We start from the raw sequence: 72,089 nt of genomic DNA, 5'->3' as shown, positions 1-72,089 counted from the left end.
AAATTCATTTAAATTGAAATCTTTTAGTTGCTTGCAAGCTAAATAAATATTATAACAATTGTCAAATTCTCATGTTTCTTTTGAATTTTGATGATGTCAGTTTGTCTTTGCTTGGAACACTTGGTTTCTCTGGAAAACTTAATTTTGACAAACCGTTTTTTGTTGCGGAGGTTATAAGGAAGTCTTTAAGAAGAGTTGTTCTTTTGTATGTATTATAACGTTGAATAAACTTGACCTTTATAACTTTCTTTCATAAGTCGATTTTAGTTAATGGTTTAAATAAACCACCTACAGTTTTCTATTTTTGCTCATATCTTTTGCGGTTAATATTTTTGTCTTTTTTTTAACTAAATATTTAAGTCCATTCTATATTTCATTGACACACTAAATCTAATTTATTAAAATTTTATTTTACGCATAGTTTGATGAGAAAATTTTAGTTTATGAACCGGTGTGTTTATCAGTAGTCTTAATTCTCAGCCGATAGGAGTTTTTGAAAATTCATTTTTACGAATAGCTAAAGTCTATAAGTTTTTTTATGTTAGTCGAAAGAAAAGATAATATTGAAGAACAAGAAAACTATGCCTGAAATGTGAAAGAGGTTGAAGTACAAACTGTTCAATGACGAAACCAGAAATAAAGAGCAATAATCTACACGGACGGAAGAGCATGTGTTTATATGAATCTGATACTTTCTAACTCTAATTTATCTAGATAATATTTCTGATATTTTTTATCTGATATTTCTCTTGTGTTTTTTTGTCAAATGAAAACATTGAAATTATGTAATTCATTTCTTTCTTTTTTTCAAATTTGTTTAACCTATTTCTCATAAAAGTTTTATTCGTTATCATCATTTACCGTGATTACCTTTGAAATAAAAAAACATTGACTCGACCTTGCTCTTCTCTCGCCAGAAACGTTTTCAATATCTGAATATTTCCTAAATCCTTTATGTAAATATAGTTGAATACATGTACTAACTTTGTTTCAGAATCTTTTTTATAATATTGTTTATTCGAGCAGAGTGCACTCATTGTTAAAACATCGCAAAAGGACAACAATGAATTTATCATTGATGAGAATTTCAACGACGAAGTATTTGTTATAGAAACAAACACAAGCTTGTTGTTTTTAACAACTACTCTAACAAGGGTATGGCCACCATTAATACGATTCCGGGCAATCATAACTGCTGAGGGTATACATTATTATTATTATTATTATTATATATACCATTACATATTTCAATTCGATTTTGATTGAAATTCAACATAACATCCTTGCGCTTTGTTTATCTTATAACACGTCTTGAATGGTTTATTCTTCATGTTTTATTATTCAAAAATATATATGTACAAATGCGCAAGTAATTTGGAAAAAAAATATTCAAAACTTCCAAATTTTAAACAGGAGGCGATAAAAAATGTACTATAATGTTGTTGTTTTTTCTGACACATTATACAATAGGTAAGGCAAGCCTAATCATTTAAGTTTAATTGAGCAACTCAAACTCCGAATTTAAAGATAAAAGTATTTTTCAAGTGTGTTTTTTCCAGTATGGAATAAAGTTTTCCAACGAAATCCGTAACAGTTATCATAAGAACTCCAGAAAAGTTATCATTTGAACTCCATTATTCATGTAACAGTTCCTACCCCGTGTTTTAATGCATGCCATCGAGAAGGCATGCATCATGAATACGTTTCGCGTTATATCCATGGGCACACACCTTGATTGATATTGTTTTTAATTACACGTATAATATCTAATATAACAACTGACATCGTTTGAAAAATGTGTAAATGTCAGTTTAAAGTATGTATGGTAAATGACTTTAAAAACAAAGGTTTAAAGTGACGAAACAACAAATCAATGGGTAACTTGAACATATTTTGAAAGTTATAGAGCAGTGAAACGGATAGTGTTGAGGGAATATTACTAAAACACATGTACCCAGTTTCATATTTATTATCATTTTAGTAGTTTTTTCTGCAAATATTTACAAAACACCTTTGTATGAAGTTTACAATGAAATTCAAATCTAATGAGAATTAAGGTTTTCAAATTTGTTTTACACAATGTACGAAAAGGTAAGAAAACCTTGCAAATATCACCTGCTTACAATGTTTCTTTTGTTTTGATCTTTATATGTATTTGTTAACTTTTTTCAAATATAAGTATAGATATCCTTCCGTACAGTAAACTTATTGCACTCAAGATACAATTCTTACAAATTCGAATTTTGTTCTAATTTTATACCTTTAATTATAAACAGTTCATTATGCGAGTGTAATAGTGTGTAATTTCTTTAATATATTGTCATAAAGACTAAATGGCATAAATATTTCCTTCTAGAAACCGCAGCTTGTCTTTCAATCGATTCACTTAGTCATTCAAAAAGAACGAAAAGACGAAATGAGATTTGCACTGAGCCAACCATGATCCTAACAACTCTTTCGGCTTTAAATCTTTGTCAAGATTGTGTAGAAGAGCTCACAATTCAAGCCAGGGAACATCAAAGCATTGATATTACCTTCATATATTGGGACACAAATTGTCAAAATGGTAAGTATATTCAAATCCTACCAACTTCAGATATATTTTTATTCTATAAATTATAAATTAGGGCTTATTTAATGCTATTTTTATGGAATACTTGTGTAATGTAATGTAATGTAATGTAATGTAATTATGACCACCTATCAATCATGCATGTCGGATATTTATTTAACATATTTCAATGAAATGAGCGGATACCTATTGTTATACAATTTTAATAAAAATATTAGTTTCTTAGTAACGAGCCTTCTAGTTTATAGTGTAGAAACAGTGTAGCGGAGAGACTGAAGTACAAAACTGGTAACAAATAAATCTCAACAATGTTAACAATCAACATTTTTTGTCCTACTCGACTGATCATGACTGTAATACAAATATTTAGGAAATTCTGTTGGTCTACGCTTTTAATACGAATGAGACCTTGTCAAATAATTCAAATAGAACAAATGATACGAATACATCATGTTTAAGGTATAAAATTTCTACATCTGGAAATCTCGACAGATGACCAAGTGCGGGTTCGATCGATTTACATTTCAACAAATATGTGTGTGTATGTTGCTTCCTTTTTATACTTAAATCTTATTCATTTCCTTCCTTCAAGTCGGTTCACATGAGGTCAATCAATGAGTTGATAAAATTCTTTTGCTATGTTCTAGTCTAATCTATCCTTCTTTCTCTTTTGTTCAAAATTGCGCTACTTAAAGGAAATATTTTAACTTAGCCAAAGGTAAACATTCTTCCCCTGATCTATGCCTGAGACTTGAAATTAAGGCGTAGTGGCAAAATCGTTTGTCATATATTCAGGCACTACGACGCTTTATAGTTCGATTGGATGATTTTTGACGGAGCACTAAGTGACAATTCGACAAATCTCTCAAGTTTTGAGATCATGAAGTTTATAATATGAATGTTATCTTAACTGGGCCAAACAGAATTAAGACACCGAACAAGTTAAAATCTATCGATAGCTGAACATTATAGTTACGGTTTAACTGATTTTGTAATGATGCATTTTTGTTTGAAGGCAACTTAAATATTGTCCTTGCTTTAACACCACTAGCGTAAGTTGCATTCAAGAATTTCACAATCAAAGTGTTTTCTCGAAAACCCGTATAACAACGAACTTTATCTGAAGCTGTATCTTTGTGAAACGTGTATGGGTTTAGCACGGATTAAGATAATAATAAATACAGCAGGACATTGAAATTTTACCAAATGTATCATCGACTTCCATGCTGGCTAGACATTTAGCAGGGCAAAAAAAGGACATTGAAACTTTGTCAAAACGCCTGCTGACACGACATTTGGCAGGACATTAAATAGAACATTTAAGAAATTACCGAATGTTGAGCCGGCAGGGGATTTGAAAAAAAATCAATTTCCTCCTGTGTGTCCAGCCAAAGGTCCTGCCTGCAGAATATTGCTAAAATTTCGATGTCCTCCTGATAGTCCTGCCAAAGTTCGTTCTAGCAGAATTGTCGGTCAAATTCCTGTCCTGCTGAATTTCCTGCTAAATGTCATGCCAGCATGGAATTCGGTAGGATTTAAGATTCCAAATAAAAAAATGTTTCCGTCTTCATACCCCATTCAATTGCGTTTTTCGTCTCCAGATCACCTTGAATTATGTCTATGTCTCCTAGTCATTTTCAATTGGGTCTTCGTCTCTATACCAATTTCAATTGTGTTTCCGTCAACAGACCGCCTGGAAGTGAGTTTCTGTTTCCAATCTACCTTTGATTGTGTTCAGTCTACTGACCACCTTTAATTGTATTGTTTCTCCGTCTCCAGGCAAACTTCGATTGTGTTTCCGTCTCCAGACTACATACAATTGGCTCTCTGTCCCCTGACCACCTTCAATTGTATTTCCGTTTCAATACCTACTTTTATTATGTCTTCGTGTCCATACCACCACCGTTGTGTTTCCGTATCCAGACCTTCTTCATTTCTTTCCATCTCCAAACACCATGAATTGTCTTCCCGTCTCCTGACCACCTCCAATACTGTCTCCGTTTCCATACCACCTTCAATCGTGTTTCCGTCTCCGGACCACCTTGAATTGTGTTCCCGTCTTCAGATCACCTTAAATTTTGTCTTCGTCGCCTGCCCACGTCCAGTAGCGATTCCGTTTCCATGCCACTTTAAATTGTGTTTCCATTACCAGACCAATTCAACTGTGACTTGGTTGCAATACCACCTCTAGCTGTAGCTCCGTCTACTGACAACCTTCAATTGTGCTTTAGTTTCCAGACCAACTTCGATTGTTTTATGTCTTAAGACCTCTGGCCACCTTCTATTGTGTCCCCGCTTCAAAACCACCTTGAATTGTGTCCCCCAGTCCTGACCACCTTTAGATGTGATTCAGACTCCAGACCATCTTGAACTGTGTCACTATCTCTAGACCACCTTCAATTTTTTTCCGTCTATAGACCACCTTCAACTGCGTTTCCGTCCCAAGACCATCTTGAATTGTCTTTCCGTCCCCTGACCACCTTCATTTGTGTTTCTATTTCCCGACTTACTTGAATTGTGCATCCTTTTCTAAACAACCTTCAATTGGGTTTATGTTTCTAGACCATCAATTATGTTTTCGTCTCCAAACCACCGTGACTTGTTTCTTCGTTTCTAGACCGCCTTAAATTGTGTCTCCGTCTCTAGACGACCTTTAATAGTGTCTTCGTCTCCAAACCACCTTCAATTGTGTGTCCGTCTCCTAACAACTTTCATTTGTGCTTCCGTTTCCAGACTAACTTGCATTGTGTCTTCGTCTTCAGACCTACATCAATTGTGTTTCCGTTTCTAGACCACCTTCAGTTGTGTTGTCGTCTCCTGACCATCTCAATTAGTGTTTTTGTTTCCAAAACACCTTCAATTGCGTTTCCGTCTCAAGACAACTTTAATCTGTGTCTCCGTCTCACGGCAACCCTTGAATTTTTTCACCGTTCTAGGACCACCTTCAGTTGTGATTACATTTTCATACCGCCTTGAACAGTTTCTCCGACACCAGACCACCTTGAATTGTGTTTCCGTCTCCAGTCCACCTTGAATTGTGTTTCCGTCTTCAGACACCTGAAATTGTGTACCCGTTTCCAGACCACCTTCAAATGTGTTTCCGCCCGAAGACCACCTGTAATTATGTTTCCGTTCCGAGACCACCTTCAATTGTATCTCCGTCTCCGGACTACCTTCAATCTTTTATCCGTTGGCAGACCAACTTCAATTGTGTTTACGTCTCCAAACTACCCTGAAGTGTTTCTCCGTCTCTTGACAACCTTCAAGTGTGGTTCCGTCAATAAACCACATTCAATTTTATTTCTATTTCAAGACCACCTGAAAAAATTGTGTTTCCCACCTGTGGCCACCTTGGATTGTGTCTCCAGACAACTGAAAAATATAAATAAAGAAGTAATGTTGAGAAGGGCTGAGTAACAAGAAATGGAATCGCCTTCAAAGTCGACACATTCTTTGTTAGGGGCTCGGGTTCGCTAGCTCACTTTCTTTGTTGTCTTTTTCAAGCCACTTTCCTTGTCTTTAGTGAGACCACCGGCAGTCAACTTCATGCAGACTTAATCGGACCCCCTTATATCTGAAATCGAACTGTAGAAAGTATGCGAACATAAAATCTTACACGTTGCAGTGGATCTTCAGTCATCTACCGTTGATTTTCCAAGGTGTAAAATCAAAGCTGATTGGTCAGAATGACACGGTTCATTCCTTGTATTGGATAAATCCTTAAAGTTTTAAACCATCGACAAATAGCGTTTACTCTTATTCATATCTAAGTATGCTCCTTCTCAAGGATTTTGATAGAAAATCATACTTATTACACTTTAGCGACTGTGTCCATTGATATTGAAATCTAATACAAATGAGGTAAACAGTTTAAATACACGGAAAACAAACTGAACACTAATATTTGTCACAATAAATAAACTGTATGCTGAAAAAAGAAGATTTTTCTATAAAGCCAGCGCAAACCTTATTTTTCATTTGAATAGTTACATAATAGGTTTTGCCTTTTACAGCACTAGTCATTCCTTTAAAATATTGTAAAACGTTTTGAGTATTTTGTCCCGTGTTACAAAGAATGGTTTATTATGTTCTGATTGTTGAAGATAAATCAGGACTCGTCATCAAGGATGTTGATGGTGTGATAGAAACAAGTTGTAATCTACCAGAAAAATACAAATCAAAAGGGTCTAAGATACATATTCAGATTCTGACTAAAGGGCCAAAAACTAAAGGATTTAGGTTACATTATAAAATGTCGGATCATGCTCTTCAAAGATATACTACACATACTACCACGGATGGAAAGATGTTTTCATCAGGTATGTTAGACTGTTAGTTAAATCAAATATATACTTAAATAAAGCGGGTATTGTTGCATCTATACGAAAAATGTTTAAATATCACTTTTTAACCGGACATTTCTTACATTTTTGATGACAGATATATATGTAAAAGGCAAATATTTGATTTGAAGGAAGTTCATTATTTTCGCGGTTCAAAGCATAGTTAAAATTTAAAAAGTGATCAAAGTGATTTAAGTTTTCACTTAAAACCTCACTTTTCATTCTAATAGTGCATTTTTTCCATATTTCTTTACAAAATCGTTCAACACTGCCATTCGTATAACAGTGAAGAAAAAATACTGTATTTAGATATCGCATAATAGTTCGTTTTAAAAACAATAAATTATATTTAATGAAACATGTTTTTTTCCCCTAATAGAATCTTGTTCATGGTTTTTCCGAAAATGCTACACGGTATTATATAAAAGTGTATCCTGGGATATTGCACAAACTGAATGTCTTAATGAAAATAAACATCTTGTGACTATTGCGTCGAAAAAAGAAATGAATTACGTCCAATACTTACTTCGAAGTTTGTTGTATATGCAAAAAATAGGCGCTGATGAAAGAAAACTTCATGGAGCACACATTGGTAATTTCTTAACTTAACGTGTTGTTATGTGCATTATTATCTTTTTATTTTCCTTTTCAACTCTATGTGTGAACGCGCGCGTGTGTGTGTGTGTGTGTGTGTGTGTGTGTGTGTGTGTGTGTGTGTGTGTGTGTGTGTTGGTGCGTGTGCGTGTGTCCGTTCGTGTGTGTGATATCCTATTAAAATGTATTTTAAATATCTAACAGTTTTACAAAAATTGTGCAATGCTCTGCTGTCAGCCCTGGTGACTGTGACATACAAATTCCTGTTTAAGTTTTCATAACGCATTTACTATTGTTTACTTGCAAAGAAAATATGAATTGGTTGAACGTAAAAGTACATTTTTTTCTAAATGTTTAAGTGACATAATATCAGGATGTTTAATAAAATCGGCCAATTTCGTTATCCTCACTATCCATACTGTAACCTTATGTATGTGACTACAAAATAAAATAAACACAAGTTTTATAAATTACGTTGATTTGAAAATAATATCGTAGTGTTAGATAGTTTGAAATATTGTAAGCCCCTACACGTATTTATTGTCGATGAATTACGTAAAATATAAAAATGCTCACAGACTCGAAAAATCAATTATATCTTAACCCCGAACCTTACTAGTAAAGCCTCTCATCTTACTTCATCACGGTTAATTGTCGCAGTCAAGTCAACAATATACTTTCAATAGAGAACAAAAACTACGTTTAGGGGCTTTAAATAGAGATATCATATTTTTACATCTGTATAATACTGTTTTGCCTTTTATCAGGTTTAAGACGTGTAAAGGACAGACAAATGAGAATGAATTTCATATGGGTAAATAACAATAACGTGACCTTCAGCGATTGGTAATATTTTTTCATAGTTTAATGTATCCAATACTTAAAAAGATCAGCTGGTTATACTCAATAGAATTTAATTACAGACAGTTTTAGCGACTTCATGCATTAATTGTTATGTAATACTGGTTACCTATATACGAGAAAAATCAAAATATGAATTCCGTTATTTTGGTCCGATGTTAAATTGTTTAAGAAACCATCCCCTTACCATTTTTCTTTCTTTATGAATCGTCAGTATACCTCGGCCAATGTCCTAGATAAAGGACAATGTTATTTTTCAGTGTTAAACAGTAAAAAGGTATGTTTAATTTGCAATCGGTGAAATATCATAATAATAAAAATAATTATGTCTGTTATAGGTAAAGCAGGTGATGCAATTTTAGCTAGGCCTACTATTGTAGCGGATAAAAAAATTGTTATTTAACGCTTAATTATGTTTTCTATTCAATTGTGTGAAATATCACATTTTGTTATAACCTTTACTCCATATATAATGTAGATAAAGCCATAAAGATGATGAAAGGAATGCGTTCTTAAAAAGTTTCAATAATATATTTTGCCAGTAGTAGAAAGCTACCTTTATGAACTATTCGAAATCTTACTGTAAACTTTTTTGGTACGATAAAACATTTTACGAACGCAACTTTTGATTACCATGCCCATTTTTATTTCAGTATTATATCATATTTCCAATTATTGGATTTACACAATTATATATGTTTAACTTATATAAAGCATTATCATGACAGGAAAAGAAGGCAACCTTCAACTGGGGATTGTACTCGTACCTCATTCGAGTATTTTAACACCGAAGAGAATTGGGAAACAGAAGATTGTTATAATAATTTGGTCGAATTTTACATCTGTGAAAACACCTTTTTAGTGAACACAACTAAACGTATGTGTCATATTTTTCTTTTAACTTAATTTATCGTTCATAGGGATTCCAAAAATAATTTTATTATTTACAAATCGTAATAATATAATGTCTCTATCGTCTTAAATTCTTGCAAACAAGTTGTCCGTCTTGCGATACGGTTATAGCAACGTTATTGATTATTCTTGCATATCGAACTGCTGTTTCCGTTAGTTTTGCCCATGCTGGAATGGGGGCGCAAAATGAGTCGCGTGCAATAAAATGACGCGCTAAGGATGACACAATTTCGCCGTAATGAATGAAGTTGCAATTTCATACGCTGTTGTAAGGAAAAAGATATGGTAGGAATGACATAGATTTCCTTAAATTGTTTTAATAAGGTAAATAATTTAGAATATGATGGTATATGGTAGAATATGCAAGAAAACGATCTGACATATGTTTGCGGTTCGTATCTGAATAATTCGTCCTTATGGAAACCGCCCGCCTCGATACGAATAATTCGATCTCAACCGAAACATTTGTCCTGATATAAAACTTAACAATACTACATTTAAACTTTGCCAAAATTAGGATATAAATAAATTTAATACTTTTAAATAAAATATCTCTCCTGACCGCTTGACAAATAATAATAATTTTTTTAATATAATATCTATTAGAAAAAATGCTTTCCAGGTGATATCATGGAGCAAGATGTGTGTAAAATGTTTGTTAAGAAAGACCTTTTGACATCACCATACTCCGGTAAAACTTGTCAGAATTGGTTGTATCTATCTGACAATGCCAAAAGTGATTTTGACAACAACTTTTCCTCATTAAGAGACACTTTAGAAAATACAACTGTGTGTAAGGATCCGTCTGGACAAGGTGTTTTATGGTGCTTTGTTAGTAACTTTGACAAACCAGTGCGGGAACCGTGCTTTTTGCATCGTACGTAATATACATGTACATTTTATGTCTTCCAAAATTTTTTTCCGAACATGTTTGGGAGAGATATTGTTTTGCCTTCGCCGTATGTGTACGGGCAAACATCAAATGGTCTATGAGCTTCATTCCGCCCATAACTTTAGTTTAAAAAAGGAGGAAATCCCATAAACCGACTGGTTTATGTGCTTAATTCTACTTGTTTGTGTGGAAAAATGCCACATATAGATCAAAGAAAAAGCACATTAACCCTAAATGTCGGCACGTCCGTCCGTCACAACTAACGGGACAGTAATAATGTGGCTAGAGGGACAAAAGGTAACTGTTCGTTCTCTTTGATGTCATTTAATCCGTAATGCTTATAATATGGCTATTTTCTTTTGTGTGGCTAAAAAGAACAATAGAGGGAACAAAAGAGTAAACACATTATTTTTATCCCATGAAAACGTTCCTCTGTCCGTCCGTCTGTCCGTATTAGGTGTGTCCGGCTTTCACGGGTCAAACTACTGTTGGGATTACAACGAAACTTAACAGAAGTGATCAATACCATCTGTAGTTGTGCACACCACCAGCACGTTCCGCTTCGCTGCACGAAATGTCTGCCAGAGCTACAAATAGAAACACTTTTGTCCACCTTTCACCGGTCAAAGCTATTGTGGGATTTCAACCAAACTCTGCAGTACCATCCCTTGTTGTGCACACCAACTGCATGTTCCGCTTCGCTGCAAAAAAATGGCCGCCAGATTTAAAAATAAAATATGTTGTTCAGCTTTGAAAGGGTCAAACTACCGGTGGAATTTGTACCAAACTTTACAGGAGTGATCAGTATCATCTCTTGTTGTGAACATGACCGGCACGTTTCGCTTCGCTGCACAAAATGGCAACAAGAGCTTAGAATATTAAAATTTTGACGATCAAACGTCTGGTGGGATTTTAACCAAACTTAACAGGACTGATCAGTACCATACCTATTTGTGCACATCGCCGGCACTTTCCGCTTCGCTGCACAAAAATTGCCACCAGAGCTAAAAATGAAAAATCTTGTCCGGCCTTCACAGGCCAATCTTCTAGTGGGATTTCAACCAAACTTTACAAGAGTGATCAGTATCATACCAAGTTGTGCACATCGCCGGGACGTTTTGTTTCGCTGCACAAAATGGCCACCAGAGCTAAAAATGAAAAATCTTGTCTGGCTTTCACAGGCCAAACTTCTGGTAGGATTTCAACCAAAATTTACAGGAATGATCAGTACCATCTCTGGTTGTAAACGCAACCTGCACGTTTTACTTCGCTGCATACAATGGCTACCAGAGCTTAAAGTAAAAAATCTTGCGGCTTTCACAGATCAAGCTTCTGGTGGAATTTCAACCAAACTTTAAAGGAGTGATCAGTACCATCTCTTAGTGTGCACATTGCCAGCACTATCTGCTTCACTGCACAAAATGGCCACCAGACCTAAAATAGAAAAATATTGACCGGCGTTCACAGGTCAAACTACTAGTGGGATTTCAACGAAACTTTACAGGAGTGAAAAGTACCATCCTTAATTGTGCACGTCACCGGTGCCTTCCACTGCGCTGCACAAAATAGCCGCCGGCCCTAAAAATTGAAAAATCTTGTCCAGCCTTCACGGGTCAAGCTAGGTTGGGTTGGGTCTCAACCAAACTTTACAGGAGTGGTTAGTACCTACCCTAGTTGTGCACCTTTCCAGTACATCCCGCTTCGTTGCCCAAAATGGCCACCAGAACTATAAATAGAAAAATCTTGTCCGGCTCCCACAGATAGAACTGCTGGTTGGATTTCAATGAAACTTCACAGGAGTGAGTTTACCATCCCTAATTTGTGTTTCGCTTCGCTTTAAAAAGTCAAGCTGCTGATGCCATTTCAATGAAAACTGCACAGGAATGTTCAGTGCTATCCCTAGATGCTCATATCACGGCATTATCCGCTTTGGTGCACAAAATGGCCGCGATAGCTAAAAGTAGAAAACATATTGTCCGGCTGTAACAGGTTATGCTACTGGTGAAACTTCACATGAGTAATCATTTTTTACCATCCAACATGACTGCCACAACTGAAAAACGAAAAGTCATTTCCGACTATCATGGTCGAAGTTAAAAATAGAAAAATAATTTCCGGCTATCATAGGCCAAACTGCTGGTGGGATTTCCACCAAAATTCACGGGAGTTCAGTATCATCCCTAGTTGTGCTTATCACAGCATGTTCCGCTTTGCGGCACAAAATGGCTTTCAAAACTATGAATAGAAAAATTTTGTTCAGCTTTCACAGGTCAAGCTACTGACGGGATTTCAATGAAACTTTTCAGGAGTGATTATTACCATGCCTTGTTGTGCATGTCGCCGAAATATTTTGCTTCGCTGCACAAAATGGCTGCCAGAGCTAAAAAAGAAAAATCCAGCAGACATTTTCACAAACATTTTATCATAAGAGAAATCTTACGATAAATCTCCTTTTCACAAAAAAATCTTAAGCAAAACGTAAGTGCAAAATCTATCGTAACTTAACAATTGGTGTTTCCCGTTCGTAAGTGTGATATGTTTTCTCTTATTATAATAAGAGTAAAATATCAGGTATCTTTTATTTAAACAGAATAAAACACAAAAAATGGACAAATATATATTATTAAGCAAACAGTATGTTATAAATAACACAAATTAAGTTAAAATTATTTTTCAACATAACATTTCTTACGTCATGACTTGATGACGTCATGGTGGAGAGGGTTATGAATAGTTTATATGTGAACTCTGTACAATTATTCTTGATAAATAATGTTTTGTAAATATTTGGTGGGTTCAATTTTATTGCCAGCATGTATTAGTGGCACCTTAATATTTATTAATACCTTAGCAATAACGTAACAGACTTTGTTTCTGAATTACTTAGATCATTACAATTATTTTCAATCAGGATACAAAATATATCACTTTGAATAATTTGTTTCTTATTATTGTAACTTGATTTTGTTTAATACATACTCCAATCTATGTATTACTTGGTTTTAAACTGGAAACAAATATAGAGCATGCACATCAATATCAAATGACCAAGGAAAGTTTTTATTAAAAGATTTATCGTAAGTGAATTATTTATCTCAAGATAAAATTTAACCAGCGCGGGGCTTTGTGAAAATGACTAAAGATTTAACTTACGATTATCGTAAGTCATACCCTGAAGATAAATCGTAAGATTTTTGTGTGAAAATGTCTGCTGTCTGGCTATCTCAGGTCAAACTGCTAGCGGGATTTCCACCAAAATTCACAGGATACAGAGTTTTGAGAGACATATGTTTTTGTTGCAAAAACCCTTCTGTTTTTATTTAATATTAGTCTGACAAAAGAAATTATAATACAATTAGATTTACTATACATTGAAGATACTTTTTTCATATCGAAGTCGATATTGTTCTGTTTTGTACCCATGACGCAATACCATTTTACTTTTTTTTCTTATGTAGCGAATTGATTGATTTACCGTAATTTTCAGGTCATATTAATAAGCGTTACGAAATGCTAATTTAAAGGAAATTGAAACACGTGTCAAGAAAATAAATGTGTCAATTTAGACAATACAGAATACGAGTTTTGCATTGATGTATTATAAAAAATGTCGAAAAACATTAACAGCCATGTTTAGTTTCGTATTATTTTCCAAAAAGATTGGAATGCATAAAAAGTGTTTAGATATATTATATTTTTCATTTACCCTTAAGTCGAAGATAACCTATCTATGCCCGAAAAGAGGGTACCAGAGACAAAATGCGCCGATGGATCTTCAATACCTAAAATAAATTGGTGTGATAGGACCTTTGACTGCATAGACTTTACGGATGAATTGTCATGTCAGAACAGACTTAAAGGTTTGCATATCGTTTTTATTATCTAAAATATGATACTGTTGTTCTTAAGTAAAGTTTCTATGGTGTATATGAAAAGTGTGCTGCTTACTTTTGAACAGTTAGAAACTTCGTGCCGCGCCGCCACTTATAAGCGTGTTTTCGCTCCATGCCCCTTTTTTATTGTTTTTATTTCGCTCCGTGCATCCCCGCGCGGCGAATTTTATTTATTTAAATTTGCCCTTCGCCCCAACTTATAACCCCCTTTCCCTACCAGTTCAAATAGTAAATTCTCTAGAATATCTTGGCTGGATCGCGTGCGAATATTTATTTATTTAACTTCGCCCCTCGTTCACGCTCATAAGTGTGCCTTTGCATGCGCCCCGCCATTTTAACTTGTTAATTCCTGACTTTTCGCAAGGCGAAACAGACGAATGGCACAAATCAGCCACCATAATACCCACAACTTTTGTCACCAATTTTATTGTGTACCACTTTTTACAATGGAGCTAGACTACAAATATATTTATGAACATGTTATAACAAAATCAATAATACACAAAAACACGATAAATTCGTGCATGTGTTTTACAGTGCACCGAATTTTTTTGTTCAAAAATATGTTCGGAACTTTTTTATCTTCTTTTGTGATATACAACAAGTTATAAAATTGTATGAAAACTTTAAAAGCAAAAAAGTTTGTTTAAAAATATAAAAACAACATCGATTATTAGCACGTTTTGTAACCTGGGCAAAATTTGATCAGCACTAGCTCTTCTGTTTACAATGTATTGATAATAAACATTATGATAAACATAGTTTACCTTCCTTTTTAGGTTATTTATACAGTTTTTCTATTAATTGATTGTTCGCATAATATTATATAGATCCAATTCTTATTAGAAAAGCTTTTAAAATTATTTGATAAACAAGCAGAGAAAAATGCATATGATTCATTGTACCTCAAAAGCTCAATTGAGCACAAAGTGCTCAGGGCATGTGAATGAAGTGTGTCCATTGTCCATGGTTAGTCATAATTTCTTTAAACATCATTTCCACCTTAACCAATTGGTTAACCATTCGTAGGCGACCCTGTTCAGCATTTGTTTAATTGATTTCAAGCCTGATTCATAAGTAAAACAGAGAAACAAGAGCTTAATGTTCATTCTTTAATAGTCCTCTTCTCTAAAACGCAATCCAAGTACTTTCCTTACTTACCAATAACCCTCGAAAGTTCTAATGGCATTCCAACTTCAGTACCAACAATAATTTTTACAACAAGGATTCATTCATTAAGAGCCATTTAAGTCAGGTGAACGATATTTGGGCCATCATGAGTCGTTAAATGCTTCAAATTATGTTTTATTTAAGATCATGATCTCGCAATTATTGGCAAGGCAATGATGCAATCTAATTTACCCAAACGACTCAAACCCGAGGCATATTTCACCTGTGAACATAGCAAAGAGTGGATATCTACATTAGCAAAATGTGATAACGTCATAGATTGTCTTGATGCTTCAGACGAAGTCAATTGTTTTAACGGTAATATTGGTATTTTTACTTTTAATTTGCATGTTTCAATTAATTTTTCTATTTACATTTAGAATTTAAGAAAGGATTTAAAACGGCCAACATAGGAGACTTCCGGTATATATTATTTATTCTGCATGATGTTAACTACTTATACATATATCTATGTCAGTTTCATATGTACAGGAATGTTTTTGTTATTAGTTAGTTCATACACACGCACAAAATCACACGCACATAAACACATGCGCGCATTTACTTTAAGCTAAATCAAGTGTCTCAGCAGTGACTTGGCGTTTGTTTTTTTATTTACACTATCTCTGTTTTGTTTCGAATACGAACTAACTATGAAGTTTATCATGCAACTGCTTTGGTAACTGCGGATAAAACTTTATAAGTTAGTAACCTGACATATCAAAACTAACCTCGCCTATTTCAACGGACTTGTTTCAATAGCTTTTATTAGCTCACCAGAACCGAAGGTTCAGGGCTAGCTATTAGTATCAAAGGGGGATGCTCTGGCGTCCGTCGTCCGTTAGTCCGTCGTCATGCGTCAACAATGGTTTTCTTTTCTGAAACTGCTGGGCAGATTTACTTCAAATTAGGTTTTATTGCTATGTTGGCTGATTTACGCCATGTCGTGTTTTCTCTTCTTTTTCTCCAAAACGCGAAAATGCAAAAACCCCAATTGGTCGTCTCTTCGTGTTTTCGCTTTTTCGAATTTTCAAGGCAAAACGAGAAAAATACGGTCAGAAGAAAAGCTAATATACGAGACGTAAAACCTGTCGTATATTTGATGTTTGATATTGATGTATTTTGAGTTTTTTGCATTGTTGTTTTTTTTTGTTTTTGCTTGTATTTATACATTTTCGTAAATCCGCCTGTAGCAATCATGTTCATATGTGATTAACATATCATCTACAAGTACATTCGAATGATTCAATCACATTTTATGAAAAGAAACAATGTCAAGTATGCATCAATGCAAAAATGTAACAATGTGAAGAAGCGAAAACACGACAGATGGAATGCGAATATACGACAGATTTTGTGTGTCGTATTTTCGCCCTTCTTCTGTCGTATTTTCGCTTTTTTTTGCCTCGAAAATTCGAAAAAAGCGAAAACACAAGAGTCCAACTTTGCCGTCTCTTTGTGTTTTTGTGTGAAACAGTCAACATAGATTGCCGTTTTAACTTTGATTGGAACTAAAATAATTTTAAACTATGAATTTGACGTGTCAAGGAGAATATTGCAGAAAAGTTTATGTGATTTATAGACCATGGATATTTTTTGGATCGATTTTCATAGGTAAGAAAAACTTGAGTCGAAAGTGAAATTTCCCGCCAGTTACAAAATCTTAGTTTCAGGGGCGGAGGAATTTGTATTCCTTTTTCTTTAACAAAAATATCCCTTTCTACAAAATGCTCTTTTTAAAAGTAAATTATTTTGTAGTGTTGATAAGTTTTATGTGTTGCATGATAAAAAGAAAAACAAAAAGTACAAAACTGTATAATTATTCTTAAATGCCCGCATATCAAGTGAAGGGCGCTGCTATCAAAGAAATGTCATACGCATTCTTAAATGCATTAATTCTGTTACTTTCTTAATAGCTAACCCTTTCGCTGCCAGAGGGTTATTGTTTTATTGTTCACCTATTTGCCAGAGGATTTTCTAAGAAATTACTATATCATTAATAAATATAATTATTATTATTTGTTATTAGTATTATAATAATTATATATGTTTCCAAATCAGTTAGTATAATAATAATTATTGTCGATGGTATAATTTTCTTTATATTTATTATTATTATTATATTATTATTATTATTAATAATAATTTATTATTATTACAATTAATATTGTAGAAACGGCTAAAACCGTCCATATGGCAAATACGCCGAAAATTACAGGGACTACAGCCGTCCCTATGGCAGTGAAAGGGCTAATAACATGCCAGCTCTCATTTGATATGCAGAGACTTGCCATACCCTTTCTGTCTTTATCAGCCAAGCCTGATAGAATTGATATCAAAAGACAGTATCATGTTTTTCTATTTACAATGTAATACATGAATACTGTCAAAATGACAAAATAATCTACTTTTAAATAACAAATTTTGTAGAAAGGGGCACTTTTGTTCAAAGAAATAATTCTTGGCAACTAATTCCTCGGCCACTGGAACTTATTAGTTTACTTACAAACTTACTAATTTGTAATTGGTAGCCATTTTTGTTTCCTTTCGGCTCGAGATTATGTCCTTTGATAAGAGATGCAGCATAATGCAACATAAATAAAGAAATATGATTCATACCTTTAAACGTCGATCCAAAAATATCCCTACTACTACTATTTACATTAACTTTACTTTCCGGAATTGCCAGTGATCCACAACTACCATACGAATTGTTTCACACTTTTTCCATTCAATATTAAATTCAAAATTTCACCATATTTTCCGTTTCAATCAAAGAAAATTCAAATCGACAATTAAACACAAGGTACACAAACACGCCTCTTATTTTCTGAACGAAACCCTTCGCCCACTTATTTAATTAATAATAATCTGATCAAACAAAGTAAACATAAATTTACAAGTTCTCCAAGAAAATCCATAGATAGCATGTTTGTAATGTTTAAAATATGACGCAGACATCGATATGGTCATTTGCGAAATAAATTATGACATCACTTTATTAAGTTAGTGTTTAACTATTTGCTATCTTATTTGTTCGTAATTGAAAACGAAATAAAAACAATAAAATGACATATTGATTCGAGACTTGTAAGGGTATGAGATAAAATTTTAGAGACTCAAAGGCTGATAAAAACGAAAATGTAAGCTATTGAAAAATGTCATTTGAAATAGGCTGGAAATATTTTTGATATCAGATGACTAACCTGACATCAAAATTAATTGACAGCAATTGTTATCGGACAAATATTATAGCAGTTACATGATAATATTTTGTAGGATGTGATGACAACGAATTTTCTTGTGATGGCGGACATTGTATAAAATTTAGTCACGTATGCGATTTTATATCCGACTGTGCGGACGGTACAGATGAAAAATGTGGTAAGTAGTAAAATAAGAAGTATGAAAATTAATAAATTATTAGATTGCTAGATTTTTTTTCTAGGTGTCAGGTCTTTAAGATTATATTTAACTTTTCTAATACAGTGTAGCTGGCCTATAACGAAGTTCTAGGGAAACGGCAAATGATTTTTTTATATAAGAAATTCGTATGGACATAATGCATATCGTTAAGGTAATTGTTATTATTGTTTAAATACATTTTTATATAAGCATAATGAAAACTGACATAATAAAAACTAAACAAAAGTGCCGATAAGGGTTATTTTAGTGATACATTGAAAACTTACATATCTTACAGCGATATGTCATCAATAATACTTACATGAATCAACAGTTAAATTACTAAATAACAGGCTATTTTATAATTACCAAACAAATTTGAATTATAATCAAAACATGTTCTATACGAGTATAACATTGGGAAAATATTATTTCATATAAAGATTAAAAAAAAACTTTTTTGTGTTACTAACTTGCATGTCAAATTCAAAGCCCAATTTGTTTCTTGCATGTTTAACTGTTACTACATATTGATTGTTTTGCCAACATTGCAGATTTCCAAAAGTGTGATGAAAATGAATTTCGTTGTAACAATGAACAGTGTATTCCATCAGAAAATCGATGCAATTCTAAACCTGACTGTTTGGATAAAAGCGATGAAGAAAACTGTGGTAAGTATACAATATTATATACTATACAATTCAACTTAAAGATAAGTAAATATGTCTTATTTAAAAAAAAGAACGTATGAACTATGTATGGGAATCTGCATTCGTTAATACAACTGAAAGTGGTATTTTCTAAAAAACTGCCAGATATTTTAATGTCACTTTATTTTGATAGTGTGTCCACTTATTGTGTGCATGACTTAAAACATAACATATATCTTTGTATAAAGTCAAAACAGGTTTATTTCATATACATAAACATACCATGTAGTAATTACCAATATTTTCAAATATCAAATTTGAGCATAGTATATCTTTAAGAAAATTCATTTAATAATGTATATCACTTACAAATCGGGCAGAGTGATTAAGAACGACTTACCTAACTTGACATTAATTAAAATGATTAAAAAATACCATCAGTCATAAAGTATTTTTTTAAATATTGCGTGAAGAAATATCGCATTAAACATCATTTTTAGGAAGTGGAAAATATTAACAAAAACATTTTTTTAATAAAACATTCCTACAAATGACAAGTATGTTAATCACTATATATGTACTGGTTTCTTATTTAAAATGTAAGAATTGTTTAAAATATATTATCCGTAAACATCAAAAAGGGACGAAAACGATTGGTTTTTCGTCGTTCCAGTACAGTATAGATCGTATGGCGACTTTCAAGCTTCAATTCTTGAGGAAGAGCTCAAGTGCCCTTCAGTGATTTATTTTAGACACGAACGGGCACCTGAGTAGAGCCAGCGAAATTCGGTATCGAAATTCGGTTATCTTGCTCACGGTAGGGAATCACGTGACTTTTACGGTTACGCGTACAGACAATATGGCGGCATAAAAACCTCGCTTCACGTGTGTTTTTCAGGTAATTCTTTATTATATCCTTTTAACTTACATACGAGACCTGTTGCAGCCTACGCGGAATAAAGAATTGTTGCCGCCTATACCTTATTTTTCACCCCTGTCCTCATAGCTTTTACCAACACTCAAAAATTCAACAGGAATTTTCAATGTTGACATCTATTTTGCGGGTAACATTCACGCAAAATTTGTTTTTTTTATGAATTTGATTTAACTACGTCGAGTTAGCTAAGAGAAAATGTTCATAGAATTTCTTTATTTGAAAATGTAAATATTAGGCATGTTAAATGTTGACTGGTCATTTTCTATTCCAAAACACGAGAGAAAAATGATTTGGGTAACGGCCACGCATACTTTTATTGTTGATAACTCCCACGCAATATTTTATATGCAAGCAATATCTATGCAGGTTATAGCCTAGATATTGATTGAACAAATTCATGATTGATGCATATAGCCTTAAACGTTCATAGAATTTTGAATAATATTAAAAATACCGCCAAAAGGTCCTGGATAAAATTAACCCAGCAGGCACATAAACGTTGAACAACATTGAATTATGGTCAGATTTTAACGTTGAAGTAACGTTGGATTTATGTTCGGATTTGAAAGTTTAAACAACGTTGAAATTCAACGTTGGCACAATGTTGAAGTTTCAATGTCATTTCCAAATACTTTATTTTTAATGTAAAGCAAAGTGTTTAACAAATAAATCAATACACTATTAAATACTTCGGATATTTTATTTCAAAAATACAGTTCAAGTGCAGCTTAGATTCTAACGATTTAAGAAGTCCTTTTAGCTACAATTAAGCTACAATCTGTTCCACTCTACTACTAGTACTTCTTCCAGATCTCTCCTGGTATGTCTAAAGTGGTTTATTATGGTGTTTGAATACTTCTTTGGCTGTCTCTTACTGCTTCTGCAAATAAAATAAGAAGTTACTTATTAAAAGTGACATGGTCAATCTCAAATTATATATATAATTACTCAACTTAGTGATATGTTTTATCTTAAAATGATTATCTCTAAAATTTACATAATAAAACAGCATAGAAATTAAGATACAGCTGAAGTTTCATATTGACAGAAAATTATGTACGTAAAACAACAATTTTGTTTTTTAAAGAATCTATTTAAAAGTCTCACATATGATTGGTAAGAAAAACTGCTCTGCAGCATTTTACCTAGAAATAATCATTCTAGGCTCTATCTACGACCATTGTATGCAGCATCCTGAAAACAACAAAAATGTAAATTTTATTGTAATAATGTTACAAAAGTATTCTGAAAATAATATACATGTATTATTAAGACGAGATAAATGTCCAGTAGTTGCAATAATAATACTTTGTAAAGAAATATATATATATATATATATTTAAATATAAGAATTTCAATTGAACAAACCTGACAGTCCTTTCCATGTTAAATGTATGGTATACAAGTTACAGCTGCAATACTCTCAATTTCAGCCAGGACCAGGATCTAGAATATAAAAGAGGAATTTATTATTCCCTATAAATTCACGGCAATTAAGCTTAAAATTTAACACTCAAGAACAGTTTAATCAATATTTGTTTCGATAATGCAATAGATATAATGTATTTTTCAAACTAATTCACACTTAATTTTACTATCACTAAGATATAAATACAGCTAGATTGACGGATCGTCTTGGGACGTACATGATATGGGCCGAACAACACTTCATTTGCTTATATGTAGATAAGGTTAAATTAAGCCAAGTTCTCTTTTTATAATAAATACGGTAGTTATTTCCTTCAAAGGCCAAACCAAATCTTTTGTGGTGTTATGTGTTCATGTTTGTCTTTGTTCCTTTTGTTATGGGTGATTGAACTGGTTTTGCAAGTTGAGTGATGGATGATTGATTTTGTATGAAAGTTATTTTTAGTTGATTTGGTTCTGGAATGTAATATTTTCTTGGTAACTGACCACTCCTTGTCTCGCTTTCGAAGTGAAAAGATCTAAAATATAGTTTACTTTCAGTTATTTCTTTATAGAAATAACTTGCTTCTTATTTATATTATAACATTAGATTTCTTCTTACAAAGCCTGGTTTTATACTTTATAGAATAAATCTATAAACCTCATTGAGTGTTGATTTAACATAAACTACATATAGGTTACAATAATATGATAAATAAATTTCAAAAAGGCATGACCTGTAAAATCACAAATTGCCAAGCACACCAATAACTTCGCGTAAGGCCTGCCAAACCCAAATCATTCTATTAGGTCGCGCTTTAATACAAAAGTCTCAAATATTAGGAGGTTTTGTATTTCTGTTTTAGTACAATTACAGCTGACATTTTTTTTTCATATTTTGCAGAAATGAAAGTTTCCAGCTCGGATATTGCTTGTAAAAAATGTGGGAAACATTTCATTCCCAGAATGACCACATCGGCACAGGACATTATAAATGTTGTGGTAAAACATTTTATAGCCCAGCAAATCGTAAACGTTACGGGTTTTACTGTTAATATTAAGATGACATTTAAAGAAAAGTCCTCAAGATTTTATTACCTTGTTTGCAAAATAAAAGACCCATTCTAATATTCTTTAGTTTGTTTTTTTTTTTGCTTTAGATATTAAAAAATACATAATTATGTTACATACAGACACTAATTTTAAAAATAACTGGTTACATAAGTGATAAAATGATGTGAATGTCTTGAAAATCTTAATATTTACAGCAAAATGCCATACCTGTGACAGTTCGATTTGCCACAACGTTAACAAGGTCCTGTTCCGAGTAGCCAGTTAATGTGGTCATTTAGACCTGTCCGTAAACGAAATGTTTTCCAACATTATCCACAAACAATATCCGAGCTGGAACCGTCCATATCTGCAAACTATAAAAAATGACAACTGTAATTGTGCTTAAACTGAAATCGACCTCCTTCTTATATTTGAGACTTTTTTTAAATTTCTGCAATTAATTCATCTATATCTCTATATCAATTCTTCATTTAATATATTTACGTGAGTATGTATTCTGCTACCCTTAGGCGCTTAATTCTATCCAGGACCTTTTGGCGGTATATTTAATATTATTCAAAATTCTATGAACGTTTAAGGCTATATGCATCGATCATGATTTTGTTCAATCAATATCTCGGCTATAGCCTGCATAGATATTGCTTGCATATAAAATATTGCGTGGGAGTAATCAACAATAAAAGTATGCGTGGCCGTTACCCAAATCATTTTTCTCTCGTGTATTGGAATAGAAAATGACCAGTCAACATTTAACATGCCTAATATTTACATTTTCAAATGAAAAAATTCTATGAACATTTTCTCTTTGCTAACTCGACGCAGTTTAATCAAATTCATAAAATTAAAATACAAATTTTGCGTGAATGTTACCCGCAAAATAATTGTCAACATTGAAAATTCCTGTTGAATTTTTGAGTGTTTGTAAAAGCTATGAGCACAGGGGTGAAAAATAAGGTATAGGCGGCAACAATTCTTTATTCCGCGTAGGCTGCAACAGGTCTCGTATGTAAGTTAAGGGGATATAATAAAGAATTACCTGAAAAACACATGTGAAGCGAGGTTTTATGCCGCCATATTGTCTGTACGCGTAAACCGTAAAAGTCACGTGATTCCCTACCGTGTTGCTGAAAAGCTCACACACATAAAAGAATCCAAAGTGCCTGTCGGAATGATTCGAACCAACAGCGTTGAGGTACAAAAATCGATTTTGCAAATCTAAATTTTGAAGAAGCAGTAATCATCATGTTACAATTACTTAAATTTTGTTTCAAATACAGTCAAATGTAGTCAAATACATTGAAACTCTTCATTTACATTTTATATATGAAATGAAAAAAATATAATGGACTACGATTTTTGCAAAAAAAAAATGAATATAATTGTTATCAAGGTTCATAAACATATCTTTTCTTTCAATTAAAAGAGTCTTGCACAAATTCATTTCTGTGTTCTGGTGATTACAAATGTATCCCTCTTCGTCTGACGTGTGATCTCTACCCTGACTGTACGGACAGCAGTGATGAATTAACTTGCCGTAGTAAAATTCCAACATCTGCTGATTTAAGGAATGAATATGTTTCTCTGGTAGATTCGAAAGGTGAGCAAAATTCATATATCAAGTTATTATGTACTCAAAATCATCTTATTTTCGTCTTTTGTTTTTGTTGTTTAGAAAGTGCTCAGAACATTGAAGACAAAAGCATGAATAAACTTCATAGTATCTTTTATAATGGAATTTGAGAACTAAACATCCTATTTTCATCCGTTTTCTACATAAATATTTTGATGCATTTACATCTATATCTTATAGATGAAAGTTATGATCAAACATAACTTTTTTTTAAAATGCAAATTTAAATGGAACTTTCCCTGTTAAGTATATATCGCAAATTAAACTTAAGATAAACACGATTACTGACCCACATTGTTATCATGACATTCATCTATCAGTAGTTTATAAAGAATTGAAAGACTTCCCACAGTCGAAAAGAAAAATGAAAAAAAAGAAAAATACCGACATCAGCAAAATAAAAAGTAGCATAAAACACTTTTGTTTTATTACCAATAATTTTTATGTTGACAAAACAAATCTAATCATCACTCACGCTAGGGTTTTTACACTATTTCTTTATGCTGAAATTCACTTTTTAAGTTTCTTTCGAAATGCTGGTACCTTACCGGCAAGGACATGGTTAATGACCATGTTTTGACTATACCTATTTTTTTCAAAACATATAAAAGGATAATTAAAGCCACATATCATTGCGTGTTTATTAGTCTTATCTTATTTGTAAGCATTGTATGGCTTATCAATTGTTATTGGCCATTTTTTCTGTACATTGCTCTTATGTCAAATATTTTTTAATCTGCAAAGCGTTATTAAGTTGCGAAGCAATCGTTACATAAATGATTTCGAATAAGACGCATGATTTTATTTTTTGTACTTTTTTATCCTGCTTACAAGTACAAGCACATAAAGACATTCATGTACATCGGCTTAACACTTCGTGACAAATCTTTAATTTCTTGCATTGATGCAAAATATTACTTTTTTATTTTTATTTTTTTTAAATGGAAAAACATTTTTTACTCTAAACAAATAATGGACTCTTCAACTGTCTGATTTAATGACAATGGGTTGCTTACTGGAACAAAATAATACTAATAATAATACCACATCTAGCCAAAACAAAAACAAAACAAAAAACGCACATGTGACCTCGCTTTACTTTATCAATAGATAAGTCCTGTATTTTAATGGATTTAGAAACAAGTTTTACATTATAAAAATTAAAAAATGATACAGCAAACTTATTTGCCTATTTCACTACATACAACTTTAGAAACGACTTTTATCGCCACAACACGTAGAAACTTTCAGAAGTGATCACTCGGAAGCTTCAATCGCAACAAAATTACATGAAAATTGCAAACTCGGTTTGATTGAGTCCGTACATGAGGGGAAATGAAAAAGTGCAACATCCCTCACGCCCCCTTGCACGAGCGGTTCTAAATTTTCAACACTAAGCCAACTATTCGTCAAAGAAGCATTATATTTGGTCTTTCTCAAGGAAAGATTACACAGATGCAGTGTAACACCATTCCTTCACAGCCATTTGGGGCATGCGTGAAACCTCTATTCGGTTAAAGGATGCGACTTGCTTCTTGCCATTTGTCTTTTTTTCTAAACAGATCAGCTCTTTATATTTTTATTTCAGTCAAACAAAATAATAGTATTATTGTCGTCAAAAATAAATATCTATACTTTCAAGATTTCATGTTCATCTTATATATTCTTATGTGCTGTCGTGTTCACATAGGAATAAATAAAGCAATTTAAGTGAATATCGTTCTGATCAAGGTTATTTCAACATACACAATAAAACTGTCGATAAATATTAAAATTTCAATGTTTGTGTTAAAAAATCTACTACAATGTCTTTAAATTGACTAGGATTAACATTTATTGTAAACTATCCTATCTTTGATCCTTTTTTAATTTATGTTCTTGCAGGTAAAACTCATCACACACAGATCCTCATGAATATTTTAACAATTTATCTTTGAGTGTCACTAAAATTGAGATAAGTCATTAGTTAAAAATAGAGATAATAATAAGTTCAATAGCATAAAACAGCCAGCTGAATGTTTCCTTTTTTAGCCATTTTGAAAAGACGAAATTTCCCCAAGAAGGAACAAGTAGAGAGATCTTGAGTTTTTATCTAGAACAAAGGTATCCAAGTATCGTCTTATAATGTAACAAAGCATGTGATTGATACGGCGGTTGGTAACCGGATACCATCATCAATGGACTTGTTTGAACATTTACAATAAAACATAAGTGTGAATTAGACCTTAAGTCCATTCACCAGAACTTGTTCTGAAGTACCACAAATTTAGATAAAAGTATAACTACTTTTGTGAAATCTAAATGCTGAAACCTGGCCAAGTTGGAAAATTGCAATTTTCTTCTTTATAAGGAGAAAGGTTTTGTTCCTGTGTATTACTTTCGACGACACCTAAAAAATATTGATGAAAAAATAAAATCGAATAAATTACAAATTTACCTGTGTCCTTTATAACCTATCAACGAATGACAGAACTGATGACCAGACACGACATGCAATGTAATTTCATAAAAAACTATTTAGACGAAAATTCTGTGTATTTTTGCATAATAAACTTATTGATTAATTAATTGAGTGAGTGAGTGAGTGAGTTGGTGAGTGAGTGAGTGAGTTGGTGAGTGAGTGAGTGAGTGAGTGAGTGAGTGAGTGAGTGAGTGAGTGAACTGTATGAAGTTTGAATGAGACATTACTGAAGGTTTGGAAGATATACTTCGGACAAGCATAATTTTACATTTTAAAGTATCAAAAACTTAGATGATTGAAAACTTAAGGATATAACATGTATGATTCTTTGAAACTGCACTTAATTTTACTGTAATGTATCACTGTGTAAACTTTTAGTAAAATTCCTTCAACACTTATCAAGATATTCTTGGAACAAGCATTATTAAATATAATAAAGGTAAATTATTTAAAAACTATGCAGTTTTGGTTCTTTGACGCTGCACTCCTAATTTTGAGTCTCTACAAATGTAATTCAGTCAAATCATTGATGTATGACGGTATATTTTAACATGTAAATATATATATTATTAAACGTGTGTATACAAATAAAACGTTTATCACATTTAATACTGAAAAGAATTCACAAATAGTACATTTGAAGACAAAATAACACTTTACATTAACAATTATGTACAGACTGAACCTTCACTATACATTTTCTTTGTGGTTTGTTTATTGTAACTGTATATACATCACGCCGAGAGTTTGAGAATTGAGTACCGCTCAAGCCGGTGCTAGGGGGCGTGAGGGATGTTGCACTTATTCATTATCCCTCATGTACAGACTCAATCAAACCGAGTCTGCAAATTCTCTTGTAATTTTGTTGTGATTAATGCTTCCGAGGGATCACTTTGTTTCCAGATTTTTATACTTCACAACAGCAGGTGTCAAGTGTTGTGTGGCACCTGTAAAATGTTGCCCCGTACTTCACTTCAGTGTTGTTATATTTTTCTGGTCCTTCGGGATCATTGATGTTAGCAATATTGAGTGTTAAGAATTGAGTACCGCTCAAGCCGGTGCTAGGGGCGTGAGATGTTGCACTTATTCATTATCCCTCATGTACCGACTCAATCAAACAGAGTCTGCAATTCTCTTGTAATTTTGTTGTGATTAATGCTTCCGAGGGTTCACTTTGTTTCCAGATTTTTGTATACAAATAAATTATGGTCTCTTGTGTTCAAATTATCACTTATAATACTTATTGATTGATTGTTTTATGATATGATATGCAAAAATAGGTTGCATTCATTAATAGTATATTTGTTTAAACAGCACTGATATGTGAGAGTGATCTCCACTATTTGCTATTAATATAAACATTGTATACACAGTCGTTGTATACATCCCACCTAAAGTTTGTTACACTTGTATTATTTTGTTAGCCCAGGTATAGATCAAGGTCTTTCAATGTCGAGATTCGTTTGATTTCGGTGGAAACTTCATCTCTAGCTGAGACTCCAGGGACAACGATTTTTATAAGAACATTACCATCTGTCGACCAGCCCGAAATAATTTTACAGTCCTTGGCTAATTTACGTGCCTCGTATAATTGTTTCGAATGGATAGAAGTAAGATGTTCGTTAATAAACGTACCGCGTGTGTGTGCGTGTGTTTGGTATACAGCTTTTGTCGAGCCAGATATGTGGCATTTAACAAGAATATCTCTTGGCCCATCAACTTTTGGTTTGCCCGTTCTATGGCATCTATCAATCTCGGACAGCGTTATGTCTGCTTTAAGGGTATCGCATAGGTCCATTACTACTGTATCTATAGATTCATGTGGCTTTTCAGAAACACCAGAGATGCGCAAAAAGTTGCATTTCGAATACTGATCATCTGCGTCGTGTTGTCTTTCTAGTTCGGTAATACGGTTCTCCAGATCAATATTGGCTTTCTTGAGCATTGTGTTTTCATCTCCAAGATGTATAATACGTGATTGTTACCCAGTGACTACCCCATCAACGATTTTTGTTATTGTTGCCTCCATAGTATTTTTAATGTTAGCTTGGATTGTGTCAGACAACGCGGCAGCAATAGCTTTTATTGCATCCTGATCTAGGTATATATTAGCAGGAGTACACTCCATGATAGGCGTTTCTAGTAAACAAACTTTTTGCAATTTCGAATCCGCTTCAATTTCTTGGGAGGATAGCTCTCTCTGTCTTGGATTAATTTTTCCAATATTGGTGTTCTGGTTATCAGTAACCTTATTTTTGTAGTGCAGTACCGAAATCTATGTGTGGGTGGTGGCGGCTTGTGAATTTCGTGCAAAATTCTCGGGCAAAATTTAGAACATCATGTATTAATAATTGTCAAGTCAAGTGATTTGAAACTTTTTCTATAGATACGCTAAGATATGTCACAGCAAAGTCATATTGTACCTTTTCTCACATCCAAAATCCAGCAAAATCCACGAAAATTGGTTTAAAACATATACATGTGTATTTCACTTGGTCGGTCATATAAACAAACTGACCGCCATATTAACCAGAAGTTACAGTTCAATGATCTTGAATGGTCAATACTACAAATAGGGAATTCAAATGAAAGTGCTAGCCGATTTCCCTCTCTTATCCAACAACTTGTATCATATTTGAACCTATTTAGTCTTGAAAGCTATTATCATTCCGTACATCTGAAAACTAGAGTATCCCACGGACTGTGATGCTAATCACTATTTGCCTGGCAGTGATGAATATGTGCATGATTACCTCAAAAGGAAATAAAATGCGCATTAGCAATAATACGAGGTTCAATAATTATTGCTGAAACTGCTTAATGTTATGATTTTCATTCACTTACATTTATAATGAAGAGCACTTGACTTGTTTGTCTGTCATCTAAAATGACGTTTATGAACAGTGCTTCAATATATTCAGTATAAAGTTTCTTTAATAAAAAGCATTATTAAATTACTTTCTGTGATTCCTTTTCAATATTTACAGTCTCATATGTTTATAGTTTCAGACCCCAGTCGGGTTAGCTTTGTTCTTATTCCCCATTTAATAGCTACTATTGTAAATAATGTTTTATTTAATAATCAATATGGTACCTTTATTTTCATAGTCTTAATCAAAACAGCTAGGTAAAGGAATGTTTTATTTGTAGGATCATCCCTGCAATTTTTAAATGATAAAAATAAACACATTGTTCATAAGGATGATAAACTGTACTGTACATTTTGCATACATATTTAGAAATTATTAAGGCACCAAAACTATATTTACAATTTTGCAGTTCCTTATTTTACCCTATAGGAGGGATTTGTACCACCTTAAAACACCTTACTGAAAAACACATCTACATATTACTTCTTTTCGTAAAATAGAAGAGTCGAAATTGGTTTCAAATTGAATAAATTACCATCGATTTGATCAGAAAGAAAAGATTGCCTTATTGCTTTTAAATGCTCACAGAAGGATATTTTCTACATGGTCAAGATTTAATTGCCAGGATACAATTTGGTATTTTTTTTTTGTTCAACGGGCCAGCGGACCAGAAGGATTTGAGTTTTTTTTGTTTTTTGTTTTATTTAAAGCTGTCATATCATTGCTGAACAGTTTCTCAAAATCCACCAAATGCTTGAGGTACTTAACATGCAAGGCGGGTTAACTTACCTTCCATGTCTGGTAAAGGCAAACATTTACAATATATACAATTTACAATTACATTTGAAATTTTATATTTGTATCCAAACTAAAATGTGTTCATAGCGTATAGCTTCCACCATATTCCACTCTTTTACGTACATTATGAAAAAAAGAACAGACAAAGGAAATTGTACATGACTCCCTCTACCCTTAATGGACGGGCCTTAAAATCGACATTCAAATTTTCCATTTTTTCGTCTTGATATTCTCTATATAAAGCTACAAAAAATTCTAAGAAGCCATCCTCGTCCTGTTTTCCTGATACTATACAGTTAAGTTACGCTAACTTCTTGCTGCAATTAAACAAAAGGCAGCTCACACTAAGCAGGACCTTTTACGCATTAAACAGGATGCGGCCGTGTGTTAACGGATGATTCTCTGTATAAGTTTTTTTTGCAAGTAATTCCATTCCATGCAAAATTCGTGTTGTTGCATACGGGAGTAAAAATCTTTATAACTGTTCTTGCGACACTATATAATGAAACAAATAAAACAAAGCCGTAGTGAAATGACTGTTCATCTGAATATAGTATTGAATAAGGATCATTTTGGTTTTACACTATCGTCCGAAGGGCGATTGTAACACGATATATTGACGCATAATCGCAATGCAACACAGAAACCCGTGCTTTTAGTATCGTGTTCACTACTTTGCTACAGATACTGTTATGCTACTACTGTGCTACTGCTGTTGCTATGCTATTACTACTGCTACTGCAACGCTATTGCTACTGCAACGCTACTGCTATGGTGCTGCTACTGTTGTGCTACTGCTACTGCCAATTGCACATTTTATAATTGTGCTACAGCTACTGGTGTACTATTGCTACTACCAACTTCATGCTTTATAATAGTATTGTGCTACTGTGACTGCTTACTGCTACTCCTTCCCTCCGGTCGTTCGGTCTCGAAATATTGAGTCTAGTCTGAAACGTCTTAGGAACGAAATGACTCGAGATCTATAAAAATTACTTCAAACTATAATTTTGTCTCAGGAACAATTTGACATCTATAAATAACACTTATTTCGTATCGTTATCAAATAAATAACACATAATTTAAAACTTGCTTTAACATCAAACACATGCTGTTAGTCATTTTAGGTAATAACAGGCCAAGTTCATAAAGTAAACCGAAAGGTGTCGGATTTCATCGCTTCCGCTATATAATTATAGCTTTTACTCAGCAAATACAAACTTCAAAATTCTATTCATTAAAAATATTATTTTTTAAAAAATGTGGCATTTTTTTTGAAATTCATTTTGAGTATAATATATAGTGGTGTTGAAACGTTGGAAATTTCGAGTTGTTAGTACTTCGTCCCAACATAGTTTTGGCATACAAGTTATAATTTCATTTTCGGACTGCCGCTGTCAGCATTTTACCTGACCATATCTCTAACCATCAATTGACTTAATTAATCAAATCTCTTGAAAATTACCCATGATCAGCAGGGCAACCACGTCCAATTTTGAAATAGAATAGAAAAAATGATTCATAAAACTTCATTATTCTTTGAAACGTAGTAATCATCAACAGCCTTATCCCTTTGTTTGTTTGGTAAATATTTTCCTAGCCTCTGGAGAAGATAAGTATATCAAGTTGTGGCGAATATGACTTAAAAGAAAAGAAAAACATCATGGGTTAAAGTAAGCAATATATTATCTAAATGAAATTTAACAACTGATTGCGTTAAACATTTTACGTTTATAAGGTCATTTATATTGAAATATGCACAGCATGCTTTATACATAGAAGGTGTGCTTACAAAACTGACAGCAACACACTACACATGGATCGGTTAAAGATTGGAATTTAGTAAAATATATCCGTCAAATTTACTTATTGCGAATAATGTACTCAAGTAGAATATTATATTCAAGATATAAATTTTCTGTCAGATTTCAGCTTGGATTTACAATCAATAGGAAATGAATCTGGAAGAATAACTGTTTTATTTTACGAGAATCGAAATACGATATACATGTTAATACCAGCATACTATCCGGGCTATTCATGTATTCAAGTAGTAAGTATTTATCTTTTATTTAAAGATTTTAAGAACATTTGCACATAATATTTGTACAGTTAGTACTTTTAACATATCCAATATGATATTATATAAGAATTACAATTTAGAAAAAAGGTATACATAGCTATAATAAACTATTATAACATAATTTTACTCACAAAGTATCCTATTACATCAACTTACTGCACTGATTTAATTTATTATTCTCTGAAAATATTTAAACTTTGTTGTAAAGCGTTTAATAAAATGTTAATTATATTTCTTATGGACCATGTATAGTTTTATATTGTTAGATTCGTGTTAAAAGTTTCCATGAGTGTTTATAGTATCGGAACGTTGGTTATTCATCATATAAGCTTTGTATATACTAAAGCCAATAATTGTAAAGATCAACTTAATTTCCTTGCTGCGTATTTTCGAAACTGTAACCTAGTACAATATTTTGAGATTAATAATATGTTTACAAATTCCTAGCGACTTAAAAGTTTCAAAAATTCTTTTCCAGAAAGCATTTAGTGATTGGCAATGAATAAAGATGTTCTGTGCTATCAGTACAATTGCATCAAACGCATTTCGGATTATTTTCAATTTCCATTTGTATAAGTTATCCCCTGTCGGTATTATATTATGAATGAGTTTACAACGGAACTGTTTATATCTATTGTCAATGCTTGATTTTATAATCAGGTATACTTTATTCCACGGAATGTCATGTTCAAATAAAATTTCCCATAGGCGATAAATGTATGTTATTTCTGCTTTATTGTTTCTTAGTATTTTATAACTTTTTTGTTCGATTCTTTTATGAGTAAAGGAGAAAAGTCAGTTTTGACTCTAGTTTTGATTGATTCGTCAAATTTAAGATGAATTTCCAGAGTTGCGGTATAGCTTTTCGTAGCGTATAAATTTTGGAATTTTGATTTATTTCTTAGTTTTGAAAGAATAAGATGTTCACTGATCTCCCCATTTGCATCGATAATATCATTTACAAAAATTATGTCAGTGTTTATCCAATTATGAAAATATAAAGATTTCTTATAATATAAAATGTGTTCATGTCCCCAAATTATTTCTTTACGAATATCAAAGACGTGTTTTGGCTGCTTCTTATTAATATTGTTTAAAAAAAATCCATTTTTATAAGTTCTTTATAGTAATCAGGTAAAGTATAATATTCTTTTTGGTAAACTTGAGATAAATGTAAAAAAAAACAAGAAAAGTCTTGCCGAATTTGTTTAAGGTAAGTTTAGGTTGGCATGAACTATAAATCATTGTGTCATCCAAAGAAATTGGTTTTCAACAAAACGATTGTTTTAAAATAAGATGTTTGGATAATTTACATATCATTTCTATAATTGCATACCAGTTATATAATAAATAAATATATGTTTATCTATTAATAAATTGTTTTTGTCAACTTAAGCATCAGGTATTATCTGTATTTATAGAAGAACTCAGTTCAATGTATGCCTGAAAACATTTGTTATTTGATTATTGTACAGGTCTGACCCTCTTCTATGTACTAAGAACATTGCAACTTTTGTACAGTCTTTTTTGCTTTCACTTATATCAAATGTCAAGTTTATAGAAAAATAATATTAGACAATACGCCACAATAATATATAATTAAAATCACCATTTAATTTTGTATCCCTTCTTAAAGCAAAATTTTTTATTTTACTTGTCGATTCTTTATGAGTTATGTTTCAATAATGAAGCTGTATCAGCAGTACAATATATGTTGTGTGTGGTATCTTTAATAAGGTAGAATAAAAACGGTCTCTTATACTTCTTTAGATAATGGAAATACATTGTTTTGTAAAATAACATATAGGCAATTGTTCATTTAATAAGATGCATGTTTGATAATTTATATTTTTCTCCGACAACTAATTCTAAAATGTGATAAAAAGTAGGTATATATATTGCCTACTTATTGTTATGAAACATTATTCCTGTCGCATCTGAATTGGTGAAAAAAAAATTAAATAATATACATATGAATTAAATACGATTGTTTAAAAGTTTTATTCTTGTTTCAGGTGAAATATAACTGTGAACTAAGATTTCTAGAGGCGGCTGTTGTTGACAATTTTAATAATGAATTTTGGTATCCGTTTTGTTACTGCAGAGAAGAAGTATATACATACAAGTATGTGTTCAAATGTTTTTACCAAAAAAATTGATATATAAATATAAGATCAATGTGACATGGGTATGGAAGTTAAATTGGAATCTATGCACATATAATAAATATGTTCTTATTCTTTAGTTGATGGAATTTACATTTCTGGTAAAAAATATTACTTTTTTATTTTCTAAGTTTGACAAATGTACCTCTTTGATATTGAAAATACAATGTTTACAAAGTTACAGATACACAAAGCTCATGTTTTAACTATTAAATGTATATATTTATTGAAATCTAGAAACTTCATATTTTAAATTAATAAGTCTTATTTGATTAAGAAAATTAGCAAAAGCCTACACTACTTTTTGGGCTCAGCATTCTGTATTTCTCTTTAAGTTGATCTGGGGTGCTTTTCATAAAGAATTTTAGGACCGATTTTAATCGTAAGTGCAAAACTGTGATAAAACTGCGTTTCAAGAAAAGTCCCAATTACAATTTTAAGACTAAACTTAGCACTATTCCTCTAGGTGCTTAAGGGCGGCACTCCTAACTTTTGTCTTAAGTTATAAATACAAAAATACAAGAATTTAGTGCTGAAAAACTTTGCAGATCTTGTGTGTTTGTCTGATATAGATATATACGTAAAATTGGAGGGCATAAGTAAAGATAAACCTAATATAAACACCAGCAAGTATTCAGTACATTATTATATTGATTTTTAAATGTAACAACAACAATAACAACTTCAATAGATACTTTTAAGATAACTTAAACTTTTTGAAAATAAACACGTTTATTTTTGCTTATGAGTGATGAAAAAAAATCCATTCTTTTTATATAATATATGACTGACCCTGTTACTGATATGGCTATGCCAGACGTATTTACGTTTAATATTCAGAATATTTGTAAATTTACATCAAATGTTAACACGCTTCACTAAACAGGTAAGGCAGTTAATGCTCAAATGTATTATTATATGAAATAAATGCATGACATAATAAAGGGAGGATAACACATAATATAAAAATATGATATGACGTCATATTTATAAACCAAATGACGTAATTTAAATTACGGCTATGCTTAATAATGTTCAACATATTTTTAGTGACTATCTTTTTTATTGAAATAGATTTTATCGTTTCTTACGTTACAGTAAAGTTGTGTATGGTTAATCGTTAAATGCTTTGTAATAATTAACTCATGCCTACAGTATTGGTATTTGTTATTATATTCCTGCAAGGTACATTATACTACAATAATGCACTCATAATTAGTAATTTGTCCTAAATATTAAGAGGATACTTTTTTGTTTGAGTAAAATATGGAATATTTTTTTCAAGAAACATATCCGCCTTATGCAATTATGGAATAATTTTGAAAGAAAGTCAAAGATTATAAGTACCCTTTGAATTATAAAATAAATGGAATGAAAAATGTAACACATAAGCAATATTAATGTATAAATGTCAAGTATACAACATTTTTTATATTTTTAAAAGTGTCTGCTTTATCATCTGTCAGTTTTCTTTATTTCGCATGACGAGGATAAGGCTCAGCAGCTTTTTTTATTTCCATTTCTGAAGATTTTGTCTTAAGTAAAACGTTAGGACTAATCCTAAGTACAAAAAATAGGAGAGTTTCTTGAAATGCTCCTAAGTGCATTCTTATTCCAGTCCCAACTTTAGACTTACGATTCTTTATGAAACGCACCCTTATTAACAAAAACAAAACAAAACAAAAACAAAACATTGCAATTTTAAATGACAGTATGCATTTAATGTTAACCTACAGTGACGTCTCTTTGTGTTTACAAAAGACGTTTATTTAAAGAGTTCTTAGTATTTTCATAATACCAAAGTAATCAAAATCTATCTTTATTGTATATCATATTTATAAGTACAATAGAAATTCTGCTATTTTTGAACTAACATTGAGTTTGATGATTCATTTTATGTTCTTATTTTAATATATTACTCTAGTGAAATGTAGTATTTTATTATATGACGTCAAAATGCACGAAAAAAAACGATGATAAAGTAAATAAGCATAACAATTGAAAAGAAGTCAAAATTCATAATTCAATGACCGCAATGTGAATAAACAAGGTAATTCAAATACCGTACAATGAATATTGAATGAAGAAAAATGTTGTTTCTCAAACACTGATACATTGAATACCAATTCTAAACTTTTATATGAAATGTAAAGACTGAATTTAAGCAATTCTTTGTCCACAAAAAATAATGTCACATTCTACATTTCCAGCAATCCGGCTTGGGAGGCGAAACATTGCAATGGAAGTAAGACGACATTTAGCAGGAAGTCGTACCTTGAAGGGGGACATTTGAATAGATTTATTTATACACCTATTTGTGTTTATGGTATAGAACCTCATAATAGCAGCGTGATTTACAAAATTACAATAAATATCTGACATATTACAGCTTAATAAATTTCTATTCAGTATAAAATTGAAATATAAACATTTTTACAAACCTTCAAAATAAGTTCTGTCAAAAATTACCGATAAAAATTAGATCATATCACTTTTCATTCAGTGTTAATTAACATACAAACTTTTGAAGTTTTCCATAATGTGCGTATACAATTCTGTAAACAACCACTGTCACAATTGTTTCTAGATTAAATTTCTTTAAATTAAGTTGATAAATACGTAGTAAAGTCTGGTATTTTATTTTTTAAGAGTACAATGCGACCGAATTTGGTGAGTTCTTTCATTGTAAAAGAGACGACAAAGCCATACCAAAGTCGATGATGTGTATCTATGCCGTAGATGCTAGCGGTTTCATGACTGGATGCAGATCTGGAGATCATTTACAACATTGTGGTAATTAATATAATTATCTAATTATAACCTTATTTTGTCTGACTTGACATCTAAAGTATATATGTTTACAGCAACTTATTTTGTGTGACTTGACATGTAAAGTATCAATGGTTTTCAAAAGCTTTGTCAATTACATCCTACTACTTGATAAGTTCGATCCCCGGGAGATGCTTGGGTGGTTTAGCGCGGAGGAAGGTAGTCTAGTACTGGTGTAACTCTCCAGGAACGATGGTCAGGAAACTACCCGTCTATATGACTGAAATTCTGTTGGGAAAGGCGAAATATGAAACAAACAAACAAACAAACTCAATAAGTTGTATAATCAGTTTGATAACATTCCTTTCATGCGGGATATTTTTCTCAACTAAAGGGCATACATCATCTTAATTCTTCTATATTAAATATCTTGCTCTTTTGTACAACATTTTTATTTACATTTGTGTAATGATATGAAAAGACAATGTTTTGTTTGGAAAGTGCAATTTACCGTGCACGCCAACTAGCACCGGCTTTAACAGAATTCAACATTTTAAAACAAAACGGTGATATTTTGAATATTAAGAAACATCCGCAGATGTTATTATGCCGCAGTTATCATGGAACACAGTAGTGCCATTCCATAAATCAAAGCACTGAATGTACTGATGGGGAGGCTATGACAGAATGTTTCAGACTTTTGCTTAAAATGTGCTGTTATTTCAATTATAACCAAAATAAGAAGATATGCACATTGCGCCATTTATCCTTACTGTTGTGTTCAACCATTCATATATATGGTTAATATGGTTCGACTATTCATTTTGTTAATATTCCAGAACATTTCATTGAGGTCTACATTCGGACTGTTAATCATGCAAATTTAAAAAACCCTAAACTGCCATTTATAAAATGACATACCAGCAAGTATGACGACTGTTCATTATAAGGATCACAATGCCATTTTACAACTGACCGGTTCTTTAATCAAAATATTCTAGGACTGTTCATTCATAAAATACTTTATGTCATTTTAATATCTAATTGAATGGATAATAAAACTGCAAGTTAAAATGCAACATTTTTATTGAACATAAAAATTAATAACATTTTTAATCATGTCATGGTACCATAATTGAGATTCATAAGATCACTGTCTTGTGATGAGTATTTATTTATTCATGCTTTTAACGGCTTTCTCCCGAAGCAAATTCGAAAATAAAATCACGTTTCAGAAAAATTATTCCCATTTCATTACTCCGTCGCTGATTTGACGGCTTCGAATAATATTAAAGCTAAATATTTCTTGAAAAATACATATCTGCAAAGCTTATTCAAAATTGAATCAACCTAGGTGAAAATTTATCAGGAAGTTATATCTTCTTTTTTTTACCGCCAACTCTCAACCAACTTATTGTAGTTAATCGATAGATTCTACATGTATTTTTAAACCTCACTAGCTTGAAATATATACTGCGGAAACTCTGTTGTTAACAAGGTGTGAGGTTATTACGTAGGGTTTTCCCTGTCGACCATTTCCCGCAAATAGATGAGAACATCGAAGCGTCAGTGCTATGAATGGTGTTATATAAATAGCGTGTTTTGGAAGTTTTTGTTATCCGCCCAGAGGCGTGCGCGTCGCGGAGAAGGCACACGGCAGGTCAAGGTCAAGTCATCTCAAGTACCAGAGGTGATTGGTTGACCTGTCGTGACTTACGCGCTAATGAATGCAGTTTTTGTTGTCGTCAGTCAGGAAGATGATGCCTTGACAGTATTGTCGTCTCCTTTACCACCAACGAACGACGAATGGGCTACCAGGAAGATTCTGCTTGAAAAAGACGTCCCCGATGCTATAATCTGGGACATTAATTATTCCGGCGCCGAGTATAAATAAACTTAAAACACACACAGTTTTGTTGAAAACAAAACAAAAAAACAACACATTTTCTGTAGTAATTTTTCAAGTGTTGTAAAATGAATACGAAATTCCTCTTATGCCGCCGATTATTTTTTAGAACACAAACATATAAGTTCTTTTTCTTTGATTTATTCAAATAAACATTAATCACTTCAGCGTGCGCAAAAATCGTGTTCAAATTAAAATTTCGTAAGATATGTTGATGAATTCCCGATGCTCGACTGTAAGTCATATGCGGTTTTTTTGTTTGTTTTTTTAAAGCTTCTTATTCTTTAATATTTTTTATGTATCTCATAATCTGTATTGAAAATTTGAATTTTATTACACATGGACTATCAAATTATGATGCGTTGCCCTAGAATTGAATAAACTTTCTAATTACACAATACGGGGTCATTCATTTGATTGAAGACTGATCTTTGCGTCTTTCTCTGAAATAATTATTTCCTTGTTAAAACATATTTGACCACATATTTCTGTCATTTAACTGTTCACTTTACTTCCGTCATTTAACTGTTCACTTTACTTCCAATTTTTGTTGTACCGAAACACATGTTTCTATTTGTGTTTTCTAATCAATTCGAATCTATAATCAGTTTAATGGGATCACCACCGGGTAAACCACTACTAGGTACTTTGGTCATGTTTTTTACCCCAAATATTTGAATGTTTCTATTGGGATTAAAATGAGCGTAGTTAACTAAACAACTGGTTGTATAAATCCCTGACCTGTCTAATTCTAATTATGAGATAAGTGGATATATTAAGACTTTCACTACAAAATATTCCTAAACAAAGGAGCACATGTTTAAATTTATTCCTATACAGTAGAGATCTGTCAATTGCCAGACATATTTTTAAAAGATACTTTTATGTTAAAAGTTTGATTAATGAATTATGTAAGATGAAAAAATAAGTATTGCTTTTTTTATTTTGCTAATGTAAAATGTAATCTTGTGCTGAAATTTTGTCGGAGGGTCCTTACGGGTTGTGTAGTTAAAAAGTTTTTTTCGGCGATACATGGTTCAAAAATATACTGTTTTCAAACTATATGTTCATCACCATCAGTGAATTTTTAGTTAAATGTATGCAAAATATTTACTAACAGCTATATGATATAGCGGCTTAAGAGCGTTTTCCGCGTACAGCCTCCTAGGGTGTACTAATAAGTTAGTTTTCCTTAGTTTTCCCGCAAGCATGATCCATGTCTCTGATGTAAGCGACAGTTTACCATTATTTGTCTTTAAAAAAAATATTAAGGACTATTAATGGTTTATAACAACAAAAGAACATGCATGATATTGAGACTACGGTGTTGCAACGTTCTAGTTAATGACCCGTCATAAACAGTTTGTCGCTGCGTAGTAATTGGAAAATTGTTATCAAAAATAATAAAGAATATTTGCCACCTAATTAAAGCATTTTCATATAAATTTTCATTTATGCTTTTTGTTAAAAAATCGTTGATAAAGTTATTATGTAGAAGGGTTTTCATACCAGAACTATTTATGACCAACGTACGTATGACTAAACCTGATTACCGCCGCAGTATGACGTCACGGAGTAGTGATTTTGAAAAAATTCAAGAATTTTTCAGAGAATTATTATCTTTACAAATTGCAGATATGAAGTTAAAGAATGAAAATATTTTCATATTGTAAATGTCTGTGATGACTGATGAGTCAGCTTAAAAAAAATCAAGGTACTATTTTTTGACCTGATTACCGCGGCAGTAAGATTTGACGAATGGTATTAACATTGGGGAGGCATACCAAGTAAAATATGCGTGTTCCCTAAACGAGAAAACAATGGGCGGAACTAAATCAAATGGAATTTTGAAAGGGGATCTGAGGTTATGAAGCCCGCATTTCACAGATAAGACGTCAAAGGACAAGTTTAGAAAGCAGGCAACATATCCTAAAGGTGATTATACAGCATTCAAGTAGGAATACTGTAACCACCCAAGTGCAAAATAGCAAACACTAAAAATACCACAAAACATGTATACACAACAATAATCATTTTCAAGTAAGTTTCGAAGAATTATTTTATAAAGTTCTTCATTTTTCTTTTGAGATGATTGGGATAGTTCTGTGCGGACGTAGTTCTGTCTCCAAATCTTTTACAGCCGCTATTTACATTTTGTTGATAAGGCATTAAAGGCATCAGAGCCGTCACGAAATTTAACGAAAATAAAAGGACGCTTGTAAATTCGCTTTACTTCATTAAAATAATTTGTGTGTATAAATGGATAAAGAAAGACTTCTTTTATTATTATGTACCGTTGTAATAATTAAAACAACTTACCACAAAGCGAGACCTCATGAACCGCTTAGAAGTTTCAACATAAAAACTTTGTGTCTATAATAATGCTTCTTTTTTAACTTGAAAATAGAATAAAAAAACGTTTTATAATTTTACTGCAAATTTCCCAACTGCACTGATTGGAACAGGTTTTCGTCATTTATGTCCTTCTCAAAGGTATATAGTGCAGAGGTTTGGAATACGCCACTTTTTGTGGCTATTTACCACGCCTGTGAATATCGAACTTAAATGAAATAGATAAAAATTTCACAATAAGAAAAAGTAGGGAAAATAAGTGAACGAATGAATAGTTTGACAGCCAGTACATTTTCATTTGTGATTTACAGTCAGTCAGTATGGTGATTGTTTTACTAGAAAGAGTTATAAGCAACATGCCATCAAAAGTTTATAGAAGTCTATTCATATTTCAAAACCGTTGCTCAAATTAAAAAGGAGAATTGAAGGAAATCAAAATGTCACTTTAAAGCATGCATATTTTGATATTTTTGCTTTGACAAAAAAATAATTTGAAAAGCATACAACGGAATCCTTCATCCGGGCTTTTATAGTACTACGTATTAGTTGGATAAAGATATCCACCCCAAGGGTCGTATTTAACAAGACAAAAGAAAACAAAAAAACTGCTTTAGTTTAAGCTTTGTGTCGTTATTTGCGGCAATAATAAGATATAGTATAAGTTGTTATACATTTTTGAGTTCTATTGGACGAGCACACAGCTGTAGAAACAATATTGGACGGCGACTAGCCGAGCCTGAAAAAAAGGCTTTGCAGAACAAATCAAATAGTACCAGTATTAATCTTAAAACTATATAATGAAATTTTTATTGAATGCCACCATTTTTGGAAATTTTGGTTCTCAAACTACAATAAGGATTTGAGTGAGACTAAAAAAAGGATTGGAGCACCACACTAAATACCGTATTCTGATATTTACCGGACAAGGCGCTTGAATGATAAAATGCTAAAAGCTTTCCTTTTTACCCAACGGAATGAACTTTAACAGGTCTAATTCATCTTTTCACACCGAATTAAGTACGATAATGAATAAAAATGTAAACATCGACGAAAAAAATGATATTTGTCTATTTTGTGATCATGGTTTCTGCAAGCGTCTAGAGGTACTGCTCCAATCCTGTATTGAGTTAAATCCTTAGGATTTTAACTCTAAAAACGAAAACGAGGCTAGATGAAGAGTATGATTTGCATTTGATAAACAAGATGTTTTCAACTTTGAAAGTGAAAACGAGGATATATGGGGTATATGTGGTATGATGTTAATTTCATACGTACTTTTTGGACTCTTGAATTAAAAACAAGATCCAGTTGATAAGAATAAATATATATATAAGAAAATTACGTGATGCAAACGTTGAAAATTATTTACATTTTATAAAATATAGCATAAATGATTTTCTTACATCATATTAAATATATTTTATATCAGTTTGAAATTAATTTGAAAAATGATCAGAGCTATACCAGCCTTCACATAAACTACCTCGGATTCAACGCGTTCCAGAACCCCTTGTTTTCGTCATTTATGTGCCAATGAATTATCTTTTCTATACTTAACCCACTTTTTTGTTATTTTAGAAAAGCCTTAGATCTGTTTACATTATCATTTATGAACATAATAAATATTTTACCTTAAAAAAGCAATTCCTTAACTTGAACTGTAGGAGTCTGTTATATCATTATTACATCTAAAATCTCTAAAGAAAATCAGCATAGTATATACTTATTGTGTGTCAATTTATATTAAACATAATTAAAACTGAAATACAGCTCACTTAAAACTCTTCCAAATTATAAGGGAGTTTCTTGATACGTCAAATCTTTAAACCTCATTCACAAGATAAAAGTTCTATAAAATATCAAAAGGTCCCTAGCAGTGTACATCATTTTAATTATCTATTAAAAACGGGGAGAATTATTTTTTAACAATTTCAATAGATGCAATTACAATACTATATGATATGTGGAGAAATATTCGCGGGCTTCAATCTTTCGCGATCTTCTCGATGACATTGGATTTGCGAATTCATGTTTAGAGCAATTATTTCTACAAAAATAATTTCTAAATAGTCATATTTTCGCGCTTCTATAGAACATTGTTTATCAGTGTGTTATATGATTTCAATTAATACGATTTTAGTAAAATGTTTACTGAGTAGTTGTGTTTTGTTTTCAAGATTTTAATCTCTTAAAACCGTTTATTTTTGTGTTGTTTGTATTGCTTGTTTATACGTTTATGACGCAAACTGTGAAAAATCTTGCATGTTAACGGGCATTCTTTTGTTTGCAATAATCTGTCTGCTAGACAATGTCTTTGTCAGGTAATGAAAATAACTGTTAACTCCCACGATGATTACAGTAATTTCCCTTATGCTTTTACCTGAGAGGTCTACGCAAATTTATATTTTTTTTGCAGTCAGCTCCGTCAATAATATCGGCAACTTTGTTAGAAACGCAGTAGCGATACACTTTTTACTGAACATTACCGGATCAAGCGTTTAATCAAAATAAAGTGTATAAAATCTTTACATTCTACCATCTGAAAGCGTGTTGCATTAAAATGTTGTTTTTAATATACCAACTGAAAAAAGGACATAAAACGAATTACACAGTTAGTGTATAGATAAATCACACTAATTTCAACAATAATCATTATTGTAAAAACACATATTGATGAGTTCAACGTTATAGATGTCAATGCTTACTAGAAATAAATCTATGTTATTTCATCTTGCTATTCATTTATTTTGCTTTTTGAATATAATATATAAGATTCCTGATGTAACATGTATAGAGCTGAAAAGTCTATGTTCATAATAGAAACCATATGTTTCAATAAATCCAGCTTTTTCTTGAACATGTCTGTTTGCATTTTTGTGACAATAAAAAAAACATCACGTGTAAACGGATATTGTACATTAAGTTAAGATATATATTTCCGCAATCTAATTCAGAAAATTGAACAACGATTCTGTTTTGATTCAAAGCAAGTGTATTAATGAATCAATCATTTAAAATAACCTGAATAATAATGTAAAACATAAGGTGCTACTGAACAATTAACATAAATGTAACATGTCTTTCTTAAGTTCTTTGTTGTTTTAAATAAAGAAAAACAGAATGTCATCACAAATACTGTTCAATCATTTACTACTTTAGAAAATGATAATAATTCACGATGAATTGCTCATTATTGCCCGAGTCATTGAAAACAATTTGATTTTCAGAAAATTTCACTTGTCCAGCAAATACAGTCAAATGTCCTGGAAGTTATTGTATTGAACAACGATTTCTTTGTGACGGACATAATGAATGTCCTGGAGGGGAAGATGAACACGACTGTAGTAAGTTATTAAAATCTATAATTTGTTAAACTCATTCTTTTGTTTTGCTTTTGCTTTATTAAGTTAAGTCATTTAACGGTATTTCAGTAGTGAATTGTATTTTGTTAATTAACGGGCAATTATTTACTGATTATTTGTACAATTTATCAGTTAAAATGTCGCTTATAATGACTTTCCGGACTCACCCTAAAGATTATTTTGTTGAATATTACAGAAACATCTACAGATTAGCCCATTGTTGTTCATTTAGATTAGCCCATTGTCATACATTCAGATTATCTTATCCCATTGTCATACATGCAGAATAATCCATCGTTATACATACAGAATAGCCAGTTTTCAAACCTTCATATTAGCCCATTGTCATTCATATATACAATGTCATTGACAAAACTTCACATTAGCCCATCGGCATACATGCATATAAACCCATTGTTAGATCTACAGATAACCAGTTGATATACCTTATTAATCCATTTGTCACACCTACAGATTAGCCCATTGTCCACCTACAGTTAAGCCAGTTGTCATACCTACAGATAACAGGTCATCGGCATACCTACAAACAAAACATTGATTAATTGTTGGTCAATGATATGAATCATTTCGTTAAGATTCTTTTCGTATATGTTTGTATCTCTAAATAGAGGATCTTGAATAAGTGTTAGTTCAGAAAGGAAACATATTTTTTAAACAAAGTATCTGATATGATAAATGAATGCATACATGATATTAAATTTGATATTCTATTTATCACGTAGCCAAAAAAGAATGGTTTACAGTTACACTGTGTCATTTTTTGTGGACGCACCTATAATGTTACGCTTACTTACGCTATATTTTGTATACAACGCTAATGACATGATATAAAATTGTTACGTCATAAGTGTTATTTCATTACATGGATTTTTTTATTCTCCTGCACCGTATAGGCTTTGTATTTTGAAAATAAAAACAATGATGTAAAAAAGATTTCAGTTAAACTAGCAAAATATATTTTTTACATTTCAGAAATGTTTCATTAACGTTGTTGCTATATTCCAACACTATATTTAGGGATAAGTGTTAGTAAAAAAAATGTTTATGTACAATGTATTCAACACATATGGATATAAAAATAAATCAAGTCAAACAATTTATTTGGCACATATGTACATATATTTTAATCGCAAAGTAATATTATGGTACAGTATACGTTGCAGAAAGTGTGCTAAAATCTATATATTATACATATTTCTAAAACATATTTTAATTAAACAGAAATACCTACATTCAATTGTTATTGCATTGTTGACAGTGCAAATTTTGCAAGATAAACTATGGAATTCACGTTGGAACATTGAATGTATATGCATATTTATTACATGCTTTTCGGTGGTTTATAGAAATATATCAGTGATATAAAACTGATAATTTCACTGTTTGAAACAGTAAAATTACCACTTTGATAATTTCACTGTTTTGAATTTAAGCCCCTTACGTAGTTTCAGTAGGATACCAGCGTGCACAGTACTGGGTACCAACTTAATGGCATGACGTCGTTAATGACGTCACGTTGTATTATTATTTGGCGCGCTTTTCATTCAGTATTAGGTTTAATGTCTTTTTAAAACGTTTTTTTGCATATAATAAAAAGAAAATTTGTTTAGTTCAGTGTAAGATCGAAATATATTTCACCTTGTGAACACCAGAAGTTCATATTTCACTCGTGGCTGCGCCACTCGTGAAATATACTTTTTGGTGCTCACTCGGTGAAATATATTTCGATCTTACACTGAACTAAACAAATATCCTCTATATCTTATATATTTTTGTCGTAAACTATACAAATAATTTATATGTAAGCATATTTTACTTATGCCATTATTAGAAATATACATATATGAGGACACTCGATTTTAACTTGTCTGATATTGCATGTGGTACATCAACGCTTGTTTAATTCGATATTCCTAAATCTTCCCTGTTCAATAGGTCATTCATTCAAGCAGTATCAAAACCTTGTACATGACCTTATGAACGCAACTAGAATTATTTTCTTTCATAATTCATTTCCGTATTCAGATTTTGATTCCTTTAATATTCAACATAAGAACGTTGTATTTGTAAAACTAAAAAAATAGTTTATTTCTTATTAAGAAAATATTCAGATCAAAGTAGTTGTTGTTTGAAAGGATTGACATGAACATTGAAATTATCAACATTAAACGTGCATTATGCCTCAGAAACGAATACATATATCCCTATATGGAAGAGCAAATGTGGATTGTTAACGATTATTTAATTGTTTGGGAACATGTTGCCTAAAGTATGTGATGAAATTTTTATTCGTAAAAGAATCAAAATGTAAACAAAGTAGTATCTTGATTTACATACAAAGTACTAAATCACTATAAGTCTATGTACCCATTGCATCAGAAGAAAAAGATGGATCACGTATTTGGCAAATCAGAACCTTTTCGAAAATATAACCGAACACCTTTGTAAGATAAAAGCATGTTTGAGGCATTAATGGCCTTTTATCCACGAATACAAAAATCCTAAATATTACACACAAATGACCTACTTTTAAAATATATATTAATTGGAATCCTTAAATAACACCAGTTTATTTAAAACACAATTTATGATATTTCATAATTCTGTACAAGTACTTTATAACACTACATTTACCTATAAATAATAAGGGAAATAATCCAAATTTAACTAGTACTTCTCAGTCAGATCCATTAGGTATACTGTGGAGGCCTAGAGAAATACAGAAAGCCTAATCAAAGCAGTCAGACAAATCACTATATTTATCAAATGCCCTGTTCGATAAAGTACCTATGGATATCTCTGATTAGATCAAATTGTTTGATGCTATGGTATTACCAATGTTAAATTATGACTCTAACATTTGATGCCTCCATAAAGCTCCGGAATTTGAGCGTATACACGTTACAGCAAATGCTATAAGTCCGACAACAAACTTTAGATCCGACTATTTATGGTGAGCTAGGAGGATTTGTTTGTGTGGGTACAGAAATATCAATTTTGAAATATTTTTTGAAGAATAATCATAATTATTAATTTACATTATTTATATATTTTTTGATATGGTCATGTTAATGGTATTGTTATAAATAGATGTAGGAAGTTAAAGAAATAGTATGGTACTGGCAAGCAGATGATCCCTATTGATTTTGGGGCCACTAGGTTAAAAGTCAGGATCACATGAACCTCTTTCAACAAAACAGTTTCCGAACAATAACTCAACAACCAATGGACATTTTCCCGAAAACATCTAAGGTGCATTGGTCTTGACAGTCAGAAGAACTTTATTATTTTTGATTCAAGTGATAAAAGGCTTATGTCACATTCACATTCTATTTGTCTTGGGCAATTTATCAACCATATTGATTTAAGGGTCAAGGGGTCAAAGGTCAAGGTCAAATTCACTTTATTTCAAAACGTTTCCGACCAATAACTCGACAACCCAAGCAAGTACTTCTATCATGGCTACATTAAGACTAAAATATTATCTTCTTTAACTTCAAATCCTTTATAGTCTGTCTGCATAAATTAGCTGGCAAAATATTTTGCCTACGCTTCTCAGATAATATATAGCTCTTATTGATAAATGATTAATTATATTATGAAGAAAACAAAAGAATAAAAAACCGTAATTTTTGAGTCTACAATATGAAATGATTGAAACAAATGCACATCGATTTTCTTGTTTCAATTATATTTACGTGTAAAAAATGTATATGCAGAAGGCAACCACTAAGTGGATAAATAAGTCGAGACAGATCACGAGGTTAGCTACACACAACTACACACATCATGTGCATGTATCTTATTTATTGTTGACAGAGTGTATGGAATAACTACGCATTAAAACACCCGGGTCTGTTGAAACAAGAAATAGAAAAATCAAAAGCTTGTAGTAAGGGTCGTATTGGGCAGCACAAATAAGTTTTCGTGAATTCATGTCATTTTTTCAAAATCCTTCTGAAAGTTAATAGAGTATGTGATCTTAAATTAGTTTTAGTGTTACCTTATAGTCGTCACATTGGAGCAAAAAGTCATGTAATTGACATTGTTTGAGAAAATTCACTTTTTGTCTTTATTTGGTTAGAAATACAAAGTTCCACCAGTCTCCGAAGTTTAGAAACTATATTTTGATAAAAAATGACTTTTTTGACATAGAAATAAAAAAACGTAAGTGCAGCTTCAGAATTTGTTGGTGCAAAAACTACAGTAAGAACACTTACATGAGTTTTTGCGCCAATGTTTTTACAGATAAGTTGAAATAATTTGATGCAGAAAGTATGGTGACTACATTAAAATATTTCACTATTTCATTATTAAATAGCAAAATTATTTCTAAAATACAAATTATATATATATAAATCTACTATAGGAAACTAACATTTAAAGAAAATGTTTTATTACATGCTTTTCGGTGGTTTATATAAATATATCAATGATATAAAACTGGTAATTTCACTGTTTGAAACAGGGAAATTACTACTTTGATAATTTCACTGTTTTGAATTTAAGCCTCTTACGTTGTTTCAGTGAAATACCAGCGTGCACAGTCCTGGGTACCAACTTAATGAAGTGACGTCGTAAATGACGTCACATTGTATTATTATTTGGCGCGCTTTTCATTCAGTATTAGGTTAAATGTCTTTTTAAAACGTTTCTTTGCATATAATAAAAAGAAAAGTTGTTTAGTTTAGTGTAAGATAGAAATATATTTCACCTTGTGAACACCAAAAGTTCATATTTCACTCGTGGCTGCGCAACTCGTGAAATATACCTTTTGGTGCTCATTCGGTGAAATATATTCCGATCTTACACTGAACTAAACAAATATCCTCTATTTATTTTTATTTGACAACAAACAATATAACTAGGAATTTTTCAGTATTCAAATTTTGATTTGTTTTAAATGATTCAAGTAATATTAGAACTGTCATTGTTTTGTTGGAAAGCAAATTTAAGATAACACTATTGATGATACACATATATATTGATAAATACATACTTTAAGAATTATATTCTTGTATCTTATTCTTTTCCATAAATGTTTAAAATTGCTTTCAGTAAAAACATGGTCTTTTCATAAATGTGTCCTGTTTCAAACAAATGCCCATTACATGATTTTTGCTAACAATTTTTTTGTCATCACTGCTATGAAATATGCTTATGCATATGTTTTTGTTGAATTTTCATAATTTCTAGACATTCAATTATTAAATCAACATTCTTGATTTTCTAAAAATGTGTACTGATCAACAGAAAAAATATCAACAATGCATCAATATCATTTCTACCGATGACAGCTCTAAGAATTTTTTTTCAATTGTTTACTCAATTATTTATTATGAAAATAAAGATAAAACTTGCTTAAAAGAACATTCTTATTGCATTATATAAGGACAACTGTATTACAAAAATGTAACTGCAATTTCACTGTTTATAGCCTATTTTTGCTAATATTGGTTTATCTTTTCTATTTAAATATCTATAAAGACATGGCAGACAAAGGCATGTAATCTGTTTCAATATTATATTGGTCAAAACCATAATTGCTAGTATTTGTTACGTCTAATGTGGTGCATGTACAACTCCCATAAATTCATACATATAGAATGGGGTCATATCAAAAAATAAGAATGACTCAGTCTATTCCATATGTCGTGCATGTAAAACACTTAATTACCAGAAAATCTTAATTTTCAACTATTGTAGAAATTGCACATAGACCCAAACCAAATTATGTCACAGAAATTAATCTGAATTTTTAAATATAATCAAATCTATTACACCATGATAACGATATAGTGTATAGGGCTTTAAGTTTTTCGATCCAAGAAATAAGACAATTTGAATTCAATATATCAAAACTTTGAAAAGAAGAAGCAATGAAAACAAAATGATATATTAAAATTGAAGTTTGTTCATGAGAGATAATATAGAAGGATCTCACTAGGATATGTTGGGCAAGAAAAGTTTAGGATTCTTAGCAGGTTCATCCAAAATCTTAACTTCACACAACCAAAATGTTCAGAAAAGTTCATGAGTCCTAGTGGTTTTATCCAAAATCTGAAAGTCTATGTCCCTGTGATGGTTGGATATTATTGAGACATATATTTATAATGATATATAGATCCCCAAATGCCCCTTTTTATAATAAATACATAAATAAACTGTACCATTAGAAAATGACAACAGTAAAAACATGGTTAATAAGTTTTCACTGTTACTGTTTAAAATTAATTTTGAAATATTCAAATTTTAAACTTCCATTCATATGTTTAATGTAATAAATGTGGTTCATAATCCACAATGACACATTTTAAACAAACCTTGCAATTAATTTGTTTATAATGATAAATATTTTTAAATGTCTATGCAATGCAGATACTTCGATACTAAAAATTAAAACTAGTGCAAAAACTATGGTAATTGCACTTACATATTTTTTTTGCGTTTAAAATCACAGTGCAACAAGTCATGTAAGTGTAGAAGAATGTTTAATTACTTCTTATACATAAATGAATAATTGTAATGTTTAAAACAAATTTAATAATACTTATTAATGATATTTTAACATTATTGTCTGGAATTAAAATGGTTTATTCAAAATGAACAAATCAGTTTGTGTGTTCACTGTAAAAAATGTCTCTTACAGTAGTTTTTGCGCCAATGTGACGCTATATGGATATCAAATGTGACATTCTTAAGGTTTTATTTTTTTTTGTTTCTGTTGACACGAATTTCCTACGAAAACAGGCTGTCTACGAGTTGAATCTGATTCGTCTTTACTCAATATGGTCGTACACAGTGTCGAACAAATTCAGCAAATTATTTAATTTAGGTTTAGATGAAACTTACTTAGGGCTTTCGTTATGATGTTGTCCTCAAAAATAAATATTATTGATAATACATTTACAGGGTTAATAGCTGAGGGAAAATAACTGTTTAGTCAAGATAACAAAAAATGCTTCTTAATGACCCAAACAAATTCAGGACATTTAGTGTTTTAATTTGATTTCTTATTTCAGCATGTAGAGACTCATATAGAGAAGTATTCTTATTCGTGGAAGATGAAGACTCTGAGAGCAGGAATGCCGCAATACATTTAGCTAAACAATTTTTTACAAACAGTGAGAATAACATCGTTAAATTGTTTAATTTCAAGATTCTTCATAGAAAAATGAAGTTTGACATTGAGTACAGGTTATTGGAAATAAAGGTAGAACGTGTTACCCGAGAACAGGGAATAGAGGAAACAGGATGCAAGTTTAAATCAATGGCAAGAGACTTTCTTAAACAACTGAAGTTTTCCAAAAAAAGAAGAAGAAAAACCAAAAGCGCGCTAATTGTACTAGAAAACAGTATTGAATCATCAGTTGTCGCTAGCCTAGTATTGTCCAATATTTCAGAGCCATCGTTTTATATTTATCGGGTGATAAAAGATTTCAGTTCTTCAATTTATAAAGATAACAGATACAAATTTGTAAAGGATATACATATCAGTAAATGGAGTTCTCTATTTTTGATTGGTTTTAGACGATTTCCAGAAATATGTAAAGGTAACAGCATTGTCAGCTTGACTCGTAAATATATGAAACCGTTTAGTTTTTGAAAGGTGTTTTTCTCTCTCGTTGATTTTAAATATAATACCAAATGGACATTTATGACTTTATAATTTTATGCAACAATTTATTCTATTCTATGTCATATTTTATTTTGTCGAGACGGTTTGTTGACTTAAGTTCGTTTACATGATTACATCGTTTTTTTTTATTGATCAAATTTATTTTTTACCCTGATTGAATATGCTTTTAGACTTCGGCAATAGAAATTTCAGCCGAATAAACTTGAAAACTTACAATATATTTACAATAGCAATTTTCTCTATGCTTGCATGTTGGATGCTGAAAAAAGTATCATAAATTTAACAACTAAGGAAAACCAAGAAAACTAGGATATAACCATGTCAACAGCGATAATGTATCTTTGATGACGATTTGTTTTAAAAATTCATGTGTTAGGATATATTTTCTTGATATTTCCGTTTCAGAGGCTACAATCGTACCATGTGTTGGAAAGTACAGATGTTCGTCTAGTAAGCAATGTATACCATTTGAACAAGTATGTGATGATGTCATTCATTGCAGAAATGGTGATGATGAACGACTTTGTGATTCTGTTTGTCCAGAGAAATGTAACTGTACGGGTGATGTTATCAATTGTAAATCAGCCGACATAATAATGTCTGATATTTCGTCATTGACTGTACAGGCTAGAAGTCTTGATCTAAGTAACAATCCAAGAATTAAAGAAATACCTGAACAAAATTTAAGTTTTCCTTTCATGTTTCGACTTAATTTTTCATCATGTGACATTCATTATATTCATAAAAGGGCTTTCTTTGACTTGAAAAACTTGTTATCGTTAGATCTTAGCAACAATAGAATAGAGCAATTACCTGATTTGGTATTTAGCAAGCTTCGCTATCTAACCTATTTAAATCTGGACAGAAATAAAGAACTAACAATGATTTCATCGACTGCTTTTAAAGGTTTGAAATCTGTAAGAAGCTTAAAAATTTCCGGCACAAACCTGAAAAAGATAAGTTCACTTACGTTCTCGGGCTTGGAGTTGGACAGTATCGACATTTCTTACAACAGAATTGAGGAAATTGAAGATTTTGCCTTCAACAATTCGCTTGTTCATAAGATTAACTTTGAAGGCAATAAAGTGATAACATTCGGAAAATTTATATTTAACGGCGTGACATCACTTCGTGAGCTTCATACACCTGCATTTAAATTCTGCTGTATCCGACCTTGTTATCTTCCTGAAGAATACTGCAAACCGCTGAAGAATGAGTTTTCTTCATGTGAAGACCTGATGAGAAACTCTGTACTTCAAGCAGTCCTTTGGATTGTTGGGTTCGCTTCATTGTTCGGAAACCTATCGTCAATTATCTACCGTCTCGTGTACGATCGTAAAAGGCTAAAAATAGGTTATGGCATATTTGTAACTAACCTTGCAGTTGCAGATTTTCTGATGGGTATTTACCTCATCATGATAGCAGTGGCTGATTCACTCTATAGAAACAGGTATTGATAAATGACTGTTTTACTTTACAAATTAGGTACTGATTAATAACTGTTTCACTTTTTAAGTACTGATTTATCATTCTTGCATATCAGACATGATTATCAAGTGTTTACACCGGTGCTGGAAAAAAAACTGTCTTACACCCGATGTTAAACTTTAAATAACGTTATTCCTACACACCTTTTATGAATGATTTGCTTTCTTAGCATGATGTACTTGTGCCGTTATGAATGAAATTGTAAATTCATACGCTACTTCAGGAAAAATGTGCTAAATGAAAATATCAGTTTTCGTAATCTCTTTTTGAAATATCATAAATTTTATTATGTGTAAGTAAAAATAATGAAACACTGTCTGTCATTGTAAACTGGAATATTTAGCCCTTAGGTAACTGTTTGTCGGATACTCGACAGAGCCTCTTTTCGCCGTAAACAGTTATCCTCGACCTAATGTTCTGGTTTGTACCGACAGCCGGTAAAAGATCCTTCACTTACTGACTGTTTACCGTTCAGAAACAGAAATAACATTTTAACTGATGATATTTTAAAAATCAAAATCAAATTTATTTTCTCTCATAAACAACATATGTTATGTCCTAATTGATGTTGATATAACAAAACTACCGTGCCATGTTGCATTAAACAATTATCTTTTTTTAATTTAGATGCAATTACTACAAATACACGAATAAGTCTACCAAAAGAATATATTATACTTCATAGTTGTAGCTGTAGTTATTTTACGACTGAAGCTAAATATTTCTTTAAGCTCTATTCATTACAATATCTTTTTATGCTTTTTATCACACAAACGAGTACATATAAAAGAAAATTTGTTTAATATAATTTGAAGTATTTATTTTTTCAAGGAAGAGATTTTAAACGTTTAAGATGATTAATTCTCCATTTTTTTTTCCTTAATAAAACATGTTTAAAAAAGATGTAATGGTATGCGAATAAAATCAGTTAATAAATCTAATAGATGATGTTTTTTGTTACATAATTAAAATGCGTTTTTTACTTCTGAAATTCATATCTTTTGTTCCCATTTATTTGCAGATATATTTTTGTGGACGATCAATGGAGAAACAGTAATTGGTGTATTACTGCCGGAGTTTTGTCTACAATTTCATCTGAAGCCAGCGTCCTCTTTCTTTGCTTGATAACATTAGATAGACTTTTAGTGATCAAGTTTCCATTTGGCAGAGTGAGGTTTGGACCTATGAAGGCCTATGTCTCTTGTACATTGTGCTGGTTCATTTCCATCATCCTATCGGTCATTCCAATTCTTTACACAAGTCACTTCCAAAACAAATTCTACTCTAGAACAGGAGTTTGTATTGCATTGCCTTTAACACGAGATAAACCTCCAGGGTGGATTTATTCTGTGTCAATCTTTGTCGGCCTGAATTTTTGTACTTTCATTCTTGTTGCTGCAGGACAAATCTCAATATTCACAGAACTTCGACGATCAACATCAGCTATGAAGAAGACACAAATATCAAGAAGACGTGACTTGAAAGTTGCAAGAAATCTTATACTCGTTGCAACAACTGATTTCCTGTGTTGGTTTCCGATAGGTGTGATGGGTAAGATCTCATACACATATGATATATGTGTTTGTATTGTCTGCATCACGATTTATCAATTAAACCGAATAACGCAAGTCTACTTCCAACGATATTGCACGATATATGTATGGGTGTAAAAGCATTATTTTTCTTTTCAATTTTAAGGATTTCATTGTTCAAATTTTAGTATAGAAGTATTCTTTTTTGTTTAAAATTTTTTACATGTACATTGTATATGATTTGATTTCTATAAAACGTTCTGTATTTGTGCATTTAATCTAATACAACAATGTCAAAAGTACAGCTATTCCTTTTTCAGGTATTTTGGCCTTGAACGGATTTCCGATTTCTAGTGATGTTTATGCATGGTCAGCTGTTTTCATTTTACCAATTAACTCTGCTCTAAACCCGTTTTTGTATACAGTGACAGCAATAATCGGGAAAAAGGTAAATCATTGGTTCGCGTTCCTGAAGATAAAATTATACAAATGTCACTTAATTATATTTTGGAATATCAGAAAGGATTATCAACTGTTTACATGGTTGCAAGAAACAAATTCTTTCACCCTCTCCCACCCGTGTAAGACATGCCGCGTGTTTTAAATTGCGTACTCCGCGCGCCTCATATTATAAATGAATTGCGTTCTTAGGATGACGTCATTTTGCCGTTTGACTAACGTTCATACGCTACTATAAGAACAAAAGATAAATTAAAATATAAGCCTTTGTTATTTCTTTCAAGAAATGATTTATATGAAATATGCAAGAAAAAGAATCAAACAACGATTGTCGTAATAGATGGGAATATATTGATCTCGAGTACATGTAACTGTTTTGCGGAAACCTAAAGGGCCTCGTTACCGCGTAAATAGGAACCCTCGAACATGATATTTCGTCTTACAGAAAGCTGGTGTAAGATTTTCAAAATATTTTTATTCATGATATAGTTAATTTATTATGCCACTCGAATGAATTAAAAATTGGGGGCGGGGTTTTGTTTGAAACACAGTACCATTTGTGTAATTAGAAATAGAAGAGCATCTGGCAAGCATAATATTGTTTTAATAAACGAGTCAATAATTTCAGTAATGAACCTGCACGAATTATATATTCAATCTATCACGTACCAACATTAAAGACTATTAAAGTGAAAAGGGTTAACTTTTCATTGACGCGCCTGAAGTGTAACGCTAATATTTTGCGCGTTTCACGCTATGTTTATGTAATGCAAATGGTGTCACGTCAAAATATATACACGTCCGTGCAATACTGTCTTTGCGGGGCGCAAAAAACGGCACGGGTATGTGTTTATGGTACAAAAAGATACAGTGAGATAACTAGCTCAACGCAAAAGTGCCAAATGAATCCAAATAGTTGCATGTTTAATTAGGTAAGAGGATTGCATAATTGTAGACAGGGATTCTTACAGTTATCAACTGTGATCATACAATATATCTAAAGTGGTTATAAAGTATTAGTATTACAAAAAACATTTAACTTACTACATTGTTGGAGCAAAACCTCTAGACGCCTGTTGAAATCATGATCAGAATGTAGCAGAATATCGCTTTTTTCGCCTATTTCTACATTTTTCATTCATTTTCGTATATCAATCGATGTCAAAAGATGAATTGTAAACATCTTATACTGGTTTTCGGTGGTGCTGAAAAGGCGAGTTTTTATCGTTCAAGCGTGTTGTACGGTATATACCGGAATACGGTATTTTGTGTGTTGCTTCAACACATGAAATTAAAATGTCGAAAGTAAATACATGTAGTGCTATAATACCTTTGTCGAATGAATTTGTTAAATTTGTAACTAATTATACCTGTTATTTACTATAATTTAATGATTAACGAATTCATTATACCAGTCTTCAAGTTTTAAATATTAAATAAGTGATAGTAGTGCCTTTAATACGGACAATTCAGATGTTATATTTTTGCAGTTGAGCAATCGTTTTATTTGAAATCAGTGTTTTACTTTGTATTTTAGAGTTTTAATCCAAGCCTTGATGAGCAGAGTCGAACAGCGGTCCAGAAAGGTAAATACTTAGCTGTAATCAGATTCAGTTCTATAATTCTTTATTTGCTTTTTGGGGGGAAGAATATTTTAAAAGTTTATAAACATGCTGTGTAATATCAAGACAATAAGAAAAATTAACGGTCTTGACAGATGAAAAGGAGAGACAAAAGATGTAGAAATGTAACTGTTTGTGACGTTACATATTTTCTTATAAGCGTCTAACTTAATAAGTCGTTGACTAACATTTCGTAGAAACGGGCAATGCTTATCCAGATATTTATAATCACGACGTTTAAAGCAACTCCTCTGAGTTTGTAAAGCCTAAAAGATAAAAATTCAATGTCCTACATAATTCAGCAGGGGTACTTTAAAAAGAAAGATACACAAAAGATAATTGAGAAATATTTTCAGATAAATTTGAAAATCAGTTTGTGTGCTATTTAAAAACCGATTTGAGCGAAATTCGTTGCATCGCTTTCCAAAATGTTGATTTGTTTGTGCACAAAAAAAATATTCTAAAAACAATGGAGTATGTGAACGATCTGAAATTCCGTGCACAAGATAATGTTCTCGACCTGCATCAAATGGAACATTAATTTCGAACAATTATTTCCAATCCCGTAATGTCAAACAACCTTAGTAGAGTATCTTAAATAGTATCTTTCAAGTTAGCGATGTAAATCTGATATACGAAGCATCACATAGACTTTTGTTCGAATTGTTTCAAATGCAGATAGCCTGTTAAAATATAATGATTGTATACATAATATAATTACAGCAGTGTCCGGGATAAACAAATTACAATAATGTATAGTTCAATTGAACGTTTACTTTTTTTTAGAAATTGGTACCGCCATTTTGGAATACCAGCAATTTAGCAGATCTGTGCGGATGACAAGTGAACTTGTACCAGTTGGGACGAAACGTAGTATTCGAGAAATTCTTGATGACGACAGTTGCTTGTCAGTCAATATTGTTGTGGCTGTGTGCAAACAACTTGCCGATTATCTACGTCTATTGCATGTGGGCTTTATTGCTATAGATCAGATATGTGAGGAAAACATTTACATTACAGTGTGTAAAACAAAGGTACTTACACAATTTTATAAACAACATTTCAATTTCATTTTTTTTACAATAGCACACATTTCATGATTAACAAAAACATGAGCAAATCAAATATCCAAACATATAAAAGAAATAGGTGACTGTGATTAGGTATTGACTAAAAACAAACAATAATAATGATGATAAAACAAAGAGGACAAGAATATAGGTTTATGTTTCGTAAGGTGATATATTGTATAATACAATTATACCAGACTTTTAGTTTTAAGTTATTTGTGAATAAATATTGAGTTCCGTATGATTGAAGAAAAAGTCATTCAATCGCACAACCCCGGGGAAACCATTGATATTGTATACAACACTCATTAGCTTATAAAATTGTATACAATAAAACTCATTTAAGCATTGTAAATGATAAATGCGTGATTAATAGGCTTTATAATGGCAACACATTTAGTTCCTACATGTTTACATGAATTGTTTAAATCGTTCTTGCTTGGTGTAAAGTCAAATTGTTGAAATGTTCAGAAATTAAAAAAGAAAAGTCATTAATGATATTAAAACATCTCTTGGAGTTTATCTTATATACGTCAAAATGATGATATTTTCAATCTTTTACGCAGAAACCCTCAATGTTTTTTGTGAAGCTGTTCATATATGTTTTTGTTGAAGATTGTTAATTATTCCGCAAATATGCTTATAAGGAAGAGAAATAATAGTGCCATTGACTGGTCTTCCTCCCGTTTTCTTTTAACAGTTTTTACTTTAATGCACAGCTTCGTCAGCCTTAATTAGTTAAATTTTACATTTTGTCAATAGGTTACCAAACCAATTGTTGTAATCGATGCCAAAGCGTTGTTAGCTACTGATGAAAGAGCTCTACAGGAAAATATCCGCCAATTTGGTAACATTCTGCGAAAGCTAATCTTAAAATGTGAAAAGGGTTTAAAGTAAAGACTGGTATTCAATGGAAGGAAGTTGTCTCTGTTACGAGGCATATGTACTCAGTTATATATATGAGTGAGACAAAAATAAGTGTTGGAGCACCATACTGCTTCTACACTGTCGACAGTAGAGACATTTCATTCGTACTGGATGGCGTGAATAGGAAATTGAAATTACTTGACTTTTTATTTCGGTGTATATATATTTTGAATTTCAAGTGACGTACTGTTTTTGTTTTAGATATCTTTGAACATAAACGTTCATTGTACCGTCATTATGTCATAAAAATATCATACTGTGTCAAATTACAATCGGAACAACTCGGCCTTTATCTAAAATAATCTCGGACTTAATACGGATTGAAATTACACAAATGTAGTTCTTCAACGTGGTTTAAGATGTAATAAAGACAGAGGGCGCAATCTTTGCTAAAATGTGACAAATTTTTGTATCTAACATCCAAAGGAATATATAGAAGAATATTTAGGTAAAATAATGATTTAAAATATGTCTTTCAATTATAATCAATTAAAAAATGCCAACTGAAAATCAAACCCAAATTTATGTCAACAGGTTTCTACAACCATCATAATAAGTATATGAAAAATGTACTGCTTACTTTTATGTCTATGAATTTACTTAATTTATGTGGATTTTTACTCGATTTATTTTGGGAAAAACTAAGTCAATAACTTTTGGCATTCCTAATTCCTACTTACTTAGCGTAGTTTAGACCAACATACCTTATCCGTCCTTTGCATTCTTACTATTGTGTTCGATCGTGTTCTTATCCGAAGTTTGACGGAAAGGGCAGAGAAGTTGCGATTGTGTCAAATCATTGTTGTTTTCATGTTTTTGAATTAAATACGTTTGTTAGCTATTGTGGTTGCTATTTTGTCAATTTTAATGGTATTTTTACTTATTCAATATTCATAAAATCGTATAAAAATCAATGTTAACCATGGGATACGTAACCGCTGTTAAAAGATATATTCATTAAATGTTTTTATTTTGTCGATGACGTTGTCAATTTTTAATCAGTGTTTTCCAATAACTGAGTGATTGATGTTGTAAAAATTCCATCATTTGTTATTTTATTAATATTTGTTATTTTATTAATATTATTAACCTTATTATGTAAAATGTTGTCATCATAGTATCAATGTTGTTTATTGTGATAGTACTGTGTACTCTTACTATTGTGTTCGAGGTTATTTTCCGAAGTTTGACGGAAAGAGCCGAGACGGTGCAATTGTTGCAAAAAGCAGTGTCTTACATGTTCTTATTAGTGTTGTATCTGTTGTTGTATATGAATTTTTTGTCAGAGAGGAGGGGTGGTAGTTATTGTGGTAAAGATTAAAATCCTGGCAACATTGGTTCGAGTCCTACTCGTTTGATATCAATGTACCCCTTGTAAAACCAGTGCAAGTTAGTTAGTAAGTTCAAAGAGGAGAATTCGATAGCTGACAAAGAAAGAGCTCTATAGAGAAAAATATCCGATAATTTGGAAACTTTTTTCGTGAAATGTAAAAAAGATTACGTGTGGTACAAAAAAAAATAAAAAACAAAATGCGGACTTTTAGTATTAAAATCAATAATGTTGAACATGGGATACGTTACCGCTGTTAAAACAATATATTCATTAAATGTTTTTAATTTGTCGATAATGTCAATTTTAAATCGGTGTTTTTCCAATAACTGTGAGACTGATGTTGTAAAATTTCAATCATTTGTTATTTTATTGATATTTGTTATTTTATCAATATTGTTAAACTAATTATGTAAAATGTTGTCATCACAGTATCAATGTTGTTTATCATTCAATGAGGAGAATTCGATAGCTGACAAAGAAAGAGCTTAATAGAGGAAAATATCAGATAATTTGGAAACTTGGAAATTTATGTGAAAAGGATTATGTGTGGTACACACAAAATGCAGATTTTTAGTAACATATATTGCTTATTTCTAATATACATGTAGTGATTTTTTTTATTATCAGCATCTTTATCTATTTACATTTAAGCTATTGTCAAGATATAATTAATATTTTATTCAGTGTCAAATCATATTTTGATGTTTGTAGATAAAACGCTTTTACTGTTGTTTTTCCTTTGTATGTGGAAATTGTTTGTTATGGACATTCGTTTAAGGCCCATTATGCCTTAGAAATGCTTTTATTTTTATTTCACAAAAAGCCTTTTAATGTCGGTGATAAACGTACAAAATTATATGCCGGAAATATAGTAAAATGTGACCAAAGTAGTATTATGACTTCCATTAAAAAAAACTCAAATATTCACTTTAATTGTACACATTGCCAATGAGAAATGGAATCAAAAGATTGTTCTTCTATATAGCCATTTAGTAAATATTTTGAAAATGTAAAACAAATATCCTAAAATAAATAGTTTTTTCAGAAATAAAAATCATAGCATTTCGAAGGTCTATGGGCCTTTAAACGTCTCTTCAAATGATCAAATTGGAAAATTTGCATTGGTATCAACAATAAATATCCAACAGGAAATCTGACTGTAAAATTAATTTCATATATACATATATCTATACAATACAGAATTGATGCGATAAAAAATGCCATCAAGAGTTTTCAGGTTACAATGCTTACATGAACTAAGTTAAAGATATACTATGCTCATCTTTGAGTAAAATATTTTAATCGGAGAAATTTATTAAAACCTATGAAATTCTTACTGAATATGTCTAATTTAACTAAAAGATGAATAATAAACTATTTTGGAAGCCACGTTCTCTAATATACGATAAGTAAAATTAGTCTTTTCTTAAAAAAACTGCCAGTTTTTTTAACGACACTATATATTCATATTGTGACGATCTATGTGTGTAGAGTTTTAAACATGACATATTTATTTTGTGTGAAGTCAAAACATGTTTATTTCATATTTACAAAGAGCAGTTATCTATATTTTCTGATATCAAATTTTAGCATAGTATATCTTTAAGAATATATATACAAAACAAACTGTAGTTATATCATGTATATTGCTAAGAATCTATGTAGTCATTTTAGTGTATTAAATATTGTACGCAAACTGCCTTTGTTATGTTTTGCTTGAAAATGTTACCAGTCGTTTTATATAAGGGTTGAAATCATCAACTGCGTATGGATAAAATAATGTATCAACATTTAAATAAAGATAACTTTTATTTCATTCCTTAAAAACGATAACCAATGAACCTTCATCCAGCGTTTGAACCACGTGACGTAACGTTATAAGAGTTATCATTGGTTATTCCAATCAATGAACCTTCCTTTTTATTTCCAGAGTCCAAAAATTCATATCAAATGCATATCGTACCCCATAAAGCCTCATTTATTTTAAGACTTATCTGATTATTAATTCCTGGAAATATACGGGAGTGGCATGTATACACAATCAAGAGCAATCAACCGTGGACAACTGTCTATAAAATTGTTGAAGTAAGAAATAAGTCAGTCCGTGATTTGTGATTTGGACTCGTTTCGCGTAAATGTAAATTGCTGTAAAGCAGCATGCCTTAAGATTTATGCTTATTACAATAAAAACTGTACACATTTTGTAAAAAAAGGTTAATTCCCGTTTAAGTAGGGAGAGTTGTTATGCACCTCTTATAAATGACAGAGTGAAAACAGTCCCTCCTTTGAGCAGTAAAATCGTTTATTTATGTGTAACTGTCTACTTATTACTCATAAAAGGGATTTTAAATGACTTGGTCTGACTTTTTACTTTTTTCTGATAAAGCCCGAACCTGTGTTTTGCACATCGTCTAATTACGATTAAAGTTTTTACATAATAAATAATACGAGGGACGGTCAGAAAATATCCTGACTTTTCATGCTCCTCTCTTTCCACGTGTGGCTATATACACACATTATATATTGGTGAAAACTACATTCATTCGCCAATAACGTGGTCAGTTTATTTTCAATGATAGTTGTGTATGCACAGTATTTTGTCCTCTGATATATGATAGCTGTTTCGTCTATCATGGACTCTTTGTTAGAGGAACAACGCTCTGTAATAAAGATTCTGGTTGCAAAAGGTGAAAATCCCTGCCACATCTTTAAGAGGCTTAAAAAAAGATTTTCTGATAAATGTGTATCACGTTCAACCTTTTACAACTGGGTTTCTCAGTTTCGTGAAGGCAGAACAAGTGTTTGTGACAGGCCTAGGACTGGGCGGCCAGCTGAGCGGTGATCCCAACAATGGTAGCAAATGTTAAAGCTTTTGTCAACAAAAATCGTCGAGTAACTTTGGAGGAGGTAGCCAACAAGTTTAGTATCGGTAAGGCATCGGCACACAAGATTTCACACGAACACCTAGGCATTAGCAAGGTAAGTGCCAGGTGGGTGCCTAGACAGCTGTCCGCAGATCAAAAGGCAACCAGAGCAACCAATGCAAAAGAACATTTAAGTCGTTTTAATCGTGAAGAAGATAAGTTTTTGAGATGAGATGTAGGTTCATTATTCCGAACCTGAGACAAAAGCTCAGTCAAAGCAGTGGAAACGAGCTGGTTCCCCACCTCCTAAAAAGTTTAAGCTGTCTCATTCGGCTGGCAAAGTCATGCTTGTTGCCTTTTGGGATTCATGAGGAATGATACTTACTCATTTCATGCCAAAAGGTCAAACTGTCACCGCCAAGTACTATTCTGAAGTAATTCTGAAAAATCTCAGAGAAAAGCTGAAGCAAATGCGTCCTAGGTTAGCACAGAAAAATGTCCTCCTTCTTCACGATAGCGCCCCCTCCCATACCGCCGCAGCTACAGTGGAGGTTATCAACTCTTACAAATGACAATTGTTGTCTCACCCTCCTTATAGCCCAGACCTCGCCCCCTGTGACTTTTATTTGTTTCCAGAACTAAAAAAAAACATATGCCGCCAATATTCGGGGAATATCTTGGCCAAGAATCTGTGCTGAACCAGGCACCTTAAGATTTTTTGCGGAATCTGTATACGATATCGCAATATAGATCATTTTAAAAGATATAAATAAATACTGTATACGTTAACTTATGAATTTTTTATATAATGATAAAGTCGAAAGAGTCAGTAGGCACTATATGAATATATTTTGCCCCGACCTGTTTTTATCACATTTTTAGAACTTTTAGCGCATGTGATTTTTCGGAATACAGGATTGATTTGTACGCACGGGCGTACAGGAGTACGCCTAGTTACGCCCCTGATATTTTTAATATAGTTGTATTTTTGACAAAGTTGTATTTTTGACATAAAAAACACCGCTGTCTTTAAGCTGTGTTTTGCACAGTCATAATTATTTGTTTAAGGAAACGTTGTTTTTGATTGGTCGGCTATTACCATATATCCCGTAAGGCTTATAAAAGATTTTCCAATAATTCATTATATTTCAAGCATAGCATATATTACACCTAACAATAGCAAAACGTGACACAATATTGTATGTACACGAGAATAGGTGAAGAAAGAATGCATATGTTCGTTTTATTATATTCCTGCCATCTTATGGAAACTCAATTTATGTTTTAAACCACGTGTCTAACAAATTATCGGTCAATTCAAAGCTTTGCTTTACTTTACTAATAACTTGGTTTGAAAAGAGCAAACAATGTGTTCTTATATCAGTAAATCAATCAATCATATCAGGCACTATTTATACTTTATCACTCTGGCATTTTCTCCAATCTACGGCCTTTTGTTTTAGAGAGTAGATATTATTGAATCTAGGTTGATTCAGAACTAATGTGTGATTAGAAGCCGGTCACTTGTGGAGAAAGTGGATAATAATTGTTATCAGAAACCCAGTAAGACTTATTATGAGATGGACGTACCGCCGAAATATGACAAACATGTTAAAATCGGCGTACAATCAATCAAACAAGCACAAACATGAAGTCTTATATTTGTCGTGGATTTAAAATTAATTTTTTAATGCTTCCGAGGGATCACTTTGTTTCCAGATTTTCTTTTCTAAATTTTGACTTGTACCACGTGTCTGGCCTCTCGTATGGTTTCTCATCTGTTTACCCGCCGAAATATAATCCTGTATTGTTTACGCAATGTCATTTTAAAATGACGTCTTAGTATATAAATCTAAACACACATACGCACGCGCACGCACATGACAACACAGTATGTCTCTTATTTGACCTTCAAGCCTTTGAAAATAATCACTGCTTTCATGTTTTTTATTTTTACTCAAGTTAGCATAGTCACTGTATTTTCTGTGAAATGTGCTGACTTTTATATAATTTGTATATGAAATATCAAAGATTTAGATACAATATATAAATCATTAACAAATTGTCTTCGTTTTTCAAACACTTAAAATAATTTTGGTGTACAATATAAAGCACGTGGTCGTCCGCCATATTTTTGTTGTCGTCAATTTATGTCTGAACTGTCTTTTGCACTGACTGAAAATAATGTATACGAGGGGAAGTCAGAAAATATCCGGACTTTTGACTCGTTCTATAAAACCATTCAACATTTTAAAAAAATTCTTTCTACTCTTTTTCAAAATATTCCCCACCTACGTCTACGCACTTTTACCATCTTCGTGGGAGCTTTTGTATTCCCGTTGTGAACCATGACGTAGACCTATGTTTTAGGTACTGTGTAACAGCAGTTATCAAAGCCGCCCTGGTCTTATATTTCTTTCCAGCAAGAATTTTTTTTAGTTCTGGAAACAAATAAAAGTCACAGGGGGCGAGGTCTGGGCGACAACAATTGCCATTTGTAAGATTTGATAACCTCCACTGTAGCTGCGGCGGTATGGGAGGGGGCGTTATCGTGAAGAAGGAGGACATTTTTCTGTGCTGTGTTTAGAAATATCAAAATTTCAAACAAGAAGAAATTTCAAATTATATTTCATCGCAATTTAAACATAGGTAAAAAAGTGATTCTGACTAAAAAGAGGTATTGCGACATTAAAATCGACCTTTTTCTGTTAATAAGATTGGGAAAAAAACACACAAAAAGAAACAAAAAAAACAAACAAACAAAAAAAACAAACAGAAATGTTAGTAAATATTAGATTTGTTTGTTTTTATACCTGAATATACTTATACGTGTATATCTAAAGTCAAATAAAGCATCATAAAAGGAATATACGGATACAAGAACCAGAAGATACTGGTGTTAAGCAAAGGTATAAGTAACATTACAATTTTAAATATATGCAAGTATTTTAATTCATCGAACACGTTAAGGAAAAACTTTCACACCATTGTTACTCATATCTATACGCATGTTTATAAGTACCATAAAATCTGTTAGCTGTACAACACTTATGTAAATCTTGATTATAGTCACATCAAAAAATCTAAGTTAAAAGAATAACAGTTGCTAATTGCCGATACGGAGAATGGTGCACGTTGATATAAAACAACATATCTTAACAGATCATTGAATTTTCGTATTGTTTGTATATTTGATTCAGTCCCTTTAGAAATCAAATTTTGCTCTACCTAATTATTTTACAGCGCACGTGTAAAGTGTCTATGTGATACCTATGGTGCATGTATACATTACATGGATTATGACATTAAGTAACATTAAAAATTCCAGCCTCATTATTACGTAAATTTGATGTTATTTAGGTTAAAAGCAGCTTATAGTATTACCCATGACGACATTTGGCTTTGCTATTTCTATGAAAAGATATGTGTTGATACAATTTACTACAAATTCATTACAAAAGTCGAATGCAATAATATCGTTCTATTGGGGACTGAAAGTATTTTTTTCTAGACAGAGTTGCCGTAAACATAATATGAAACTATCGGATCAAATCCTAAATATCTTCCAGAACATATACTTCATATTCATAAGAGTGATGTAAAAGTTTCATATATTCGCTCATTTGAAGTAGACATATATTCTAGACAATATGTATATCCATTGTTATGTAATATTATTGCATAAATATATATGTATATGATGTTTTCAAAAATAAAAACAACACACATGGGTTATGTGTTTCGCTTTTTTTCCGTGTGTTTAAGTATACATCTTAAAATATTTCCTTATTCTTAATTAAACACCCTTTACGTATTGATAGCTACTTCAGTCGATGCCAATGTGCGTGGATGGAAGATTTTTGTATTTACTACCACTACCCACAAACAGGCTAAATCACGCCGAGCTGCAACAGTTTCAATATACCGTTCTTGCCGACTTTTATGGTTTTCGAATTTCCCTCATTTAGTTTTTTGATTATTGACTCGCAAGTTTAAACTTTTACACGTGTTTAATGAATCAGAATCAGACCAACATTTTCGTACAAATGGTGATTTGTATAAAAGTCAAATCTAAAATAAATTGTATATCTATTACCCGAAACAAAGGTGTAATTGGTTATACGTCTCCTACCGGTTTCGCCAAATGGGACTTTAGTCCGCCAGCCCGTTTGTCCGTCCATACATACAGAAGAACACTGATGTGGCTAGAGGAACATTAGGTATATGACTGTACTTTAGTGTTGATTATTCACTCTGTAAGCATTTTACTTTCCTATGAGTGAAACAAAAACAAACAAGTTGATTTCCAAAAACAACTAATGGACTTATAACATTCTAAAAAACTTTGAAACAGAATACATCATAAACAATCGTAATGTGGAGAACCAGTTTTACATGTGAGCACTTTTGAATTGCCCTCTGTCTGTCTGTTCATCTGTCCGACAGAACTGTATCATGTGATAACATGTAATAAGTCCTGAAAACATTTTCATAAAGCTTTGCTCTGGTTTCTATGGTAACGCATACACTTAAAAAAGACAAAAATACCAATACATTTTGATTCATCCATAACTTTAAAACCACATAATTATTGTTCAATGGCAAATTCTGTTACTAGGTATTTTGTCAATGAAAACTTTTCATATCGAACAAATCTTTGTACATTCTAAACAAGGTCAAACATAATTTATATAAGTAGATTGTATCATATTTTATATCAATTTTTTTCGCATACTTTATATGCAATGATAAAAAAGTAAAAGAAAATAAAGAAAGAGGATATGTAAATAAAATCGCTTCTAGAAATATAAAAGGTAAATAAGTAGGTTATGTATTCAGCATATTATGTAACGTTGTGGCTGATAATTGTTTCCTGGTATCAAAGCCAGACATTTACCCTTTAACATATCGTCTTTGGAAAGTACACTCTTAATTGTAACCCAGACAAAGTGGTTTACATGTTTGCACTCATATAGGACAGAGGACAAATTAATTATAGTAAAATCAAAAGATTTGTATTGGTGTATATCTGTTCTGTTCTTTTGTTTATTTCTCCTTTAATGATGATGATAATTAAACATTTTATTTTATTTTATCTGGAGGCCTAGACGGACGGTATATAGCACTAACAACAGCTGTCCAAGAACTGTCGCAATTAAATTGAGCTTGAATCAGTTGCAATTTAGACGGGTTTTGCATATTTGAGGGAGCTCTATTTGATTTTTTATTGGGTATACGTTTTTGCAACTGTGTCCAAGACAGTAAGTTTACAGGATTGTACTTACCAGGGTAAATGTAATCTCATTTAATCTCACAGTAGACGTATTTCTAAAAAATGATTATCCATTTTTTTACGTCCGTCGGTGTTGACCATTCTAGTTCCAGATTCTGAAAAAAGTTCTTACCGCTGGCTGTTCTTAGACAATCGAAATATTTATTTTATAAAATGTATATTTTGATATAATACTGCCGTGTAAAAATTATGTTCCAAATTTAACAATACATATTACAGTAAGGTATCGGAAATAAAGTTTAGCAGTCAAAGGAGAGAAGTTTCCGAAGATTGCATTGTCGTCAATAACACAATATTAAGTTTAATGAGTTATGTACAATCTTTTTACTCAAAAAAAATTTTAAAACTGATAATTAGACGCACGACACATTAACAAATACTTGTAAAAAATAAAAAATCAATGATACCTTTTCAACTAACACCAGTGTTTCGTTGCAATCTCATTTTCATGATTTAGACACATGCAAACAGTTCCATTATAAGGTTTCTTGTGAAAATCTTTACGCTTATTCAGCTTATTGAATTTTGTTACGTAAAATGTAATGTTTTCATTTGACATGGCAAACATGAGAAATCACAATTCCCATTCTTCATGTTTATCCGTCCAATGACATGCATAACGGTTTTGTTCATTTTATCTAAACTTTTCTAAATCTTTATATTTCAGTTTTATACTGGTGGTGGCGGACATAAAGTTCTGATTCAAAATTATTAATTTTATGAACAGTTGCTTTAAAACAAGAGCTGTGCGTGCCATGGTAAAATATGTCTACGAAGACAGTCAAGCAAATGTCTGAATTATTTGACTTGCACATTTAATGAAAGTAAACGGTAGTGAAACATTTGACTGATGCACAAGAAGTAGATTTTGGTTGACTGTAATATTTTCTTTGCTTCCAGAGCAAACTAGCTATCATATAAACGTACAGTTGTTTATATGGCACAAATATGCCTACATTCGAAAGAAAAAACATACCAGAATCATTTTTGAAAATAACTTTCCTTTTATATTGTATCAACAATATTGAAACAGTACTAAATAGAAAACAAAAACCTTGATATTCGTCTTATACACATTTCATGTTTTCCCTGAATATAATATTTTGCTGACAGATTGGGTAATAACAACTGACATATTTCCGGAGAACCTGATATTTTCAAAGAATTTAACAATAATGACAAATTTGCCAAGAAACCCGGAAAACATTTCATTGGGGATATTCCTTTGGTGAAGAAGGTCATTTTATTAGTTGCTTTCATGCAAATTGGAAACATTTAAAGTATCAAATTATCATAATTCGTTTAAATTATAAAAAAAAAACATGATAGAAAAAGGAGGAAGGAATATTTGAAACTGTCAATTAGATGGGCACAAGATGCCTTCATGTTATTGGTGTTTTCTGGTACGGCTTCTTTTTTATATTAACTTTACGAAATTTTGTCAAATGCCCGATTTTTCGGAGCCCACTTTAACTTACCCATTGTTCTTATTTCATTTTCAGTAAGCGTGTGCCATATCAATCAGAAAAATGGATTCTTCATTTTCTGCATTATAAGGCAAAAAATGTAACCATCGTGATTCAGAGATTTCTGACGACGATGGAGCATGAAAGGGATCAACTGTATCAGTAATAAGTAGCTATTTCATGCAATTATGCTGGAAACAGTCTTCAAGAATGTATGACATAATAATCATTACCATGAAATGTTTGACAAATTATTACATGATGATTTCTATTAACAATAAGATAAATATATTTATTGATTAGAGTATGTTGAAAACATTGTATTTACATAATAGAAAATGGTTTGCATTTCATGACTGATAAAAGACTTGAAATTGTTATTTATAGCTTCTGTCATTGCATCTTCTCAATGTTAAACATGTACGTATTAAAAATAATTATCATTGAAGCTAAAATTTGTTATATAATCTTACCTCAGTTAAATAATTCAATTTTATATATCTGAAAATATTTAAGCCGAAGAATCTAAATGTTAACTTATATCTATTGTTTTCAAAATCAGGGGTCAATATACCCCACCCAATTTCCACACAGATTTCAAAAGAAGAAAGTTAAATAAATAAATAAATAAAACATAAACAAAACTGTTATATTACATTTGACATTAATTGCATAGCAGAAAAGTAAATTAAAAGTTGGAAATGAAAAAATGTTATTGTTTTATGAAACTCTTTATTTTTTTCAAAATCGGTTTAATTTACCCCATCCACTTTTCGTATGAAACTTATTTTCACAGCAAAAATTTTAATCTTAGAACAATTGTGCCAGTATCAAACAACTTATTCTATCCAAAACTACACAAAATGATAAAATTTGCACCTAAAAACACTTTCTAAAAACACAAAACATCATTAATTTTAGCATATTTCTGTTGGTTTTAGGCACATTTCCTCCTAGAAAAATACATATTTATTTTAAAAGCATTAAATTCATGCAAAATAATATACAAACTATCATTTGCAGTAATAAAACAATATTAGATGTCAAAATATACGCTCAGAAATATATTTTTTATTATACAGGGTGATTTCTTAAAATTTGGCGGCCATCTTGGCGGCCATCTTGGATTTCCAGTAATTGTAAAAGAGGACTTTTAAAGAAATGTATTTTTGGAATCTGTACACATTTTGCTTTCAAATGAGACTTATTTTACTTTTGGACACACATTTTAAATAAATGACCCCTATCTCTAGTACTATCATGAAAATG

General features: G+C 31.7%; 2 protein-coding genes across 4 annotated transcripts; both read left to right on the top strand.

The window, feature by feature from the left end:
* The first annotated feature begins 6,801 nt into the window (after window positions 1-6,801).
* Window positions 6,802-24,465, top strand: LOC132757884 (low-density lipoprotein receptor-related protein 2-like). Of its 3 annotated transcripts, none has more exons than XM_060749377.1 (10): window positions 6,802-6,891; window positions 7,295-7,507; window positions 8,277-8,355; window positions 9,099-9,247; window positions 9,905-10,159; window positions 13,888-14,034; window positions 15,382-15,555; window positions 18,517-18,621; window positions 19,197-19,313; window positions 24,134-24,465. In XM_060749377.1, exons 1-10 carry the CDS (start codon window positions 6,825-6,827, stop codon window positions 24,448-24,450), a joined length of 1,623 nt encoding a protein of 540 aa, XP_060605360.1. In that variant the 5' UTR covers window positions 6,802-6,824; the 3' UTR covers window positions 24,451-24,465. The 3 variants fall into 3 exon arrangements, with proteins under 3 accessions (XP_060605360.1, XP_060605359.1, XP_060605361.1); XM_060749376.1 differs by having other exon boundaries at window positions 15,382-15,564; XM_060749378.1 differs by lacking the exon at window positions 15,382-15,555.
* A 12,457-nt stretch (window positions 24,466-36,922) lies between these two features.
* Window positions 36,923-62,895, top strand: LOC132757882 (G-protein coupled receptor GRL101-like). The gene is made up of 10 exons (XM_060749375.1): window positions 36,923-37,043; window positions 37,367-37,510; window positions 44,972-45,088; window positions 52,150-52,680; window positions 53,172-54,216; window positions 55,276-55,805; window positions 56,107-56,234; window positions 57,783-57,831; window positions 58,654-58,901; window positions 59,700-62,895. The coding sequence occupies exons 2-10, from the start codon at window positions 37,435-37,437 to the stop codon at window positions 59,832-59,834; spliced, it is 2,859 nt and encodes a 952-aa protein (XP_060605358.1). The 5' UTR covers window positions 36,923-37,043; window positions 37,367-37,434; the 3' UTR covers window positions 59,835-62,895.
* The last annotated feature ends 9,194 nt before the right edge of the window (window positions 62,896-72,089 follow it).

Source organism: Ruditapes philippinarum, unplaced genomic scaffold (assembly GCF_026571515.1).
Source record: "Ruditapes philippinarum isolate M1 unplaced genomic scaffold, ASM2657151v2 ctg3085_1_1_1_1, whole genome shotgun sequence".
Lineage (NCBI taxonomy): Eukaryota > Metazoa > Mollusca > Bivalvia > Venerida > Veneridae > Ruditapes > Ruditapes philippinarum.
Note: the sequence above shows the minus strand (reverse complement) of the source record. Positions and strands in the feature narration are given on the sequence as shown.

Excerpts from the sequence above, each read along its gene's own strand:
- LOC132757882 (XM_060749375.1), top strand. The coding sequence starts at position 37,435 with ATGATGTGTATCTATGCCGTAGATGCTAGCGGTTTCATGACTGGATGC. Across the intron at positions 37,511-44,971 it reads AGATCATTTACAACATTGTG|AAAATTTCACTTGTCCAGCA; the intron begins GTAATTAATATA and ends TTTGATTTTCAG. Across the intron at positions 55,806-56,106 it reads GTTTCCGATAGGTGTGATGG|GTATTTTGGCCTTGAACGGA; the intron begins GTAAGATCTCAT and ends TTCCTTTTTCAG.
- LOC132757884 (XM_060749376.1), top strand. The coding sequence starts at position 6,825 with ATGTCGGATCATGCTCTTCAAAGATATACTACACATACTACCACGGAT. Across the intron at positions 9,248-9,904 it reads TTTAGTGAACACAACTAAAC|GTGATATCATGGAGCAAGAT; the intron begins GTATGTGTCATA and ends AATGCTTTCCAG. Across the intron at positions 18,622-19,196 it reads CGGTACAGATGAAAAATGTG|ATTTCCAAAAGTGTGATGAA; the intron begins GTAAGTAGTAAA and ends CCAACATTGCAG.